The 61,016-nt window shown below is 33.6% G+C and overlaps 2 protein-coding genes across 3 annotated transcripts; one reads left to right on the top strand and one right to left on the bottom strand.

Annotated features, from left to right (window-relative positions):
- Positions 1–3,089: 3,089 nt before the first annotated feature.
- Positions 3,090–16,127, bottom strand: LOC127731113 (transmembrane ascorbate-dependent reductase CYB561-like). Its single transcript, XM_052239984.1, has 5 exons — positions 16,036–16,127; positions 14,689–14,918; positions 10,354–10,562; positions 8,681–8,874; positions 3,090–7,878 (listed from the first exon to the last, which is right to left on the bottom strand). Exons 2-5 carry the CDS (start codon positions 14,906–14,908, stop codon positions 7,725–7,727), a joined length of 777 nt encoding a protein of 258 aa, XP_052095944.1. The 5' UTR covers positions 14,909–14,918; positions 16,036–16,127; the 3' UTR covers positions 3,090–7,724.
- Positions 16,128–16,344: 217 nt separating this feature from the next.
- LOC127731110 (glyoxal reductase-like) lies at positions 16,345–38,331 on the top strand. 2 transcript variants are annotated; one of them, XM_052239979.1, is made up of 8 exons: positions 16,345–16,445; positions 17,652–17,732; positions 27,357–27,464; positions 30,336–30,524; positions 32,370–32,461; positions 33,118–33,228; positions 37,541–37,634; positions 38,161–38,331. In XM_052239979.1, exons 1-8 carry the CDS (start codon positions 16,376–16,378, stop codon positions 38,304–38,306), a joined length of 891 nt encoding a protein of 296 aa, XP_052095939.1. In that variant the 5' UTR covers positions 16,345–16,375; the 3' UTR covers positions 38,307–38,331. The 2 variants fall into 2 exon arrangements, with proteins under 2 accessions (XP_052095939.1, XP_052095940.1); XM_052239980.1 differs by lacking the exon at positions 17,652–17,732 and having other exon boundaries at positions 16,354–16,445.
- Positions 38,332–61,016: the final 22,685 nt, after the last annotated feature.

Below are 61,016 nucleotides of genomic sequence, written 5' to 3'. Positions count from 1 at the left end.
CTGTTCTTACTGGTATGTACCATTGTGTGTCTGCTGTTTTTTATTTGTCTCATATGCATTTTGCCCGCGGTATTTTAATCCTCTGACCTCCCTATTTTTACTAAGTCACATAGATGGTTCAATAATATGTGAAAAATATCTTAATACAATGTGGAGCTCTTTCTAGAAATGGGTTAGAATATGCATGGTTCATGCTGTGATGAAATATGCCCTAACGAACAGAAGTGTGCTTGCCCTAAAACTACTTCAGGAATTGCTTATGTAAAGCTGGTATATATCATAAGGAAAAAAATGCTTCGCTGAGCGCAGCCTGATACGACCGCAGAGGTCGAACCCTGAACAGTTTAGGCAAATTTGGACACAATATTCAAGCTTGATACTGTCTGAATTTGGATTGTGATCAAATTTTTGACATAATATAGGTTTCTGACACAAAATAAATGGGGTCAAAGATCTTACAAACTATTGCGCAATACTGTGCAATTGAAGATTTCTTCTTGAAACTTTTCAAAAATTCGAAATTTGAAAAATTTTGAAAAAAAAATATGAATCCCTTATAAAAATTGGAAAAAAAATCCCCCCCCCCCACACTTTTTGAAACCCCCCTTGGAGCAATAACCCCAAAACTCAATCCCAGCCTTTCCTTTGTAGTATGGAACATTGTAGTACAATTTCAGAGAGATCCATACACTTACACGCAAGTTATTGTCTGGAAACTAGAAAAATGCTTGTTTTTGCCCCTTTTTTGGCCCCTTATTCCTACATATTTTGGGGCAATTAACCCCAAACTCAATCACACCCTTCCCTTTGTTATATTGAACCTTGTGGTACAATGTCAGAGAGATCCATACACTTACACACAAGTTATTGTCTGGAAACTAGAAAAATGCTTGTTTTTGGCCCCTTTTTGGCCCTTAATTCCTAAACTGTTGGCCCCATAACCCCTAAATTGAATCCCAACCTTCTACTTGTAGAAATAAACATTGTGGTACAATTCAGAGCAATCGAAATACTTATACACAAGATATTATCCTGAAACTAGAAAAATGCTTGTTTTGGGCCCCTAATTCCTAAACGGTTGGGACCATCATCCCCAAAATCAATCCCAACCTTCCTTTTGTGGTATTGAACCTTTTTAAAAAATTTCATAGAGATCCATTTACTTAAACTAAAGTTATTGTCCGGAAACCTATGTGTCTTCGGACGACGACATCATACCATTATACGATCCCAAAAAAATGTTTGCGGTCGTATAAAAAAGCAATGCTTGCCCCGAAGTTTTTACAGCAAGAGGTTGTAGGTAAAGGCTGACTTGCATCCAAAGAGACAAAGACAGTGCTTGCCCAATACTAACTTAGCTAGATGTTGTAGGTAAAAGCTGGTATACATCCCAAGGAACAAATGCCGTGCTTGCTCAATACTATTTCAGCAAGAAGTTGTAGGTAAAGGCTGGTATGCATTCAAAGGAACAGAGGCAGTGTTTGTCCGAAAACTTTAGGAACATGTTCTAGGTAATAAAAGCTAGCATACATCCAAAGGAACTAAGTCAATTCTTGCTCAAAAACTATTTCCGGAAGAGTTTGATTGTAAAGGCTGACATACATTCCGGTTACACAGGCATTGATTGTTTTATAACTACTTCAGCAAAAGGTTGTTTATAATGGCTGACAAACATCCAAAAGAACAGACAGTGGATGCCCCAAAAAAACAACTTTAGCACGAAGTTGTAGATAAAAAACATCCCAAGGAACAGTAGTACTCGTCTCAAAACTACTTTGCAACAAAGCAGAATAACTTCATGTTGTGAGTAAAGGCTGCAATATGTCCCAATGAATAAAAGACAGTACTTGCCCCAAACTACTTCAGCAAGAAGTTGCACATTAAGACTAACAAACAATAGACAATTCTTGACCCAGAACAACTTCAGCAAAAGGTTGTAGGTAAAAGCTTTAAAACAACACCCGGAAAAGAGGCAATATTTGCCCTCAAACTACTACTAAAGGAAGAGGTTGTAAGTAAATAATGACATACATTCCAAGGAACAGAGGCAATGTTTGCCCTCAAACTACTACTAAAGGAAGAGGTTATAAGTAAATAATGACATAAATCCCAAGGAACAGAGGCAATGTTTGCCCTCAAACTACTACAAAAGGAAGAGGTTGTAAGTAAATAATGACATACATCCCAAGGAACAGAGGCAATGTTTGCCCTCAAACTACTACTAAAGGAAGAGGTTGTAAGTAAATAATGACATACATTCCAAGGAACAGAGGCAATGTTTGCCCTCAAACTACTACTAAAGGAAGAGGTTGTAAGTAAATAATGACATACATCCAAAGGAACAGAGGCAATGTTTGCCCTAAAACTACTGTAGCAAGGGGTCGTAGGTAAAGGCTTGTATGCATCCAAAGGAACAGAGGCAATGTTTGCCCTAAAACTACTGTAGCATGGGGTTGTAGGTAAAGGCTTGTATGCATCATAAGGAACTGAGGCAGTGTTTGCACAAAACTTCTTTAGGACGAGGTTGTAGTTGTAGGTTAAGGCCTGGATACATCCCAAGGAACAGAGGCAGTGCTTGCTAAAAAACTACTTCAGGAAGAGGTAGTAGGTAAAGGCTGGCATACATCTAAAAGAACACAGGAAGTGCATGCCCAAACACTACTTCAACAAGAATTTGTAGGTGAAGGCCGACATAAATCGTTTGTTGATTGAGCATAAGTTAGAGTTTATCACATACCCTGTCATTATCTTCTTGATAACACAATTTACCTAATCTTTTTATCCTTATTGTAGTCTTTTTATAAAGCAGACATGATATTGAAAGGGGTGTTACCTTGAATGACACACCTTGTTCCAATGATTTCTTAATGTAATGTGATGTTTTCCATCGTATTTACTACTTATATACAAGTGGAATGGATACCAAATACATTTGATTTGTTCTTTATATGTCACTTCCTCATTCATTGATTGTGGAAAACCTTACACAGTTCAAAATAATGTAAAATAACGATGCATTAAAATTGCTGGAAAATAATCACAGTCGAGCAATTCTCATCAAAGACTGTAAATTCTAACAAAAAGTTGAGTTAAGAACTTTTTTAAAGTTTATTGACATGCATGCATCACAATATATAATAACAACAGTAGTATTTTAATATAATAACAGTAACAACTAAAAAAATATGTGGAATGACATTAATGTAATGAGCCTAACTGATAAAGAATGATTTACCTCAAAAATCAATAACCCACAGCTAACTGTAGTACAAATAAACACCCCAAAAATAAATTAACAAAATATGATATTGTTATAAATATGTAACATGAATAATCAAAGCTCTGCCTAGTGCATGAATGCATGTATAATATATCACATTTGCACAATTTCATAGCCTCTAAAATATTAAATATTTTTTTATTTTTGGCTTATAAAGCACATTAAAATATGGAAAGGTTTTAAAATTCATAATTTTCATACTATATCCTTTAAATGTATACAGCGCCTGGGTAGACTATCATGATTTTAATTATATATGTAAATGACGGAATAAACATTCATGCTGCATAATGTTAAGAACTTTTCAAGATCTAAAATTATCCAGTAATTTTCAATAAAGTTATATTGTAAGTGAAAATAAATTTTCAAAATCAATCTCCTCATCAGCAAACTCTTAGATTCCTCCACAAAAATGTTTGTTCAATTCCTTAGATCTTGATTATCATCGTAGATATTTGTATCAGTACTATTCATACAAATCATAATTAAAATCTGGTCCTATTTTACAGGAGCAATTGCATGAAAGAGATCCTTTCTTTCAACAAAACACAAAAATCCATCCATAAAATACTCATCAATTATATTCATATTTACAGCCTACATGCCCAAAAAAATTGGAATCTGACCTTTTCGTACTGTAGAATATTGTGTAAACAAATTTAATAGTGTGACAGATAATGTGTTATATCATCTCCGTGAATGTTTGTGATAATAAAAGCTAGAAATATATACGCAAAATACCTAATTTATAACAATCTAATATTTTCAAATTGAATAGTATACTTATCTAATTTGGCAGTAAAATCACTATGTTTTTTGGACAGAGTAAAAAAAAATTCGTAAGGGTTCCGCGGAACCCAGTGTCTCGCCTACTTTTGCTGTTAATCGCAGGCTCAACAAAAATGAGGAAAAAAAATAATAACAATATTACTTTCGATACAATCTTTTGATTGTAAGAAGCTTCTGTCCCAATTTGGTAAAAACCCAGGATAGTTTATGAATCTAATAAATGTTTTAAATCTTTAACTGCAGACTGTATGTAATGTTAACTGGAAGAAAAACTAAGTCCATTTATAAGTAAAATACTGATAAACAGGTACAAAATTTTTAAAAATTTCCTTCAAGATACTAGCTTTTGATCATAAACAAGCTTCTAACCAAGTTTGGTACAAATCCAGGATAGTTTAAGAAAGTTATGAAAATTTTAAAAACTTTAACCACAGAGTGAATGTCATGTTAACTGGCAGAAAAACTAAGTCCATTTATAAGTTAAATACGGAAAAAATGGAATTTTGTTTTTTACAAATTTACTTCTGGATACTATCTTATGATCATAAACAAGCTTCTGTCCAAGTTTGGTAGAAATCCAGGATAGTTTAAGAAAGTTATTAAAATTTAAAAAACTTTAACCACAGAGTGAATGTCATGTTAACTAGCAGAAAAACTAAGTCCATTTATAAGTAAAATACGGAAAAAACAGGATTTTTTTTTTACAAAATTTAATTCTGGATACTATCTTATGATCATAAACAAGCTTCTGTCCAAGTTTGGTAGAAATCAAGGATAGTTTAAGAAAGTTATTAAAATTTTAAAAACTTTAACCACAGAGTGAATGTAATGTTTCCTGGCAGAAAAACTATGTCCATTTATAAGTAAAATACGGAAAAACTGGATTTTTTTTTTTACAAAATTTAATTCTGGATACTATCTTATGATCATAAACAAGCTTCTGTCCAAGTTTGGCAGAAATCCAGGATAGTTTAAGAAAGTTATTAAAATTTCAAAAACTTTAACCACAGAGTGAATATTTGTGGACGCTGCCGCCGACGGAATGTAGGATCGCTATGTCTCGCTTTTTCGACAAAAGTCGAAGGCTCGACAAAAAAGATTTACATATATAATATTGGCTTTTATAATAACTCCTTTCTAATTCTTACTTGAAAATAAGATGGAAATATAATTTGTTTTACTAATCTGACACACATAGCACTGCTCCTAATTGTACAGTAATATAGTAAAGTATACTTTTCTACCTAACTAGTGACAGTGTTTACATAAAATATAGGCATGCTAATACGAAAAACAAAAAGAGGCAGTTCTTGAAAAAGAACTATGAAATATTGCACAATATGAAAGTTTATTGATAACACACTGTAGATAACAACATAACTTTATAGAACTGAAGGACACATTGTAAATTATTCTTATGAAAGGTGTGTTTTCTATTGAATTTCAATAATAGAAATTCCCACTGTTACACTGTTTTATACAATTTAGATACAGTTATCCACAATAGTTTATGAAGTCATCAACATTGGAAAGGAATGCTTTGTGTAACCTTTCACAACTTTAGTTTCAGGTGGGACAGACATAAAAGGGACTTATTAAAATGGCAAAAAATTTGCAACCAGTTTGTTTGGAGGTTTACAACTTTTTGACTATTAATAAACATCTTATCATTATCACTGAACTAGTATATATATTTGTTTAGGGGCCAGCTGAAGGACGCCTCCGGGTGCGGGAATTTCTCGCTACATTGAAGACCTGTTGGTGACCTTCTGCTGTTGTCTGTTCTATGGTCGGGTTGTTGTCTCTTTGACACATTCCCCATTTCCATTCTCAATTTTATCATAGAATAAATTCTTTTCTTCATGTCTGTTGTACACTAGCTAAGGACCTTAAAATGTTTGTATGATATCCTCTTTAATCAAGCAGTAGTAATATATAAGTCAAAGAATATTGATGCGAAAAAAGATCAAACAAAAACATATTAAATAATTTTACTATGGTCATGTGTGTTGTTTCTTTTCTGAATTTTACTTCAAGAAATGAGGAAGAGCTGTCACAGCTCATGTGATAATGAATGAATGAAAATAGATGCATTAAAGTTAAGTATGTAAACATCTGACAGTTAATTTTTAGATTTTGCTCCTCAAGTAATTAAAACAATGTCTATTACCAATACAGTCAAGTTAAAATTCATCAACAAAGTAAATTAAAGATAATGACTTGAATGAAATGAAAGACAGGAACTGGTCAAGTGTTCTACTCAAAATGTTATACAAATGCACTGTCAGTCATTTATTGACCACTGACATGCAGTCATGACCATAAAGTGTTCCTATATATTTATTTCTGTCTCTGCAAAAATTGAAATACTTTTTTCAACTACTGTTTACCCCCTTAAATTTTATATCTACCTGGTACCACATTTACTATTTATACATATTTGGGTATCATGTAATTGTGTATTATGAAGTGCGTTATTGGACAGGTATAAACATTACTAGATTTCTATAGAATATTATGTAAATAAAATCATGATAATATAACAAAACTTTATAACATACAAAAATATATTACACAACACTCAACAAAAATAGATTTCTATTTTCAAATCTATAGTAATGTACCATTTAAACCCCTGGACTGGTCATTCTTTAAAGTTCATCATACATTTGGCATCAATAATGACATTATGAATATTTCTACCAATGTGTATATGAGAAAGAATAAAATCTACATCATGTCCACATAATAAACCATACATATTTATATAGAATTAACTGTTTTATAGGGATAACGATAATTCTCATGTCAAACACCAGGAAGCAAAAGATGTTCATAAATGCTTTACAAACTATTAACATGAAAAAGGCTTAATATCAATGATATGTCTATTCCACATGCCTGGTTAAAATCCATATTGAGATAAAAAGTCTTGTTCAATATAAATGTATTAATGCATTGGTGTAATACAAAATTATTCATTCTAGTCAAAATATTCTAGTTTGACCCTATATTTGACCCTTATATCAAGATAGGATGAAATAAAGAGTGACAGTAACATGTATCTATATTCAATGTTTTTTTTATTTTCAACCAAATCATCTATATAACTAATGAGTTTGGCTATTCAGGTCTTATTTGGTCATATGCTCCCCTTACACATTCAAGTATTCATACATCCTTGACTTTCAAAATTTTGAGTTAAGTATGCTTGAGGAGGATAAATCCAGAAAAGTGCTTCTGAATCACCAAATTTATAGTCTTATATCCATGAAGGAAAGCCACCTTTAAGATAATAACTGCATATTTGGTTAAAAAAAATAAAGGTCAAGTTTTGTCAGGATAAGTACTTTTACACATGAAATGTCTAATATCGATTTTTTAAATGTTGCAAGATGTCCTAAACAGCAAACTATTTATCTTATATGTGTTTGAGATTTTTTTTATATTTTGTGAGCCATAAGCAAAATAGATTAATGATCAGGTTACTATAGCACCAAAGCATGTAACATCACACACTGTCAGATAACTTATAGACAAAGTTATTCTGTATCAAAAGTAAAAGAATTAATCCAGTAATCAAAGCAAACAGCAGCCATATACAGTGCCTCCTACAACATTTCCTAATGACCAATCCAGGGACAGACAACCCCAGTCAGTTAACTAGTTCTATATGCTCCTCATCTGGTGACGGCTCACGTTTGTACTCGGGTCTGGTTACTATGTAGATCACCAATGCTATCAAGGTAACAATCACGATACCTAAACAATTCATTAGAATTCCCTCTGGTGGTTTGTGAGAATAGTCTCTGTAAAATAAAAACGTCATGTTATTATATTGTCATAGTATCAACACCTTATAAATTAAATGTTAATTGGGACTTTATGATTGTGTAAAAATAAACAATGATATCTATCTATCAACCAGACTTCTGCTTTCACTTTTAAACTGAATTCTGGAAAAACATAACTTATATATTAGTTGTAATTAGGCTCTGAACCACCTTGTGAGTACTCTACATTATATGTACTTTGTGTCTTCACTCTTTTTGAGATTTGCTGTTTTACTAAGTACCAATCTAATGTTATGATACTCCTTCTCTCTCGTTATTAAATTTGAGATTTTCAACATGCAATCTTTAGCTTAAGTTTAACCAAACATACTATAATTTTTGCGCCTGTCCCAAGTCTAGCCTTTGTTAGTCTTGTATTTTAATTTTAGTTTCTTGTGTACAATTTGGAGTTTAGTATGGCGTTCATTATCACTGAACTAGTATATATATTTGTTTAGGGGCCAGCTGAAGGACGCCTCCGGGCCCGGGAATTTCTCGCTGCATTGAAGACCTGTTGGTGACCTTCTGCTGTTGTCTGTTCTATGGTCGGGTTGTTGTCTCTTTGACACATTCCCCATTTCCATTCTCAATTTTATTTTTATACCATGTATACCAGGAGTATCAAACAACCACCACATCATTTTTCTTGTGAAGAATTTAAGAAGGTTCAGGAAGGGCAGAAACCCGTCAGGACATAACATAATCATGTGCTGGAAGCATTGTACAATGACAGATTACCTTTGCTCTATTAATCTATAATGATTTCACTAAAACTTACAAAACAGGTATTTTACTTCCATTTTCTGGAAATGTTTTCATCATGAAGAGAGCTTTTTCTGTTATTCCCATGAGTGCTGTGGCTCCAGCCATTGTTAGAATAGCAATACCCCAGAACACATGATGAGGCATGTACTGTTTCTTCAGACCCATACTTAGTCCAGGGAACAGGAAGGATGTTAGTCCACTTAACCACTGAAATAAAAACAATATTTATATATTATCCATTCACAAAACTAACTATTTTTAAATTGTAAAAATATTAAGCAACTGTGATATAAATAAATAAATGGTGATAGTCATCTTGTTAGATACAATGTATAAACATATTAGTATTAATCCTCTCATGCAGAAAATATAAACCAACAAAAAGGTCCATATTAATGGGTGTTATATATATGGTGGTGCAGTATGTAAAAACATGATGAAGTCATTTATCTAGTTTGACTGTTTAAATTAAATCAAAGCAGCTATTGGGGGAATGCAATAATATTTGCATATTAAAAAAACAATTGCAACAAATCTCTGGGGTTGTCTATGTTGTATTTTTGAAGAAATTGTTTCTGACCTAACCTATGTCCTTGTTTGTAAATGGCTAACATAATTATTTGCCCCTTAAGTCCACTTAAATCTCAAACCATATAAGATAAGATAATCTTTACTTCAGACTCAATAGTTTCATATATATATATATATATATATATATATATATACAAGGCACAAAATATCCTGTTTAAACAGGAGTCAATGTTAAAATATTTACAGAATTAATTATATATTATATCAACCAATGAACAGATTTCTTGCATTCATCCTGAATATGCATGAAATATTTGCAACTGGACATAAAATAATTATGTAACTACCAAATGTAAAAACAATACTTTTTGCACTACATGCAAAACTGGACGAGTAATTTGTAGCAACTACTTGCCTAATACATCTGATGTATTTTTTGTCAACCCATAGGACAGAATAGTTATTTTGTATTGGTTCTTGCTTTGTCATTGAATTTATACCTATTAAGGGAGAAGTATCGCTTAGTCATGTTACTGGATCTTTCATAATAATTGTTTTAGATGCCTTTCAGTGTATCATGTAGAATCTATGGATGTTCATATAAAATAAGGAACTTTTAAACTGCAACTATCTATGAGATATTCTATGGAAATTATTGAGTGAGCTTAGCCTTGTTTATTTTGACCCTATTTTCTATTTACAGTTTAGAAATGCAACATTGATATGTATGGTCAACGACAGATGGTTAAGAAAAATTCTGTTTGAGATTGCTTTATTTCTTAAATCATTCATAAAAATTGACTTATGGAAAGCTGAATCATTTAATAGTTTTATAAAATACTTATTTTATTTTACATACATGTATCATCATTGTATGATCAACACACAGAAATTTAAAGGATTGGTACAAAAATGTTATCTCAGAATTAGTTACATTTTGTACTAGTCAATATGGAAAAATTTTCTACCATTATTTTACTCATCTATTTTTTTTTTATTGCACTGGCAAGCTTAAATAAATTAAACATTCCAGAAGCAAAAAAAAAATACAGACAACATACACACTTGTTACTTTGTTCAACAAAAATTTAACATTTCAATATATTTCCTTTTGCCTGGATTCCAAACCATAAAACATTTTTAATGGTCCTTTACCTGGAGTCCAAACAACACAACAGTTATAATGCCCATCCAGCTATGGAGACTGTACATGTTTGGTATAGGATTTTTGGCCAGATTGTGAGAGTCAAATACTGCCTTTAGACCAACAGCAGAAAAAATCAGGGCCCCAAGATGTATCAGTCCATGAAGGATCTTGATATACAGCTTCTTCATATTACGGAACACTCTATAAGCAAGAATACCTGAAATTGAAAAATATTACTGACATTCAAAATTTACTTACTGAGCCTGTTTCCTACACAGTCACAAACAATGTCAATGAATGTTAAATCATGTTTTGCAGATTTTATAATATAATTAATAATCACCAACAACTTATACAATCTTTATTGTCAACATATACAGTAATATATACAATGTAAACATGTGACTGATAAAAAGCCACGATGAAAACGCACAGAAGCGTAGACAAAAAATTGAGAAGTGCCCTTTCCCAACCCTAAAAAGTGCCCTGCCCTCCACTGGCTCCATGCCCCTTTCAATTTCTAGCTGGAGCACTGCAATAACTTTCTTCATGTTGCAGAATACTGACGAAACATGAAAACCTCAGCCAGCTGCTGTCTACTATTATTCACTTTTCTTTGTAAAATTGTTATTCTTCATACAAGGGTTAATATTTTAATGTATCTAGAAACTTCATATACAAACGCATATTCATGCACCAACTTGCATATTTAAAAACAAACCAAGAAAGCCCATTTAAACTTATAATAAACACATCTAACCAAAACCATTTTTTCCTGACATTACTATTTTTTTTAAATCTTATTTCATGAATGTCATGAACATCTTTCTAGAAATATATAGATGTAGTACCAAAATATGGTTGTGGTTGGAGTATGGCAGTCTTAGTATCAATATCATTGTCAGATTTGGTATCAATATAGGTACTGGCTACGATTACCCGCAAAAAGTAACAATAAGAAATAATCATTGTTACTTTCGAGACTAATTGCCGAAATGTGTCTCCTGACAGGAACCCGATATCATACGGAAATTGCAGGTAACAATAATTTTGTTTTTTATTGTTACCTGAAGTTATTGTTACCCTCAAAATTTTCCATTTACAAATGATGTCTTTTCAATGTGCAGCATTGGGATACTTTGTACTGTCTTCTTGTCATTGTCCCGTATAAGTTGTTTTACATATTTGAAAAAATTGATATGACTTAATAGAAAATTATTTATTGAACAAAGTATTGATTAAATAAATGTGGATAGTGTCTACATGTGGACACAGATGATGCCCCCGCTTGCATATCATATAGTTATAAAGGGACATAACTGAAGAACGGTAAAAGTGACGCTACCCAAATTTGAATTTGATCTGAGTTTTGTGGTAATAAGCATTGTGTGTAAGTCTCATAACATTTGGTTGAGGCTAACTTTAGTAGAGAACAGAAACTAAAAATTCAGCAATTTTTCTATTTGTAAACACGCATAACTCTAGAACGGTTGTGTATAAGTTTTATAACATTTGGTTGAGACAAACTAAAGTTAGAGAACGGAAACGAAAAAATTCAGCAATTTTTATGTTTATAAAGGGACATCCCTCAAGAATGGTAAAAGTGTCGCCACCAAATTTTGTAATTAATCTGTATTAAGTAGTAATAAGCATTGTGTATAAGTTTCATAACATTTGGTTGAGGCAAACTAAAGTTAGAAAACGGAAACAAAAAATTTGTACTTGATTTTAGTTTTGTTGTAATGAATATTGTGTATAAGTTTCATAATGTTTGGTTGCGGCAAACTTAAGTTACAGAATGGAAACTAAAAATTTTGCAATCTTTCGATTTATAAAGGGCATAACTCAATAATGGTTAAAGTGACACTACCCAAATTCAACTTGATCTGTGTTTTATCAGTGGAAGTCAAAATTAAACATTGCATTGTATAAAGCATTGATTGTAGTTGATTCAATTATAATCATGGACAAAGGAAGATAACTCCAATTTTAAAAATTACTTGATATTTAGAAGAAAATAAAAATTTTGCAATTTTTCCATTTATAAAGGGGCATAACTCTAGAACAGTTAAAGTGACGCCACCAATATTGAATTTGATCTGTGTTTTGTGGTAATAAGCAGTGTGTATAAGTTTCATAACATTTGGTTGAGGCAAACTTAAGTTAGAGAATGGAAACTAAAAATTTTGCAATTTTTCCATTTATATAGGGGCATAACTCTAGAACGGTTAAAGTGACGCCGCCGAAATTCAAACTTGATCTGTGTTTTGTGATAATAAGCATTGTGTATAAGTTTCATAACATTTGGTTGAGGCAAACTCAAGTTAGAGAACAGAAACCAATTTTGGGACGTAGGATGTACGGACGGACAAGGGTAAAACTTAATGCCCCACCGCTACGGCGGGGGCATAAAAATAGCACATTTACAATAGTAAGCTATTTATTTTGGTGGTAATTCTTGCACATCCAGTATGTAGCCTAAGGTGGCATTTTCAGGCCAACACACTTCAGGAGGTACATAAATTTGTACCACTCCATACACCGGTCATAAACTATAGATCCATACGTCTATACCGTACACTAAGCAGTTCCATTCTAAATACACTAATCTCGAGGTTTTTTTTTTAATGAATGAGTTACACGGTTCGATCCGAGGTCAATCTGTGTAAATGAAATCATCAAACAATCAGTGCTTACTGTGATAGCATAAGCATAAGCATTGTGACATTGACAGAAGAGTCAATGAATTCAAAAGTCGTCTATAGTAAGTTATTTTAATCGACTCCGTTTGGCAAAAGTGAACATCATATAGGTCAATACATCTGGAAGTTTAACCATGTTAAAGTTTTTTTTACATCATAATTTTATTGTTTAAAGTTGTTTCACAAATTGCACGCAAATCAAACATTTTTTAGATCAGTGCCTATCTTCAAATATATTTTGCGCGTAACAATACTTGCAGGTAACAATAATATAATTTTAAATGAAATAAAATTATATTATTGTTACCTGCAATTTCTGTACGAATTTGGGTCTCTATCCAGAAATACATTTCTGCAATTAGTCTAGGAAGTAACAATAATTATTTCTTATTGTTACTTTTTGCAGGTTATCATAGCCATTGCCATCAATATAAAGGTTGTGATCGTAGTAGGACAAACTAAGTATCAATAGGATTGGCAGATTTGGTATCAATGAAGTTGTGATTGGAGTAGGGCAGACTTAGTATCAATAGGATTGGCAGATTTGGTATCAATGAGGTTGTGATTGGAGTAGGACAGACTTAGTATCAATAGGATTGACAGATTTGGTACATGTATCAATGAGGTTGTGATTGGAGTAGGACAGACTTAATATCAATAGGATTGGCAGATTTGGTATCAATGAGGTTGTGATTGGAGTAGGACAGACTTAGTATCAATAGGATTGGCAGATTTGGTGTCATTGAGGTTGTGATCGGAGTAGGACAAACTTAGTATCAATAGGATTGACAGATTTGGTGTCAGTGAGGTTGTGATTGGAGTAGGACAGACTTAGTATCAATAGGATTGACAGATTTGGTATCAATGAGGTTGTGATTGAAGTAGGACAGACTTAGTATCAATAGGATTGGCAGATTTGGTATCAATGAGGTTGTGATTGGAGTAGGACAGACTTAGTATCAATAGGATTGGCAGATTGGTATCAATATAAAGGTTGTGATCGGAGTAGGGCAGACTTTATATTAATAGGATTGGCAGATTTGGTATCAATTGGATTGGCAGATAAGGTTGTGATTGGAGTAGCACAGATTTTAAATTTCATTTGGTTTAACTAGAAGTCTTTAAAAACTGCTTTGAAACAGAAATAAAAGAAATACTATTCTGGAAGAAATTATGGATGTATAATGATATTAATTCTTACGTATTAAACAAAACACAAAAGAAAAACCAACTACAAAATGTATACTGCTGGTGCATTACAGCATATTGGTCTCATGTAAATTAACTTCATATACCAACATTAAAAAGTAAAGTAGCAAAATTTATTTACCCTAGGTTAGTGCTTCACTATTAATGGAGGAAATACATGAAACTGAACTGAACTATTAATATTTAATCTCTAACTGTTATTTAGACATCACATGTTCAGAAATATCAGCAACAACACAGTTTGGAACGGTTTTTAATTGTTGCAATCCCAATTAAATTTTTAGCGAGAACAGCAGTTTTGTTTTTGAATGAATAAAAAGTTGGTATTGCACTTGTAAAACATTTTGCTACTTAATTTTTAACTACATGTACATGTATGTACATTTGGTAGCTGTTTTTTGTTGTTGCACACTCTATAAAAGATACACTTACCATCACTATACAGAAAGATCATCCCAATCACCATGAACACTGGATGAAAATTAAATTCTTTTGCTGGATCACTCTGCCAAGCAAATCCACCCCTGAAGTGTCCCATCCACACAGCCACAATAATTACTGCTGATAGTCCTAAAATCTGTACAGCTAGAACCAGTGCAGTAAACCAGCACATTCTCCCTCCCTGTTCTGGTTCTTTGTCAAACCTCTCCATATTTGTTTATCTGAAGAACAAAAATGGACATGTTACTTCCCGTACATGTTTATGCATCATACATTTTGTACTTGAGGTATGAATGACCTTGATTACCAAGCACATATGATGTAAAGACAATGTCAGTCACAATCAGTGTACAGTTTATGTACCATATAAAAAAAAGAAGATGTAGTATGAGTGCCAATGAGACAACTCTCCATCCAACTATCAATGTGTAAAAAGTAAACAATTATAGGTTAAAGTATACGGCCTTCAACACGGAGCCTTGTATAGATTATTTTTTTCCTAAATTTATTGATCTACTTTTTCGTAATTCTATACAATTTTTAAATGAACAGCTACCACTCCTGTCTGCTTTTGGGAATGCTGTGAAGTGGTTTACTGCAATTGGTTTGAATGGCATTTCTTAGTTGTAAAACACACTCCTGGAGTCCTTTTTTCGGTTGATAAACATATTCAATTTTCCTTGCCTACCAATTATTCCACCTTTTCCATGATTTCCAGGACACAAATTAGTATATAACACCAAAAAATTTTACAAACTTGAAAGCAGTTACCCTGAACATGCTGAAGTCTGGTTATTTCATTCGTCCTATAAGTCTATTGATTTTGTTACCACAACTTTACATGAACTGACTTACGAGACAAAAAAATTACCACCCAGGATAGTACATATCAAATTTAAACTCATAACTGTGACCTTTATGACTTTCTGTAATGTAATTCTGTGTACTATTTTTACTATTGTATGCTATTTTGAGTAGTGTTTAAGAATCTCTAGGCCTAGCACCCTGTAACCTTACATGCCTAAATTAAACATCCTCATTAACATAATTTCAAACTCTCACCATATGTTCACATTTCCAGCTTTAAAATCAAACCAAAATATCACATTTTAAATTATTTTATACAATTTTTACGAAGGGATAACAAAAAAAACGTCATGCAGCAAGGGAAAAAATATGTACACAAAATCAAGGTACTTCACCACCATTCAGATATGTAACTGAACAGAATATTAAAAATATAATGTCTATGTATTTTTAAATCTGACATGAACGAATCGTTTTAAAATCAATTTTTAAACCTTAATAGAATGTTAATGCTTAGTAAATAAATCTTACAAATGCTCAACCGGCCGGTGGAAAATGATTACAAATATTCACCGAACTTCTGTGCCTAAACGTAAACAATCCATAAAGAGCAGGTGTCTCTAGATATACTCCGAACAGCAGATACAACTAAAGAATAACACTTCACAAAGACAATTGTTATAAATTTGTTCAAAAAAGGTTTTAAAAGAACATGTAGTCAGTTTTTAATCAAGAAATATAATTACAGAGTTTTAGTTTAAAACAGCTATAAGAAAACAGAAAACAGAAAATCACAATATTATCAAAGGCAAAAAATGGCGGGAGTGATATTTTCGAAAATCTCGGATAAGTACCTTTCCATTTGTAACTGATGTCTAGTCAAGTTTGGAAATATCCTGTTATTACATTAAATAGCAATAGTTTTATTCCATTGATTGGACGTAAGGAAAGATTATGCAATGATATAGATTTAATATTCAAAAACAAAATTATATACAATCAAACAACACAAAATGCTAAATATATATAAATAAGAAGATGTGGTATGAGTGCCTGAGTGAATGAGACAACTATCCATCCAACTTCTACTTCTACCTGTTAGTAACCACCGTCATCATGTTGACTATTCTGTCACTTTTGGGTGTGCGCAAAGATAATTTTGAATAAGTAACAAAAAAGGGTGCTATACAAATATTTAACTCGTGATTTAATTTGAAAAACAAGGGACTATTGATTTATTTGTTAGTCAGGAGCCTCTTGAAAGATTCAAGGCTGCTGGCAGATGTAACCAAGTCACAATGTGTAAAAAGTAAACAATTATAGGTTAAAGTACAGCCTTCAACACAGAGCCTTGGCTCACACCGAACATGTACAGCAAGCTATAAAGTGTAAAACAATTCAAACAGGAAAACCAACCATTCGACAACGGTCTAATCTATATAAAAATATACCTATTTTTGGATGGGTCAGTACCTGTACCACACAGACACTTTGACCTACGACAAGAATTTAATAGTTGTCAACAATATATATAAAAATTGAACAAATCAGTAAATTAATACTGTGAATGTGTAGCTAAAAATTGGTTTGATTTAGTCAATGTATTGTTAATTTTTAACTGTGTAGCTGTATGACACCACAGATAAACATACAAATCACTAACCCCTTTTGGGGTAAAAGGCACCAGTGGGACGTGAGGTAGTTTGCAAAAAATTTCCTGAATAGTCAGAGTAAATAGGGTTTGATAAGGAATTCTGAGGGCGGCTAAATCAGAAAATATGCTCCGTAAACAGAATCCCAAAAGGGTTAATAAATCACATACCAGTTCTGCCAACTTTTAATAATGCAAATGCGTGAGATTTGGCCAAAATTGTAAAGATCAAAGAGAAAAAACAATAGATCAAAGGAAAATGCCGCCAAATAAGCATGAAAATGCGTGAGTCTCATGCTTAATGCGTGAGACTTGGCAGCCCTGACATTCTTGTAAGATAAAACATTGAACATGTAGTATCATTAACAATAGTTGTTTAAACTAGAAGAATATAATTTATAGTTGTCTTAATTTATAGTGACCTTTAAGTCAGACATGCAAATTTGTGCTTCAATGCAGAAAATAGCATTACATTTTGAGTAATGATTCATTTCAGTGGGAACCTACAAGATAAAAGGAAGAGATTTGATTCAAAGATGTTTACAAGTTGCTTTGGTATCTGGTTATAGGTCCTTTGGTATGATATATATGTGTACTTTTGTTAATACAAAGGTGATGTGCAGTTTATGTTAATGAGATGACAAATTTCGGCCATGAAAAAGAATATGTTTGTTTGCCCTAACCCTACCTACCCAGAAAATAGCTACCTACTCAAAATGTTTTATTGTCCTGATGTGAAAAAGTTTTTTTTTAATCAGATAGGCATGCATGAAGACTAAAAAAACATCTGACACTTCAATTTCTATTTGCTGAAAAAGAGAAAAATGCCCACCTACTTACCCACTATCTCTGACTTTAGGTAGGGTTTGGGCAAACAAAAATAATGTTAAGTGTGGCATAACAACAAAAAAACAAAACACAAAAGACATCTATACAGCAACATATGAGAACAAACTTCACAAAACACAAAAGACATCTATACGACAACATACGAGTACAAACTTCACAAAACACAAAAGATATCTATACATCAACATACGAGTACAAACTTCACAAAACACAAAAGACATCTATACGTCAACATATGAGTACAAACTTCACAAAACACAAAAGACATCTATACAACATCTATACGTCAACATATGAGTACAAACTTCACAAATCACAAAAGACATCTATACGTCAACATACGAGTACAAACTTCACAAAACACAAAAGACATCTATACGTCAACATTTGATTAAACAAACTTCACAAAAGACATCTATACGTCAGCATATGAGTACAACTCCCAAAACACAAAAGACATCTATACGTCAACATATGAGTACAAACTTCACAAAACACAAAAGACATCTATACGTCAACATATGATTAAACAAACTTCACAAAACACAAAAGACATCTAAATGTCAACATATGAGTACAAACTTCACAAAACACAAAAGACATCTATACAACATCTATACGTCAACATATGAGTACAAACTTCACAAAACACAAAAGACATCTATACAACATCTATACTTCAACATATGATAACAAACTTCACAAAACTCAAAAGACATCTGTACAACATCTATACGTCAACATAGGAGTACAAACTTCACAAAACACAAAAGACACCTATACGTCAACATATGAGTACAAACTTCACAAAACACAAAAGACATCTATACATCAACATATGAGTACAAACTTCACAAAACACAAAAGACATCTATACGTCAACATACGAGTACAAACTTCACAAAACACAAAAGACATCTATACCTCAACATATGATTAAACAAACTTCACAAAACATAAAAGACATCTATACGTCAACATATGAGTACAAACCACAAAAAATAAAAGACATCTATATGTCAACATATGAGTACAAACTTCACAAAACACAAAAGACATCTATAAATCAACATACGAGTACAAATTTCACAAAACACAAAAGACATCTATACATCAACATATGAGTACAAACTTCACAAAACACAAAAGATATCTATACAACATCTATACGTCAACATATGAGTACAAACTTCACAAAACACAAAAGACATCTATACAACATATATACGTCAACATACGAGTACAAACTTCACAAAACACAAAAGACATCTATACGTCAACATATGAGTACAAACTTCACAAAACACAAAAGACATCTGTACGTCAACATATGATTAAACAAACTTCACAAAACACAAAAGACATCTATACCTCAACATATGAGAACAAACTTCACAAAACACAAAAGACATCTATACCTCAACATAGGAGTACAAACGTTACAAAACACAAAAGACATCTATACGTCAACATATGAGTACAAACTTCACAAAACACAAAAGACATCTATACGTCAACATATGAATACAAACTTCACAAAACACAAAAGACATCTATACAACATCTATACATCAACATACGAGTACAAACTTCACAAAACACAAAAGACATCTATACGTCAACATATGATTAAACAAACTTCACAAAACACAAAAGACATCTATACAACATGTATACATCAACAAACGAGTACAAACTTCACAAAACACAAAAAGACATCTAAACGTCAACATACGAGTACAAACTTCACAATACACAAAAGACATCTATATGTCAACATATGAGTACAAACTTCACAAAACACAAAAGACATCTATACCTCAACATATGATTAAACAAACTTCACAATACACTAAAGACATCTATATGTCAACATATGAGTACAAACTTCACAAAAAACAAAAAAAGACATCTATATGTCAACATATGAGTACAAACTTCACAAAACACAAAAGACATCTATACCTCAACATAGGAGTACAAACGTTACAAAACACAAAAGACATCTATACGTCAACATATGAGTACAAACTTCACAAAACACAAAAGACATCTATACGTCAACATATGAATACAAACTTCACAAAACACAAAAGACATCTATACAACATCTATACATCAACATACGAGTACAAACTTCACAAAACACAAAAGACATCTATACGTCAACATATGATTACAAACTTCACAAAACACAAAAAGACATCTAAACGTCAACATACGAGTACAAACTTCACAATACACAAAAGACATCTATACGTCAACATATGAGTACAAACTTCACAAAACACAAAAGACATCTATACCTCAACATATGATTAAACAAACTTCACAAAACACTAAAGACATCTATATGTCAACATATGAGTACAAACTTCACAAAAAATAAAAGACATCTATATGTCAACATATGAGTACAAACTTCACAAAACACAAAAGACATCTATAAATCAACATAAGAGTACAAACTTTACAAAACACAAAAGACATCTATACGTCAACATACGAGTACAAACTTCACAAAACACAAAAGATATCTATACAACATCTATACGTCAACATATGAGTACAAACTTCACAAAACACAAAAGACATCTATACAACATATATACGTCAACATACGAGTACAAACTTCACAAAACACAAAAGACATCTATACGTCAACAAATGATTAAACAAACTTCACAAAACACAAAAGACATCTATACGTCAACATATGATTAAACAAACTTCACAAAACACAAAAGACATCTATACCTCAACATATGAGTACAAACTTCACAAAACACAAAAGACATCTATACATCAAAATATGAGTACAAACTTCACAAAACACAAAAGACATCTATACCTCAACATATGATTAAACAAACTTCACAAAACACTAAAGACATCTCTATATGTCAACATATGAGTACAAGTTTCACAAAAAATAAAAGACATCTTTATGTCAACATATGAGTACAGACTTCACAAAACACAAAAAACATCTATAAATCAACATACGAGTACAAACTTTACAAAACACAAAAGACATCTATACGTCAACATACGAGTACAAACTTCACAAAACACAAAAGATATCTATACAACATCTATACGTCAACATATGAGTACAAACTTCACAAAACACAAAAGACATCTATACAACATACGTCAACATACGAGTACAAACTTCACAAAACACAAAAGACATCTATACAACATCTATACGTCAACATACGAGTACAAACTTCACAAAACACAAAAGACATCTATACGTCAACATATGAGTACAAACTTCACAAAACACAAAAGACATCTATACGTCAACATATGATTAAACAAACTTCACAAAACACAAAAGACATCTATACGTCAACATATGATTAAACAAACTTCACAAAACACAAAAGACATCTATACCTCAACATATGAGTACAAACTTCACAAAACACAAAAGACATCTATACCTCAACATATGAGTACAAACTTCACAAAACACAAAAGACATCTATACGTCAACATATGAGTACAGACTTCACAAAACACAATAGACATCTATACGTCAACATATGATTAAACAAACTTCACAAAACACAAAAGACATCTATACGTCAACATATGATTAAACAAACTTCACAAAACACAAAAGACATCTATACCTCAACATATGAGTACAAACTTCACAAAACACAAAAGACATCTATACCTCAACATACGAGTACAAACTTCACAAAACACAAAATACATCTATACGTCAACATATGAGTACAAACTTCACAAAACACAAAAGACATCTATACGTCAACATATGAATACAAACTTCACAAAACACAAAAGACATCTATACAACATCTATATGTCAACATACGAGTACAAACTTCACAAAACACAAAAGACATCTATACGTCAACAAATGATTAAACAAACTTCACAAAACACAAAAGACATCTATACGTCAACATATGATTAAACAAACTTCACAAAACACAAAAGACATCTATACCTCAACATATGAGTACAAACTTCACAAAACACAAAAGACATCTATACGTCAACATATGAATACAAACTTCACAAAACACAAAAGACATCTATACAACATCTATATGTCAACATACGAGTACAAACTTCACAAAACACAAAAGACATCTATACGTCAACAAATGATTAAACAAACTTCACAAAACACAAAAGACATCTATACGTCAACATATGATTAAACAAACTTCACAAAACACAAAAGACATCTATACCTCAACATATGAGTACAAACTTCACAAAACACAAAAGACATCTATACATCAAAATATGAGTACAAACTTCACAAAACACAAAAGACATCTATACCTCAACATATGATTAAACAAACTTCACAAAACACTAAAGACATCTCTATATGTCAACATATGAGTACAAGTTTCACAAAAAATAAAAGACATCTTTATGTCAACATATGAGTACAGACTTCACAAAACACAAAAAAACATCTATAAATCAACATACGAGTACAAACTTTACAAAACACAAAAGACATCTATACGTCAACATACGAGTACAAACTTCACAAAACACAAAAGATATCTATACAACATCTATACGTCAACATATGAGTACAAACTTCACAAAACACAAAAGACATCTATACAACATACGTCAACATACGAGTACAAACTTCACAAAACACAAAAGACATCTATACAACATCTATACGTCAACATACGAGTACAAACTTCACAAAACACAAAAGACATCTATACGTCAACATATGAGTACAAACTTCACAAAACACAAAAGACATCTATACGTCAACATATGATTAAACAAACTTCACAAAACACAAAAGACATCTATACGTCAACATATGATTAAACAAACTTCACAAAACACAAAAGACATCTATACCTCAACATATGAGTACAAACTTCACAAAACACAAAAGACATCTATACCTCAACATATGAGTACAAACTTCACAAAACACAAAAGACATCTATACGTCAACATATGAGTACAGACTTCACAAAACACAATAGACATCTATACGTCAACATATGATTAAACAAACTTCACAAAACACAAAAGACATCTATACGTCAACATATGATTAAACAAACTTCACAAAAAACAAAAGACATCTATACCTCAACATATGTGTACAAACTTCACAAAACACAAAAGACATCTATACCTCAACATACGAGTACAAACTTCACAAAACACAAAATACATCTATACGTCAACATATGAGTACAAACTTCACAAAACACAAAAGACATCTATACGTCAACATATGAATACAAACTTCACAAAACACAAAAGACATCTATACAACATCTATATGTCAACATACGAGTACAAACTTCACAAAACACAAAAGACATCTATACGTCAACATATGAGTACAAACTTCACAAAACACAAAAAGACATCTAAACATCAACATACGAGTACAAACTTCACAAAACACAAAAGACATCTATACGTCAACATATGTGTACAAACTTCACAAAACACAAAAGACGTCTTTACCTCAACATATGATTAAACAAACTTCACAAAACACTAAAGACATCTATACCTCAACATACGAGTACAAACTTCACAAAACACAAAAGACATCTATACATCAACATATGAGTACAAACTTCACAAAACACAATAGACATCTTTACGTCAACATATGATTAAACAAACTTCACAAAACACAAAAGACATCTATATGTCAACATATGATTAAACAAACTTCACAAAACACAAAAGACATCTATACCTCAACATATGAGTACAAACTTCACAAAACACAAAAGACATCTATACCTCAACATACGAGTACAAACTTCACAAAACACAAAAGACATCTATACGTCAACATATGAGTAAAAACTTCACAAAACACAAAAGACATCTATACGTCAACATACGAGTACAAACTTCACAAAACACAAAATACATCTATACATCAAAATATGAGTACAAACTTCACAAAACACAAAAGACATCTATACCTCAACATATGATTAAACAAACTTCACAAAACACTAAAGACATCTATATGTCAACATATGAGTACAAACTTCACAAAAAATAAAAGACATCTTTATGTCAACATATGAGTACAGACTTCACAAAACACAAAAAACATCTATAAATCAACATACGAGTACAAACTTTACAAAACACAAAAGACATCTATACGTCAACATACGAGTACAAACTTCACAAAACACAAAAGATATCTATACAACATCTATACGTCAACATATGAGTACAAACTTCACAAAACACAAAAGACATCTATACAACATACGTCAACATAAGAGTACAAACTTCACAAAACACAAAAGACATCTATACAACATCTATACGTCAACATACGAGTACAAACTTCACAAAACACAAAAGACATCTATACGTCAACATATGAGTACAAACTTCACAAAACACAAAAGACATCTATACGTCAACATATGATTAAACAAACTTCACAAAACACAAAAGACATCTATACGTCAACATATGATTAAACAAACTTCACAAAACACAAAAGACATCTATACCTCAACATATGAGTACAAACTTCACAAAACACAAAAGACATCTATACCTCAACATATGAGTACAAACTTCACAAAACACAAAAGACATCTATACGTCAACATATGAGTACAGACTTCACAAAACACAATAGACATCTATACGTCAACATATGATTAAACAAACTTCACAAAACACAAAAGACATCTATACGTCAACATATGATTAAACAAACTTCACAAAACACAAAAGACATCTATACCTCAACATATGAGTACAAACTTCACAAAACACAAAAGACATCTATACCTCAACATACGAGTACAAACTTCACAAAACACAAAATACATCTATACGTCAACATATGAGTACAAACTTCACAAAACACAAAAGACATCTATACGTCAACATATGAATACAAACTTCACAAAACACAAAAGACATCTATACAACATCTATACGTCAACATACGAGTACAAACTTCACAAAACACAAAAGACATCTATACGTCAACATATGAGTACAAACTTCACAAAACACAAAAAGACATCTAAACATCAACATACGAGTACAAACTTCACAAAACACAAAAGACATCTATACGTCAACATATGTGTACAAACTTCACAAAACACAAAAGACGTCTTTACCTCAACATATGATTAAACAAACTTCACAAAACACTAAAGACATCTATACCTCAACATACGAGTACAAACTTCACAAAACACAAAAGACATCTATACGTCAACATATGAGTACAAACTTCACAAAACACAATAGACATCTTTACGTCAACATATGATTAAACAAACTTCACAAAACACAAAAGACATCTATATGTCAACATATGATTAAGCAAACTTCACAAAACACAAAAGACATCTATACCTAAACATATGAGTACAAACTTCACAAAACACAAAAGACATCTTTACCTCAACATACGAGTACAAACTTCACAAAACACAAAAGACATCTATACGTCAACATATGAGTAAAAACTTCACAAAACACAAAAGACATCTATACGTCAACATATGAGTACAAACTTCACAAAACACAAAAGACATCTATACAACATCTATACGTCAATATACGAGTACAAACTTCACAAAACACAAAAGACATCTATAGGTCAACATATGAGTACAAACTTCACAAAACACAAAAGACATCTATACGTCAACGTAGGAGTACAAACTTCAACAATATACAAAAATCTTTACAAGATGGAAAACACTTTAATAATCACCTATAGTCCTGATTACATAATTTTCCTCGGACACACATGAGTTATATTATAGACAGCTACTCATAAGGTTGGTGACTTTGGAAAGACTTATGTATGTGTGGAGTGGTTAAACTAGTTTTTGTTGAGCCTGCGACTTTTGTCGCAGAAAGCTTGACATAGGGATAGTGTTCTGGCGGCGATGGCTGCGTTAACTAACTTCTTAAAAGCCTAATATTTCAGAAGGTAGAAGACCTGGATGCTTCATACTTTGTATATAGATGCCTTATGATATGAAGTTTCGTCTGTCATATGTCCATTGTCCTTGACCTCATTTTCATGGTTCAGTGACTACTTGCAAAAAAAATTAAGAATTTTTGAAATGTTAATTTCTCTATTATTATGACTAATAGGATAACTATATTTGGTATGTGCGTACCTTGCAAGGTCCTCATGCCTGTCAGACAGTTTTCACTTGACCTCGACCTCATTTCGTGGACCAGTGAATAAGGTTAAGTTTTGGTGGTCAAGTCCATATCTGAGATACTATAAGCAATAGGTCTACTATATTTGGTGTATGTAATGATTGTAAGGTGTACATGTCCAACTGGCAGGTGTCATCTGACCTTAACCTCATTTTCATGGTTCAGTGGTCATAGTTTAGTTTTTGTGTTTTGGTCTGTTTTTCTAATACTGTATGCAATAGGTCAACTGTATTTGGTGTATAGAAATATTTTACGATGTTCATGTCAGTCTGGCAGGTTTTCTTTAACATTGACCTCATTTTCACGGTTCATTGCTCAATGTTAAGTTTTTGTGTTTTGGTCTGTTTTTCTAATACTGTATGCAGTAGGTCAACTATATTTGGTGTATGGAATGATTGTAAGGTGTATATATCTGTCTGGCAGGTATCATCTGACCTTCACCTCATTTTCATGGTTGTTTGGTCAATGTTCAGTTTTCCTGGTTAACTTTTTTTCTTAGATAACTTAAGCAATAGGTCAACTATATTTGATTCATGGAATGATTTTAAGGTGTACATTGTCTGGCAGGGTTCAAATGACCTTGACTTCAATTTCATGGTTCATTGGTCAGTATAGAATTTCCATGGTTTGGTCTGTTTCTTTTATACTATAAGCAATATAGGTCATCTATATTCTGTGTATGGAGGGATTGTATTAAAGGTGTACATGTATTTCCGGCTTGGTTTATCTGACCTTGACCTCATTTTCTTGGATCATAAATGTTAATGTGATACTTGTAGTAAAACTATTTATGTAGGACTATCAACATAAAATCAATGGTCAGTATAGAAGGCGAGGCCTATTCTCTAATATAAGCAGCTGTACTTTGTAATATATTTTATATATTTAAGTTTATATGAAAAGTGCAGGAAAACTCTATCTTGAGCTATGGCCAAAGAAGATAAGTGCAGAATTTCAATACAAAAGATCCTCTATTTTATAACATTAAAGTGAACAGTTTTCTTTGTGAATGATAGTTTCTAGTTTATTTGGAAGCAATGAAAACTTAAAAGTCTAATTTGACAGACTGACAATGAAGTTAAATATTTTAAAACTACTCTGATTCTCTTTGTTACAGATACTGCTTCAGTGTATAAAAATGAATCTGATATTGGTGAAGCTATGAATGAATTGCTGCCTGAACTTGGACTTCAAAGGAAAGATGTTTTTATAACAAGTAAACTAGGTGATGCACAATATTTTAATCCATTGCAAAAAATACTTATCAGCCATACTCTTATGCTGAGATTGTTCTGAAGTCTGACTGCCTTCTAAAAGACTTAGTCAGAGTTCCATAGCCACACAAAGTTCTAAAAAAAAATGTCAAATGAAGTTAGCTGTCAGTTACTCAAGATGACCAAGCAAGGGAGATAATAAAGCTTTACCAAGATTACCAAGCAAGGGAGTTAATAAAGTAATGTTTCTTGGAGAAAAGCTGTAATTAGATATATCAGTTACTCTTTACTTTAAAATATCTAGACAAGAGAGGTGACAAAGAAATGTTTCTTTGGGAAAAGCTGAAGTTTGTCATAAGTGGCTCTTTACTAAGATAACCATGCAGGGGAGGTAATAAAGTAATGTTTCTTGTGGCAAAATTGTAGTTAATTCAGTTTCTCTTTACTTTAAGATATTTAGACAATGGAGATAATGAAGAAAAGCTTTTTGGGGACAAGCTATAGTTATTCCTTACTATATTAACCAGGCAAGGGAGATAATTAAGAAAAGTTTCTTGGGGACAAACTATGGTTAGCTTTCAGTTACTCCTTACTAAATTAACCATCCAATGGAGATAATAAAGGAATGTTTCTTGGGGACAGGCTGTAATTTTGCTATGAGTAGATTACTCTTACTTTAAGGGCATATGATACAGTTACAGGTGAGGTAATGATGTTGTGAACATAAAATGTTATTTTTCTGGACATCAAACTGTGAAATATTGAAAAAGATGCATTTTTTGACTAATTTCAACCATTAGCTTGAAAACGAGCACATTGACCCCTTTTTGAACAAATGAAATTTAGCTTCATTATGTATGAAGATTATTTGTACCAATTTTTATGAACAAATCATCAATGAATTTTTTATGCCCCAGCCGCAGTGAAGGGAGCATTTAGTTTTACCCTTGTCATCCGTAGGTTCGTTGGCAAGTTTGCAGTTTCCTCACTCTAACTTTAGTTTGCCTCAACCAAATGTTATGAAACTTATACGCAATGGTTATTACCACCAAACACAAATCAAGCTCCAATTTGGATGGCGTCACTTTTGCCATTCTCGAGTTATATCCCTTTTCAAATTGAAAAATGCAAGAATTTGCAGTATATTTACAAGCAAGGGCGGGGCATTTGTGTCCCATGGTTTAAATAAGATCTAGATAAATATACAACTTCAAATGCCTTTTTTTTTTAAATCATGAAGATTTCATAAAATGATTTTTTTTCAAAGAACTGTTAGAGTGGGTGGCGCATATTCGCCGTGGACACATTTTCGCCGTTTTTGCAATTTTTTCTGTAAATTTCGTGTGCCTTTACCCAATTCTTGCCTAAATAGATACTAAACGCTGTTTGTAATGTTCGAACTGTTGATATTCCTCTTTACCCCATTTCCAATGTTATTCGCACATATAAAGAAATACGCAGGTGTTTTTGAACGATTTTGGCAATTATGTAAGATTTATATGGCACGCATGCGCAGTCATTAAGTAAATATTTGTCAGAAAAATCGTATAGGAATGATCTCTCAAGCTAATTCATGTAATTGCAAACAATTATTTTTATAATATACAAGGAAAATGAGGATGGTCATATCATACATTGCGGCGAAAATGTGTCCCCCTTTGTACAAGAACAACTTGATTTCCTCTTGAGTTTGCGTTCATTTTTAAAACATTTAAACAATGTTTTGAAGAGAATTCCTTTATCAAACATTTTTTTCATATAGTAAACTTTCTGAAACTTACATAAAAAGTTTCAAATATTCGAATGTAGGTCGGATGTAGGTGGAAATGAACGAATTTTACGGCGAATATGCGTCACCCACTCTACACAAATTTAGAGCATACATATGTGAAGAAGATATTTCAGTTGTTTACAAAAATCTACTTGTATTAATCTTTTGAAATAGAAAAAGTTATGTAAAAATTATAAAATTTAAATGTCCCAAGAAACCGCAATTTTGAGTAAATGTCTAAAATTTAGAACCCATATATCTCTAAGAGTAGCACATGAAGGTATATTTTTATTGCATATTTAAACTGACTATGTTAAAAATAACTTGAGGAGTTGTCTCATTGGCAGTCATACCACATCTTATTATTATAGGTAGAAAATAGCTTGTATGCAAAGTTTTCATCAAAAATTTACCGTGGAATCAAAACTGTATCGTATGCCCTTAACCAGACAGGAGATGTAATAAAGTAATGAATTTTTAGGATAAGCTGTAGTTAGTTATCTGATAACCTTTTCTAAGATACATGTATTTTTTGTCTTTCAGGGCTATTGAAGCTATTTACAATGGTTGTATGGCCAAGGGCAGATAACTAACTTTTCTTATTTTGATAATTCTAGGTAGTTTATATCATTGATCTCACAATATGGCCATTTTTACCATTATATCAATGAAAAAATATTCTTAGTCATAAAAAATCATCATTTATGTCACAGTGAGTCAAATAACATCACACAAAATCATTTTGCATTTTTCTTTGAGTGTTACCTTTGATTTTTAGTTAATATCATAAGATGTATCAAGAGAGCATTCTATTCAATAGTGTACGGGCTAAGGGTCCACTGAACTATAACTGTTTATGAAGTATTATCTAATCAATCAATATATGAGGCAGGACCTGATTCACTGTGAGACAAAATGATGTATAAATATGTGTAATATGAAAAAAAACCCCAAAATAATCATAATGTTATCCGTCTTATGTGGGAAAGGTTTTATATAGGCTCAATCTAGTACAAGCTGTGCATACAATCTCCTGTGAGGATAAAACAAGGTGTTCTTTACAAATGAACCACAGCACCCAAGATGACTTATAATATAGTCTTTTTTTAAGGTCCAGCAAATCAAGGTAAAGACAAATGTAGAAAAGCCTGTCTTGAGTCCATACAAAGATTACAGTGTGATTATCTGGACCTCTATCTAATTCACTGGCCTGGTACCCAGGGTAAAAAACCAGAGGAACCAGTCAACAAAGAATTACGACTGCAGAGCTGGCAGGACATGATACAATTACATAAAGAAGGTTTATATTTCAATAGTTAAAAAAAAAAATATCACATGAATATGAGTAATATAGAAAATCTAGTAATGCTTTAAATAATTTATGGTAACAATATCCCTAGTTAATAATTTACCAGTTTATAAATACAGATTATGTTCATTGAATTCTTTGGCTTTCCCTTTTTTTTTAATAATTATATATGTTAAACATGGATTTTAATAGTTAGAAGGATTGGAATCTTGTGGAGAGTTGGCTTGCCTGTTAAAGGACAAAAAAATTTCTCACTCTCAAGTTTTAGTCAGGAGTTAGAAAGTAAAATAAAACATAATTACACAATGTTACTTTTTGATGTTTAAGTTCTTATTAAAAAAAATCAGTTTTCATTGTAATAATACACAATTTCGGCATCTATAATGACTGCATTTTCTTCTTACAAGACAAGTATTCATATCACACTACAACTTTGATTTTTTATTTAATTCTATATTTTTATTATGAATCTTATAATTTATGAAATACGTATGTTTGATTTGATTACCTAAGAAAATAGTGTCATTGTTGTTCTTAATTTAAAGACTGTTTTCTGATCAATCGTAAAACATCATACCACTCCATTGTCAACATGTGGGAGCTGTTATTAACTCAAGAAAGTTTCACATTCAGTGGATATAAACAAGGAAATATACTTTTCTTATTAGCTTATATATATATAGTTTAAGTGACAAATTCAAAAAATTAGTAAAAAGTTCAGCGGAACCCTGTGTCTCGACTGCTATTGCTGCTGGCAGTGTAAAAGTATAATGTTGACTTAAAAAAGTGAGTCCATTTATCAGTGAAATGCAGAGTTAAAACAAAAATCAGACTTTTTTTTAGATGCTATTTCTTGATGTTCAAGATAAACTTCTGTCCAAGTTTCATAGCAATCCATGAGAGTTTACAAATATATCATGTCAAAAAATTTAATGCCATATATGTTAACTGCACAATACTAGGTTCATCAGTAAAATATGGAAAAATGAAAAAAGGATATTTTCAAAATACTACGAAGTTTGACAAAGTAATTGATGTTTAATGAACTTTAACCTAAACTGTATATTCTTGATAACTACAAAAACTAAGTCTTTTTATAAGTGAAATAAGGGAAAATTAAAAACATATTTCCATTATTTTCTCTAGATATTGTCCTTTGAACATGAAAAAAAAAAAAAATTTTCTCTGGATACTGTCTTTTGGTCATAACAAAGTTTCTATCCAAATTCTATAAAATTCCATAAATGTTTGACCAAGTTTTTGATATCTGAAAAAACTTTAATCACAGACTGAACCTAAATATTGACGATGTTGACACAACATCCAACAATGGAATCTAGAATCTCTTTGTCTTACCACCGGGATAAAAATGTCACAGGCTTGACAAACATGGATATTTTGGTAATTTCTAAATACTGCAACAGTGATTTGCTGCATAAAAAAGTTAGTAAATGGGCTTGGCCAAATTTCTTAAGTAAACATACGATGGTACTTGAGATATAGCAAGATGCTGAGATTCTTACCCCTCATACTGTACAAATTCTTGGTTAAAACATATACTTACTATTTAAATGTTTTAAATTTGCACTGGTTTTAATTACCAAAAAAATTAGCGTTTCATTTCTGTAGACATGAATAAATATATATTTCAATGAGACAGCAACCCAACAACAGTAGTTCTTTTCACGAATACTAGTAGATGAAATGTAACATTACAGACATGATCACTGAAAACAAATTGGCACTAATGTTTTCATTTACTATGTCATCATTCCTTTGGATTACAGAGATATCTAATTTTCCATTTAATGTTTTGACATTTATATTTGATTTTAGGGAAAGTGAAAGCCATAGGTGTATCAAACTTCCTTCAACATCATATAGATGATATTATTTCAGAGACTAATTTTGTGCCAGCTGTTCTCCAGGTATTTATGGAATTATTGTCAAGTTATTATGAGGTCACTGATAAATGTGTTATTGCTCACAAATTATTAGCACCACCAAATATAGTTCTAAATTTAAATTTATAGGTTACCATTCAGGGGATCTTTTCACAAAAAAATCTAATGTCAAAAAATTATCCCAACTTATACTGAAATGTTCATGACCTACAAGTTTTTTTCACTCGTAAGATTTCTTGTGAAATGAGTCACTGAATAATAGATTACTTGATTTACAAATTAAACACATTGCAAGTTTGGTTTCATGGGGGAAATTTATGTCAATAAATACAAAACATTTACATTAAACAAATATTGTTTTTTTGTTGTGTTCTGCTGTGATTTTCCTGTCCTAGAAAAAGACAAAGCATTATTTGCACTTCATGTTTAAACTTTACAATACTGTCATTTCTTTCACAAACATCAAATGATATGGTGTAGAGTTGTCTCAATGGCAATCATACCACATCTTCTTATTTTCATAGAAAGCCTGACATGGTACTGTATTAACATAAATTGAAATACCATATCCTTTCAAATCCATTGCATTAAAAATATTAAGATGTAATAAGAGTTATTTCAAACAAATCACTCCAACTAACTAACAGCTATTTTTATAAAGACTAAATGTTATCCTTTAGATTGAACACCATCCACATTTAGTCCAAGATAATCTGATTTCTTACTGTCGACAGAAAGGTATTCATTTCCAAGCTTATTCATCACTGGGAACATCTGTAGTAGAAAACAAGGTACAATTCTTTTTTAATCTGATATTGTAACCACTGTCAAATACATAGAACCATTATTCATTATACCCCACACAATTTATTGTGTTGGGTATAATGTTTTTGACCCGTCTGTCTGTCCGTCCGTCCATCCGTCTGTCTATCCGTCAGTCCTGTTCTTGTCATCACAACTCCTCTGAAACCACACAACAGAAATTCATGAAACTTTGTAGATAATAAGGATATAATATATAGATGTGCATATCGACAGGAAACTATGATTCAATTTTTTTTTAGGAGTTATGCCCCTTTGCACTTATTGGCCTCAATATACTACTGCACAGTTTGTCATCGCAACTCCTCTGAAACCACACAACAGAATATCATGAAACTTTGTAGATAATAAGGACATACTATGTAAATGTGCATATCGACAGGAAATTATGATTCAATTTTTTTCTAGGAGTTCCCTTTGAACTTATTGGCCTCAATATATTACAGTCTGTCAGTCCTGTTCTTGTCATCACAACTCCTCTGAAACCACACAACAGAATTTCATGAAACTTTGTAGATAATAAGGACATACTACGTAGATGTGCATATAGACAGGAAATTATGATTCATTTTTTTTTCTAGGAGTTATGCCCCTTTGAACTTATTGGCCTCAATATATTACAGTCTGTCAGTCCTGTTCTTGTCATCACAACTCCTCTGAAACCACACAACAGAATTTCATGAAACTTTGTAGATAATAAGGACATACTACGTAGATGTGCATATAGACAGGAAATTATGATTCAATTTTTTTCTAGGAGTTATGCCCCTTTGAATTTAGAATTTTGGCCTAAATATACTACTGCAACAGTTTATAATCGCAACTCCTCTGAAACCACACAACAGAATTTCATGAAACTTTGTAGTTAATGAGGACATAATATGTTAATGTGCATATCCACAAGAACATTTTTATCAGTTGACTTTTGTAGAGTTATAAGTCTTTGAACTTAGGAATCTGGTGAGATTTTGTTTGTCCAGTGACAATGTGGGATTGTGGGGTATGTGAGCGTGCTCTCAAAGGTTCTTTAATTTGAAATTGAATATCTACATTGTGTCCTAGTTACATCAAAATGTAATACTAATATTTGTCTCGCCTGTGGAGAAAGTCGCAGAATGCGAGACATAGGGATTACAATTCGTGAGGCAGCAACGGTTTAAACTATTTGTTTTAAGCTTTATATTTCAGGTAAAAGACCTGGATGCTTCATACCTTGATGCAGATGCCTTAATTTATGAAGTTTATGTCTGTACTATGTTCATTGACCTTGTCCTCATTTTCATGGTTCAGTGATTGCTTGAAAAAAAAAAATTTATTTTTGTCATGTGAATTTCTCACTTATTATGAGTAATAGGGTAACTATATTTTGTATATGGGTTCCTTGTAAGGTCTGCATGTCTGTCAGAGTTTGACAGACATGTAGACCTCGTTTCATGAATCCTTGATCAAGGTTAAGTTTACCTGGTCGAGTCAGTATCTCAGATACTGTAACCACAGGTCAACTATATTTGGTATATGGAATGATTGTAAAGTGCATAGATAGGTCTGGCAGGATTCATCTGACCTTGACCTCATTTTCATGGTTCAGTGGTCAATGTGAAGTTTTCATGGTTTTGCATGTTTTTGATACTTTTAGCAATAGGTCAACTGTATTTGGTGTATAGAATGATGGTAACATGTATATGTCGGTCTGGTAGGATTCATTTGATCTTGACCTCATTTTCATGGTTCATTTAAGTCAATGTAAAGTTTTCATGGTAATGTTTGTATTTCAGATACTGTAACCATTAGGTCAACTATATTTGGTGTATGGAATGATTATATGGTGTACATGTTGTCAGATGACAAAAAAAAAAATTGAAATAGCACTTCTTCAAGGTTCCCAAGATTACACCAAGATTGCATTTTTCAAGATTTAAAAAGATTACAAAATAATCTGAATTCCAAGTTGTATGGTGGTATTGGTAAGGGAATTGTTTTTTCTCGTTTTTGTTCTCCTTCTGGTTGGCTCTCTCACAAATTTATTCAACATTAAAACATATCTTTCAAGTGTTCATGAAACATTAGTATGTTAGATCACTTCAATATTATTTCTTGAGGAATAGGGTCTACATTTCATAAAGATTTTCTTACTTTCATCCTTTTGTCCTTCTGTCCGTTTCATTTTTTGTTTGTCCAACTAATACTGTAAATTTAGAAATTATTGCATGCATTTATTATTGCAATTTTTGTAAAAAGGACAAAAATGTGAGATTGATTATTACAATAATAAAATCTGCATACAGATATATGTATCAGATATCACAATGTGATTTCTTATTATTACAATAATCATCCAGTCACATTATTCGCATTAATTAAAACCTCGCAATAATTTCTAAATTTACAATAGTTCTGTCACATATTTCTCAGCTGCTACCAAACAGAATGACTTTTATTTGCTCAGCAACTTTACAGTGTTGTTTTGTTATTTGTGGGCACATTTGTTACACGTGGGCACAATTGTTACGTGTCAACACAGTTGTTACAAGTCACCACATTTGTTATGTGTGGGCACATTTGTTAAGTGTGGGCACAGTTGATACATGTCAGCCCAATTGTTACATGTCAGCCCATTTGTTATGTGTGGGTGCATTTGTTTTGTGTCTGCACAGTTGTTACCTGTCAGCACAGTTGTGTCATGTCGGCTTTTTTGTTTGATGTGGGCCCATTTGTTGTGACTGGGCACAGTTGTTTTGTGGGGGCACATTTGGCTCTTTCTGATACCTACGTCCTTTAGTCTAAAGCTAGTATACTTGAATAAAAGTAATTTGCTTTTTTATAAATTTCATTAAACGATTAGATAGTAAATAGCAATAATACATTAGATTGGCAAGGAGGGCTCAAAACCAGACAGGTAATTCTAATATGACGTTCTTCTTTTGCTTTGGAAACAAAGCCATGTTCTTATTCCAATAAAACATGGGCTGCGCGTGATTGACGTCACAATAGAAATTGCAACGTCAGTTGTGTTTTGAACAACGCCAAAAATCAAAATGGACATTGTTGTTGGTATTGCCCATTAGGAAATTAAATAAAAACAGTCTAAAAGTAAGTTTACATGCATCTGTTCATTTCATTTATCGTGAAACAGTTGATTTCTATAACGTTTTGGCTTCATCAAATCAAAATGGATGCCTTTCTAACGCATATTATAGGTCCGCTACGAAGTACAAAAGTTCTAAATTTTCCTATTAGAATCGAAATAATTCCATCATGCCATGCTCTATGCTCATTTTAACATGGGTAGGCATTATATTTATCAACATTTTACACATTGCTAACACTCGGTATAAAGATATGGACAAATGTAATGCCTACCCATGTTAAAATGAGCATAGAGCATGGCATAAAAGAATTATTTCTTAATTTTTGCATGATACTTGAAAGAATAAGTTTTAAAAGTAGGTGGATCAGAAAACTATTTAAATATGTGATTTTTACACTTTTTTACAAATACATAATATGTCTTTGTAAGCAAAGCTCTGAACATTCCTGTCTTAGGAAAGGATAACTCATACATTATCTCATTCAACGATATAGCTTTGAAACTGACATCATCACTGTTTGGTTTTTTAATTCACAACACATTTGTTACATTTAGTTAATAGACAATTAGCATTCCTATAGGCATCAACTGTGCCCCCTTTCTTACCATCTTGTTCCGTAGTTCACATGAGGCAAGCTTCATACAGGAGCTTCTCAGGAAGAATGAAAAGCAGTTAAAATTATCCATTAACTTCACATTCCACTATATAGATAGTGTCCATCATACTAAATGATTCAAAGTTTGATGACCAAGCTAAACACATCTGTCTCAAAATAACATATACAATTAAGTCTGCTTTCATCTAAAATTAACAATGATGGCAGGTTGATGACTAAACTTAATTTTTATGTAGAAACATTCCAGCAGCACCAAATGAAACATACAAGAACTAGGAAGTGCTAAGCAAACCTTAGTATTTCAGTATAACTTAATAAACAAACCAAACGAAAGTCATGGGAATTGTATAATCCTTACAACCATTTGACAGATTGAGTCATTATAATTGCATACTAGTAGGCAAAATATTGATGATTTCTCAGATTTTTTTACTGAGAAACAGTCTTAGTGTTTTCAAGATTGAGAGTTAAACCTTGTACGCATGCATTTAGATATTTTGCTTGTTTTGAAAAATGAAATTATTTTAAAAGACCATTGACTATATCGTATTTAGAATGCCAATTTGAATTTTTCAGCTGCTCTCAGATGAGACTGTTGAAGATATTGCCAAAATCCACAGTAAAACTACAGCACAGATTTTATTAAAGTGGGCTGTGCAACAAAATATTGGTAAGTAGGTACCTCTCAATTTGTAGAGATGTATAGCTGTTAGAAAAACTGTAATGATGAGATGAAAACATTGATATTAAAACAATATTTGTTGGTGTAACTGAGACATGCCCATCCTCTAAAAATCAGCAATCTCATCATATGGTATGAACATTATTCTATAATTCGGCCTACCTAAGGACAATGAAACAATATATTTGTCATATATTCATCAGTTTTCCACATCTTGAAAACTTTTGATACAACAAAGTAATTTTGTTCAAGGTACGGAGTACATGTACTAGAAACAAATATTAATGAATAATAAAATCTAGGCACAAACAAAGATTATAAAACAAAACAAAACAAAACAAACAAAGAGTAAAAATAATCTTGAAAATATTAAAAAATATGTCCAGTTTCTTTGTATATCAATTACTTTTATGATTCTTCATGGGATTTCCAATTTATCCAAAAATTGTTTGCACTACCAGATTCAGCCATTTATATGATCACACATTTTGACCTTAAATGTTTATATTTACAGGTGTAATACCAAAGTCCACCAATCCTGAACACATTAGAGAAAACATGGACATATTTGACTTTTCATTGTCACAACAGGAAATAGACATCTTAAACAAGTTAGACAAACAGATACATTATTGTTGGAATCCAAAATTGGTTTCTTAACGTTATAAAAAAAATGATTATCATATGTTGTTTGACAGTGTTTAATTCCAACATGTTGTTATTTTCTGTTGTTTTGTTGGAAAGATTGGAATTATTGTTTATTTTTTTCCTTAGACATCTCCTCACTACTTAGGATGTAGTCAGGTTAACCACTAAATCTATACACACTAAAATATAGCTCTCAATACTTCTCAGGTCTTTGAAATATGCACAATTGAATTGTGTAAAATTTGGGTTGTATCTTTTGCCAATTAAAAGGCTTGTTATGGTCATTTTATATAGTAAGAGTACTGATGGAATAACAGTATGATTGACAACTGTCATGATCAACAAAATAATACAGACAAATGCAGGGTTCAAGTTATAATCCCTTTATTTATTTCCGTTTTCATGCTTGTCTTAATAACCCTGGTTACCTTACTCTTGACTAACAGAACATAGTAGACACTTTATTACACAACTCAATACACAATTCTTGAAATCCAATATATATTAGAACAGAGAAATGAAGCCATTTATAATTACTAATTTGGAAGACAAAAAGTTTAAAAGTCTCTTTAAATTGGATAATATAATTTGGGCAGTGGTACAGAGATGTGCATTGAGGTGTCATTCCACACGCTAATATAATTTGAATAGTGGTATAGAGACCTGCAGTGAGGTATCATTTCACCACATTATATAATTCCGATAATGCTACAGATACCTGCATTGAAGTTTCATTTCACCAGATAATATAATTTGGGCAGTGGTACAGAGACCTGCATGTGGTGTCATTTCACCAAATGGTATAATTTGGGTAGTAGTATAGAGACTTGCATTGTGGTATCATTTCACCAGATAATATAATTTGGACAGTGGTACAGAGACCTGCATTGTGGTATCATTTCACCACATTATATAATTCAGATAATGCTACAAATACCTGCATTGAAGTGTCATTTCACCAGATAATATAATTTGGGTAGTGGTACAGAGACCTACATTGTGGTGTCATTTCACCAGATGGTATAATTTGGGTAGTAGTATAGAGACTTACATTGTGGTGTCATTTCACCAGATAATATAATTTGGGCAGTGGTACAGAGACCTGCATTGTGGTGTCATTTCACCAGATGGTATAATTTGGGTAGTAGTATAGAGACTTGCATTGTGGTGTCATTTCACCAGATAATATAATTTGGGCAGTGGTACAGAGACCTGCATTGTGGTGTCATTTCACCAGATGGTATAATTTGGGTAGTAGTATAGAGACTTGCATTGTGGTATCATTTCACCAGATAATATAATTTGGGCAGTGGTACAGAACCCTGCATTGTGGTGTCATTTCACCAGATATTATAATTGGGGCAGTGGTACAGAGACCTGCATTGTGGTGTCATTTCACCAGATATTATAATTGGGGCAGTGGTACAGAGACCTGCATTGTGGTGTCATTTCACCAGATGGTATAATTTGGGCAGTGGTACAGAGACCTGCATTGTGGTGTCATTTCACCAGATGGTATAATTTGGGCAGTGGTACAGAGACCTGCATTGTGGTGTCATTTCACCAGATATTATAATTGGGGCAGTGGTACAGAGACCTGCATTGTGGTGTCATTTCACCAGATGGTATAATTTGGGCAGTGGTACAGAGACCTGCATTGTGGTGTCATTTCACCAGATGGTATAATTTGGGCAGTGGTACAGAGACCTGCATTGTGGTGTCATTTCACCAGATGGTATAATTTGGGTAGTAGTATAAAGACTTGCATTGTGGTGTCATTTCAACAAATAGTATAAATTGAATAGTGGTATAGAGACCTGCATTGAGGTGTCATTTCACCACATTATATAATTCCGATAATGCTACAGATACCTGCATTGAAGTGTCATTTCACCAGATGATATAATTTGGGCAGTGGTACAGAGACCTGCATTGTGGTGTCATTTCACATGATAATATAATTTGGGCAGTGGTACAGATACCTGTATTGTGGTGTCATTTCACCAGATAGTATAATTTGGGTAGTAGTATAGAGACTTGCATTATGGTGTCATTTCACCAGATAATATAAATTGAAAAGTGGTATAGAGACCTACATTGAGGTGTCATTTCATCACATTATATAATTCCGATAATGCTACAGATACCTGCATTGAAAAGTCATTTCACCAGATTATATAATTTGGGCAGTGGTACAGATACTTGCATTACGGTGTCATTTCACCATATGGTATAATTTGGGTAGTGGTATAGAGACCTGCATTGAAGTGTCATTTCACCAGATAATATACTTTGAATAGTGGTATAGAGACCTACATTGAAGTGTCATTTCACAAGATAATATAATTTTGGCAGTGGTACAGAGACCTGCATTGCGGTGTCATTTTCACCAGATAATATAATTTGAATAATGGTACAGATACCTGCATTGAGGTGTCATTTCACAAGATAATATAATTTGAATAGTGGTATAGAGACATGCATTGAGTTGTCATTTCACAAGATAATATAATTTGAATAATGATACAGATACCTGCATTGCGGTGTCATGTCACCAGATGGTATAATTTGAATAGTGGCATAGAGACCTGCATTGAAGTGTTAATTTATAAGATAATATAAATTGGATATTGGTACAGATACCTGCATTGAAGTGTCATTTCTCCAGAAAATATAATTTGAATAGTGGTATAGAGACCTGCATTGAAGTGTCATTTCATAAGATAATATAATTTGGATAATGGTAAAGATACCTGCATTGAGGTGTTATTTCCCCAGATAATATAATTGTATAGTGGTACAGACACCTGCATTGAGGTGTCATTTCACAAGATGATATGATTTGTATAGTGGTACAGATACCTGCATTGAGATGTCATATCACAAGATAATATTTTTATAGTGGTACAGACACCTGTATTGAGATGTCATTTCACAAGATAATATGATTTTGATAATGATAGATACCTGAGTTGAGGTGTCATTTCAACAGATAATATGATTTGGATAATGGTATAGAACCTGCATTGAGGTGTCATTTCACCAGATAATATACTTTGTATAGTGGTATAGAGACATGCATTGATGTGTCATTTCACCAGGTAATATAATTTGGGTAGTGGTACAGATCCTGTATTGAGATGTCATTTCACTAGATGATATAATTCGAATTGCGTTTCAGAGACCTGGATTGAGGTTATGTTTTTAGATAAGATAATTTGGATAGTGGTACAAACAGGTTAACCGAGGTGTCATTTAGTCTATGATAATTTGAAGATGGTAGAGAGATATGTATTGAGTAGTTATTTTGACAGATAATATAATTATACCCCCGCTCTTGTCTGTCCGTCAGTTCCATTAAGTTCCGTTGTATTTTCTCGGAAACTACAAAAAAAAAAACCTTCCTGAAATGTGTTTTCAGGCTTCATGTCAGCATGCTATACCGTGTGATGCGGTTTCAGATTTATCGCTCAACAACTTCCTGTTTACCGAATACTCGTATATTCTGAACATAATTTCCACGTGTATGAAATGTTAGTCGTATTTTTCTGGAAAATTACAAGATATTGCTTCCTGGAATTAGTTATTAAGCTTCATGTCAGAATGCTATACCTAGTTAAGAGGGTTTAGATTCATCGCTCATCAACTTCCAGTTAACCCAATATTTATATATTCTTAATAAAAAAGTAAAATAACAAAAATACCGATCACCAAGGAAAATTGTGCAGAGACCAGGACCAGATAAAATAATTTGCATGTTATTATTATTATTATTATTATTATTATACAGTATTTATAACAGCGCATTATATAATATTAAAATTATCCTAAGCGATTTACAACATATATCTATTCACATATATAAGTATTAACAATAAAATATGAAAGCCCATGTTATAAAATCCTAAAACAGACTTAAAAAAAATGCATATAAAACTTTACTATTAAATTTACTGATAAACAATAAAATTTATATAAAATGGGCATAGTAAAATTAAGGAGATATTAAAACCGTACCAATAAAAGTAAGTTAAAACTTCACAAATATTTGTTAAAAAAATTAAAAATTACTAATAAAAGTAAGTTAAAAATTCAAAAAATAATTGCTTAAAAATAAAAAAAATACAATGATATAGAAATATTTTAAGAACTATGAAAAGCATGTCTGAATAAATGAGTTTTCACAGAATGGATGTTTCGTAGATCACTTGGCATGGTTGTAAAGTGACCTAGATTGAGGTGTCATTCAACAGGTAGTGGACGATCCGAAGATGTCATTTCGTAAGATATGATTTGTATAACGGTACTGGAGTAGATTTATTTACTGACTTTCAGCAAGTTAAGGTCCGTTATGTACTTATTAACGAGAATCTAATTGTGAAAACATACCGCTATAAAGATACATGTCAGGGTAATGTCTTGGTTAATCCACCATTTTCTACATAAGGAAATGCCTGTACCAAGTCAGGAATATGACAGTTGTTTTCCATTCGTTGGATGTGTTTGAGCTTTTGATTTTGCCATTTTATAAAGGACTTTCCGTTTTGGATTTCCCTAGGGGTTCGGTATTTTTGTTATTTTACTTTTTTTGGACACTAATATGCGACTGTTCTCTATCACTGAAACCTATCACTTTAATTATATCCACCAAGAGTTAAAGTATATCTTCCAGTAAGTGTTCTCAAACTATAGTTTAATGATTATATACTTTCAATTATGGACTACTGCTGTACCGTGTGGGGAAATGCTTCAAAAACTAATAACAACCTATACAAGTTACAAAAAAGGGCAACAAGGATCATTTTGAATGCAGCTTTGATATCTCTTCATCAGTTATGTTTAAAAAGTTAGGATGGCTTACCAATTAAATATTTTTTGACATTGACGATAAATAATATTTACCTAAACTATTTTTAAGTTGTTCAGTTTTTAATAACTACGCATCATCTTCCCAAAATAATATTTTTGTTCAACGATATGAAACTAATTATGGTAAAAGAACATTTATGTATTCTGGAACCTTGTGGATTTCCTTGCCATTGACTTTGAACGACAGTAAAAGTATAAATGTTTTTAAAACAAAATGTCAAGCTTATCTGTTGAAAATACAAGAAGAGAACTTCTCGCAGTTTTAATGTAACAATTTTACTATATAAATATACTTTTTATTTAAGTAAATGGTAATTGTCTACCTGTACTATATATGTGCTCTTGTATACAGTGTATTATGTTTTTGCTTTATCACCCTTTTGTTTATGTATTATATTATCTTTTAAAATTGTGTTTTCTTACATGTAGATTAGAAGGCCACGTGACATTGCGGGGCGGATTAGCTGTGTTGTTAACTGTGTTACCTTCTGAAAATAAAGAATTTATTATTATTATACTGTTGATTATTTTGCTCAATGAATAATTAACAAAATAATGCTAAATACTACACTGACGCTGGACACAAACTTATATTGTCTTTGCGTTACGAAGACTAGCCGCGACATGAAACACAAATATTCAACATAGTGCTCATGAAATGTAAAACATTTTATGTCCGAAATTAGAATTGAAACTAACGGGATTCAGAAACTATCTAAGTTGTTGGTATCATAGATATTACTTTTGCATTAAATTAACTTCAACTTTATGCAACATTTGTTGAAAGAGAAAATAGAATTCAAATATCAATGTCAATTAAAAGTTCAGTCCGCATCAAATCGATACTCATTATAACCGAAAGTTAATTCTGGTATACATACGGAAGGCTGATCAGTTATGCCTGGCCTTTCTCAAAATGTAATTTCAGTATTTAAAAATAGTTGTACAATATATCTAAAACAAAGAGTAAAACTATCTCACAACCAATAATAATTATCAACTTAAATCAAATGTGACAAAATGTTGATATACTTGTGTGACGAAAAAGAGAGGATAGTCAGGGAACTGGGGGAATCAGAAATGCCTGAACCTGACGACGACGAATGCATGTAATGGCAATTTTCAAATAATCCTGTGGTGCTCTGTTTTCTCTCAGGTTGATCCTCCAAATATTGTTACAGGTAGCGTTGTACTGAAAATGTTCCTGGTCACATAAATTATAAATGGATCCTTGAGTAGTGTATAACTAAAAGATACTCGAAGTCAATGATAAGTTCCAACTTGTATTAAAAAGACATATAGAATATACACAATTAAACAGTGCATGGTAAACGGACGGTATTACAATAAATTCACCATACAGACTACAAAACTCTCGACTGCTGACTGCTTACTGACTGAATTAATGCCTAAACCCACCCTATTTATACTCCCCCAATTAACCTGAATAATTATAAAACACTTAACTCCCTTAACCAATGAAAAAGTGACACATAAACTGGTAAGGCTAGTAGGGCACTACAGCTCCAGTGGTAGGGCTAGTAGGGCACCTGGTAGGGCTCTGAGGACTAGGTCAACAAAACAGGAAATGTCTGTCATTGATAGTTAAATTCCAGTTATGAAACAAAGAACAACCTTGAAAAACAGTGGGCTGACTAATTATAACTGTCAAACTTATGTATGAATGATGAAACTTGTTAACCCTACCTTAAAAAGAGCAAAGTAAATGATAACACTATTGCTATAACTGTAAATACATACAAATACATATAAAATCTTGAAAAGGGGGAGAATACCAAAATACAATATTCATTACACAGCCCCCACTTAGCCCTGAACTTCCACTGTTCAGCAAGAAAAATGACACAATTAAAAAAAATAAATAAATATGATACCTGATAATAATAAAAAAAATAATAAGTGAGATAGCTATAGGATCGAGCATTAACAAGTGATTTTGGCACGTTTAACATTATATAATCATGATCATATAACAAAAATATTTAATATCTCTTATTAACTTCCAAATAGAAATTACTTATACATTTAGTATGAAACACTTTTTGGCATTATATTTCTCTCTCTCAAAAAAAGAAATGAAATTAATGAAATATGTAAAATATGACACCATTATAAGATGAAGATGAATAAGTTAGTACCAGAATAATAAAAAAAAAATTTAATACTTAACACACTCAAAATACATAATTCTGTTCCTCTAACCACGACAAAATAACTGGAATGTGTACTCATGTTATACTATTTGTATACATGTAAATTAAAAAGTAAAGCTATAAAAAACCCAGGACGGTATAAATCTCCTTATACGACTAGAAATAAGCTTATATATGGCACGTATATGGACTTAGGACACCAAACATAGGGACCTAGGTACCATGAGAATCAAAATATATGTTAAGCAGCATTGACACACCAAATAGGGCATTCAATGTACCAAAACTTCAACAACAACAAAAATAGATCTAGAAAAACTGATCCTTAACATGATAAACCCTTTTGTATACTTACATGTACAAAACAAAAACAAGTAATATATAAAAAATGATTTCTGGAGTTCAAAACAAAAAAAAAAACTGTCATAAAAAAACCAACTTCCATATATAACAAACAAAATAAGTCTTTAGCTAATCTACAGTTTGAATCACAACTTCCCTTCTGCGCAATGCTTCTGCGTGTTCACAAAGCTCATCTTCCATATGACGTATGAAGCCACGCCAATCGGAATTCCTCGGATCATAGTGTGTGGATTTAGCATAATTGTGTTCTCTCTTGACGGATGAGACTCCATCCCTGGTCGATCGAATGGTGATTAAGGATAAATTCACTATATCAACACTGTCAATGTGCGAATCTCCTACTTCTCCTGATCACTTGTGGTATCTGAATCAGAGTTACACACACCATCAAGTTCCAGCGTATTACTTCCTGAAGCACTGACACCCTCCTGTGCAGATTCTAGATCAAATTCTGAGGCGTCTTCCTGCAAACTTACCTCGTCCACGGATTTCAGGGACTCCAGCACTGCTGGGCCCAGGCACATTATCTGCTGCGTCTTCTTCAGCCCTTTTCAGCTTCTTCTCCTGGGCCCACAAGTTTCAATATTCTCTCTAGAGGTGTACCCCAAGTACGTCTCTCTGGAGAGATCCCTAGCTTCATCCATTGTTTTTTTATGCGTACTTTGGAGGTGAATAGTTAAACATTCCCTCCGGAAAAAATATTCGATCACAATTTTTTTCATTGCAACCGACATCTCACATTACTGTTATGTACGGCATTTATATGCCTTTTTAAGTTCCTCCGATTAGCATACTTTGTGTCACAATAGCTACAAATAACTTCTGGCATTTTGTCTAAAGTGTCTATATCCAAAAATCGTTGAGGTCTTGTAATCGTTCTGGTGCTCGTGTTGCTTGTTACCTGTTACCTATTCTGTAACTCCCTCCTATATCAGGAGAACCACCAATACTCCAGATCGGCGTAAAATCCCTTATAAATACGTTTAAAAATCTTCAGTTGATTTAAAAGGTAAAACTTTTAAAGCTTAGAAAGAGATAATAAAAAAAACTCTTCTAGGGTATGTGACCCTATCACAGATATTTACATAAGCAATCGTTCACGTTTAGGCTGGTCCATCGCTTCTATATACACATACATAAAGTAAAAAAGTTCATTCATTGTTAAAAGTCTAAAATGTTCCTCAATTATATACACATCTGTTCATCATCCAAAAAACCTTGATATGTTCTCTACAAAAATAGAAACTACCTCTCCAAGAGAATTGTCCGTTCTTGAAATAATTTATGACAGAGGCCACGGGATATAGTTTCTATTTTCTGCTTTGCAATTTCGTCCAAGAACCTAAATTTTGAGCAGTCGACGATAAGTTGGCACAAATTGTCATCATTTGTCAACAGTTCGATTGTGACATCCTTGTCCATTAGCCTTTCTGTTAATACTTCTTGTATCAGAATCAAATAGTTGGACCTTATCCTCTCTAACGATGAGCATCTCACTGTGAAATGTTTGATATCTTCCACTTCCTCTTTACAAATTATGCAAATTGGTGACACATGACCATTGCTAAATTTTGAACGGTAATATTGAAGGAACACTGTTCCAGTCGCTAGTTTGGCTTTTAATGATGCTAAAGATATGGCGTATGGATTGGTACCACAGCTTTTCCAAATATTATGTATTTGTCCTTCCTTCACATTTTCATAGTTAAGAAGGGCCAGAGTAGATTTTGAGTGCGCTTCTATTATCATTTGTTTGATGCAGTGGTCACCAATTGTTTTGTTAACCAGATGTTTCCATACTTGTTTTCCGGGAGGATTATCTATGAGGTCATACGGCGATGGCAAGTCATACATGTCAGCAATTTCGACAGTTCTCGTGAACAAGCTACCGGATTGGAGTGAATTTGTTGCCAATTGTCTGACGGCTTATTTCTTTCTACTGAGTTTTTGTTTCTGATTAAATTTCCAAAAGTTTTTAGAATTCGTTTGTGTATTTCTGATTCAATTGATATATGTCCAAGTAATAAGTGTGTGGCGACGTTGGCCGTTCTATCAGGGAGATGTTGAATTTGTCTCTGAAGTTTTCGAAAGTATATTGAAAGGTTTTTGATATCTTCAGCTGTTAATTTCATGACATCCAGTCCATATAGTAAACGTGGCAGAAAATACGTTTGTATCATATGAATGGCCACTTTTGGGTTGACTCCATTAAGCCCATGTAGGCCGGTTCCCATCAGGGCATAAACGGTTCTTCTGACAGTTATAATTCTGTTTTTTGCAACCAGTTTAGTGCCTAAATTTGACATGTTATCTCTTTCAATTCCAAGATGCGTTGATGATGTTGGGGTTGCCATAGTTTTTCCGTTTAGGTGTCATGTGCATTCAGAGGTGTCATTGATGGCAAGCACGACTGACTTTTGTTCGCTGATTTCGTAGCGGTTCTTGTTTGCATATCTTGATTGTATGTCAAGCATGGTTTGAAGTTCATACGGATCTGTTGTTATAAGTGTGACGTCGTCGGCTACTGTTGGGATTCCTCAGTAGATAGATCCAATGGTGGCACCAATTTGATTTTCCTCAAATGTTGTCAGTAGAGAGTTGACGAAAAGTTTATATGCTGACGGGGACCATATGCCTCCTTGGCGTACTCCTTGTTGTTCAACTATTTGGTGTGACAATTCACCTTTCCATTTTATTTTTGATGTTAGATCAGTGTACCAATTTAAAAAAAACAGCCAGTTGTTTCCTTCAAGTCCTGTTTTATGCATTTCTGGAAGAAGACCCATATGCCACAAAATATCGTACGCTTTTCTCGTAGCCATCAGAGCAATATAAAGACGTGAGTTCTTTTTCTTTGCCTCAATAACCAACTCAGTTATGATCAGGGCCACAATACGCGGTATTTCGCCTTTAGTGAAGCCTTTTTGAAGTCTACTTTGGCGTGCTAATATTTTGTCTTCATTCCTAGACAAATGGATCTTTTCGACAACCTTGCCAACTGCGCTTGTTATTGTTATTTTCCTGTACGAGTTGGGATCATCTCTCGGTTTTCCTCCACTTTTAAAAACTGGGCTCACTATTCCACTTTTTATAAGTGCTGGTATATGTACCTGACTAAATAGGAAATTGATTATAAAAGCTAAAGCAGTTATTAGAGACGATCCATCATATTTAAGGTGTTCGGCAGATATTTTGAGTTGATCTGGTGACTTTCCATTTTCAAAAGATAAAATAGTCTTTTTAACCATCTCAGTTGTCATTTTTAGTTATGTTTTCCTCTGAAAAGTAATTATGCAAATTTTGTACATCCTTCTCTACACTGGTTTTGAATAGTGGATCAAAGTTCAGATTTTCAGTTGAGCCAAATCAAAAAAATAGTCTGCCTAGGCTTCTCGGATTGTTGTGTCAGTTATATCCCTTTAAAATTAAATGTGGATGCACATGAGTTCAGTGGATCTCTTTGTTTACGAACAAGTTGGTAAAAATCCTTCTTTGTCACTTTTCTTCAATTCTTTATATTCTTTCTGAGTTGGATCTTTCTGCTTTCCTGATATTTTCCATCTACCATAACATTCTTTGCTAGTTTTTGCAGCTGAGGCTATATCTGGGTTCCAATTAATTTTCCACTTTTTCTGAATTTTGTTGGGTTGTTTAACATGCTTAAACGCATTTTCATTAAGTATTGTGCACAATTTTCTATTTTTTCTGCTGCATTGTCACACGTTAGAGCATTGATATCTGCTGAGAAGGATACTAAGTCTTTTTCTATATCATTAGCATATTTTTGTTTATCTATATTTTTCTACACGACACGTTTATTGATCTTTCGTTCATTTCTAATATCTGCTTTTGGAACAGAACATGGAAGCATCACCAGTACTGGGTCATGGGTCGAAGTATTTTCTTTTTCTCTCTCAAATGTTGTGTAAAAGTTTATGATGTCTTTATTTTGAATGAAGTAGTCTATTTGTGATTCATCACTCCCATTGTAATGATAGAAAGTATTTCGCTTAAGGCAAGTTTTTGGTACATGCAATTTTTGTTCTTCCAAAAAGTTTCTAAAAGTTTTTCTCTTGTTTAATGGATTGAAGTGCAGGGTCTGTTGTTGAGAATGGTGTTGCACTTGGTGGTGCGGATTTATCATTTGAGTATGTGGATAAATCTGGTTCTGTCCCGCATGAGTCTGTAGTTCCATTGGCTGTTGCATCCAGTGATGTTGATGTTTTGGTTGGGCACATGGGGGTCGTTGCATGTTGTATTGAGGTTGGATTATCTGTTGGTGTCTGGATATCTGTGGAGCATAAGTTTGGTTGCTCGGGGGCGATGTTAATTCCCCTGTACATGTTCTGTTGTTCTGATATCTTTACTTGTTCGATCTCTTGTAGTTCTGTGATCGAATATGTTTGTTTCGGAGTTTGGCAGCTGGGCGTCGAATCGGCTCTGTTTCTTTTAAACGGACTTTTCTTGGGGTGGGAGTTTCTAAAAAATGGTCCTGGTTGTTGTTATAACTTTGAGTTGGAGTGTCTGTTTCCATCTGTTGAAAGTCAGATTCATCATCTCTCATGTTCACTATTAGGTCATCCATTTTGCTACATAAGTTTGTTGTTACTTCTTCCGGCTCATAGTTACTATGGCTTTGTACATGATTTGGTTCAAAAGTGCGCTTTCTGGTTGATCTTTGGTTACTAAAATGTTGACCATCTCTGTTATTGTTTGAGAAATGTAATTTTTCACTCATAAACATGAGTTTTGTTTCATGTTTCTGCATATCTAGCTCTAGCTGGCAAACTTTTAGTTCCAAAACCCATATTTTCATGTCACTCATAGGCGAATATTGTTGCTCTTTAGATGAGTTGTCTGTGGGATTGGTATTATTTGGTTCATGAGATTTTTTGTTGATCTCTTCTAGTTGGTCAACTCTTTTCCTTGATATTAATAGAGAATGCTCTAAATCCTTTTTGTCTTGTTCTAGATTGATGGTAAAGGATCTGTTTGTGGCTATTTGTTTCTTGAGTGTTATAACTTCAGAATCAAGTTTGCATATTTTGGTTTCTTTTGATTTTATAATTTTATCTTTTGCCTCAAGTTCTATTTTTAGATGAGCGATTTCAGCTTAGAATATTGCATTTGATGATGGTTGAGCTTGACATGTAGGGTCAGCATTATTTGTGTTTGTTGTCGTTAGTGTCATACAGTGTAAGCAGGTTGAGCAGCAGTCATACTGGGCACCATGATATTGGGATGCTGCATGGTAGAGCTGCTCTTTATGTTACCTGCTGAATGTTTTTCATTGGCTTATAGATGGGAAGGGTGAGCAGTGGTCATACAGGGCACCATGATTTTGGGATGCTGCGTAGCAGAGCTGCTCTCATTATCCACAATAGGTTTGACATTTGTTGTAAGATTGGCAGGCTGAGCAGTAGTCATGCAGGGCATCATGTTATTGGGATTCTTCGTAGCAGAGCTGCTCTTGTTTTTTTCCGTTAAATAGCTATCATTTGTTTTGGACTGAAGTAATGAACAATCACTATTTGAGTCCGACATTTGTATTTTGCATAACTTGCAAGTATAATGGTCATCACCATTTCTTCTAGCATACTTATTTCCTCTTTAGCTAATGCTTCACATTCATAGTGTAGCCACTGATCACATATATCAAAACCCACTGCGAGACAATTGTTTGTACATTTTTCATTGCATATTGGGCACGACGGTGATGTTGAATTTGTGATAGAAAGTTTGCTTGCTCTGTGATGAAGTTTTTCCTCCTGTGTATATGTATTTTGTCGCCTTGGATTTTGTTTTCCTACCTTTGTTTGTTCTAAGGAGTTATCCAGGTTTGTTTTGTTTTTTTCTACAGCATGATGAGTATTTTCATTTTCCAAGTTTAAGCATTGATCACAGCATTTTCGTATCATTGTATTTATCGATGCAAAGTTGTTATTTCTATCCAGAAGTTCTAATATATGAACAAGAGATGTTTTGGTAAATGATAAAACATGGTTTTGATTGCCATTCAGTAAGACTTTTGAAGTTGAATTGTAGAAATTCAGCACAAAGAGCTAAGTGTTGTTTTCAGATATAGTGTATGACTCTGAGACTACCGCCCCATGCACATCCTGTGTTTCTACTGTTTTTATATTAACATCTTGAGTCTTTAATGTGTTAATGGTTATAAATTTTAAATTCTTCATATGCTGCTGCTGAAAATGTCAGTACAAGGTTGCCTTTTGGTAATTGTGGGGTTACAGAGTATATTCTATCTGCGGCTTCAATTTTCTTTTTAAAAGCTTTTGACTTGTTCAAGGCATAGTTTACTTTGTGATCTTGAGATTTTAGATCTTTATTTGACGATACCCTTTTTGGTGTAAAAAGCACTTTCTTTGTGCGTAACCTGTCACTTTTTCTTCTGGCTATCTCCATTGTGTTTTTATATTATCCTATAGAATTTTGATATTCAGTATAAGGTAATGTTGTGTTTCTGTTGTGTCGTAGTTCTCCTCTTATATTTGATGTGTTTCCCTCAGTTTTAGTTTGTAACCCGGATTTGTTTTTTTCTCAATCGATTTATGAATTTCGAACAGCGGTATACTACTGTTGCCTTTATTGTTGTCCTTAAGATTTCGTATATGTTCTAGATCTTTTTAAGTTTTTTTTTATGCAGCAACAGCGTGGCTTGGACCTTCCATGCCTTCTGTATACATACAAAAAACATAATGTTAATTCAGATCACTCAAGTTGATACGACTTCTATGTTTTTTTCCTATGCAGCAGCAGCGTGGCTTGGACATTCCATGCCTTCTGCGTACTTACATAAAAGAGTTGATTGATTTTAATAGAACCAGCAATCCTTTTGTATTGATTCTCCAATTTCAATGAGCCAGACTTTGGCCAGATGTGGATTTGGATGTACCCCGTCAGCATATAAATTAAAGTTGTAGTATTTCTTTACTGGTTTGTTTTTTCCCCTTTTTCTTCTTCGGAACTTCACCGGGTTGCTTGTTGATGTGGAAATGGTCATGAAGTTTCTAATTCGCGCGATTGGTCGGGCTGGTCGGGTACCTAATTCCGGGATTCCCAAATTAGTCGGGCATGTACCAGAACAGTTTTCGCCATCGCTTCCCGAAACCGGTATTATTTCAGGCGGACATATTTTTTCTCCCCAATAATTTTTGGTAGATTTTCGCTCACAGAACTATTTTCATCGTCGGCCACAGCTGTAAATTTGGCTAAATCCGGGAATTCAACAGGGTGTTGCTCGGGCACATCGGGCATATCAGGACGGGCGTTTTGATTAAACAAAACCATTTTTTAGATACCAAATACGATTTAAAAATATCACCATGAACAGTTAATCCTGGAGAATTCTTAGCACACTTAACGTTAAACGTAATGTCACTAAGCTTTTCAGTTATTACCCAAGGTCCAGTCCAATGACGAGCAATTTTGAGCTTAATTCCTGGAACATTTTTCTTTTGGTTTCTCCACACGTAGTCTCCGACGTTATAGATGACTGGTCGAACCTTAAAAATATTTTTCTGCCTCTCAGCAGCAGACTTTAAATTATTACGGGCTTACTCATGTGCTTCCCTTAATTGATATTCAAGAAATAAAGTTTTCTTCTTCATTGTCATCTGAGACAGTCTCAGTCATTAAATTTAATGGAAACGACATCTCCCGACCGTAGATCATGCGGTGAGGTGTAATACCGGTGCATTCGTGGGGTGTTGGGTTATAAGCCATAACAATATAGTCTAAATGTTCATCCCAATCTTTTTGGTGTTTCTTAATATACTTCGAAAGTATATCATTGACGGTCCTATTCATTCTTTCAATCATGCCATCGGATCTTTGGTGAAGGGGCGTCGTTCTAGTTTTATTTATTTCTAATAACTGACATAACTCTCTGAAAACAGCACTCTCATAATTGTCGACCTTGGTCAGAGTGAATTTCAACCGGGCAACCATATCTCTTTACCCATGCCCTAAATAAAATATCCGCAACGGTTTCTGCTCGCATATCAGGTATGGCATAAATTTCTGTTAATTTCGAAAAATAATCCCCTATTACCAAAATGTACTTATTCTGATTAATCGATGTAGGAAAAGGGCCGGCTATGTCACTCGCTATCCGTTCGAATGGAGCACAAACTACGTACGACTTCATCAGATGACGTTCCTTGACCATCGGGCTTTTGCGTTCCCCGCATATTTCGCACTGCTGTATATATAACTTAATGGATCCTTGCATATCTCGCCAGTAGAAGGGAGATAGTTTCGACTTTTCATAAGTTTTCTTCATTCCTAAATGTGCACCCGTTCGAGCATCGTGTAAATACCAGAGAATAGGAATTACCAACGACTCGGCACGCAAATCTTCCATCGGGCCTGTTGGGCCATTTCAACCCATTTCAAACACAATACATTAGTTTTAATTTCCAAAAGCTCCCATTTGGTTAACCAAAATTTTAAATTCAAACCATAACCGCAAATTTCTTCCCAGGCGGGCTTCTCGGTTTTATCTTACTTAAAGATCAAAATTTTCCCTAAAATAACATCAGCTTCTTGTCGGGCTCTTACTGTCTCTAAAAAGATCTATATTTGGCAAAGGCTTTTGCTCGGCGATTTTTGGTCTGTTGCTCTTTCATCCCCTCCTAACTAAAGGCGATTCTCCAGAATCAGGATCGACTACTACGTCTGTATTATTATTTCCTACACGGTCAAAGCTTGGTCTCGTGTGGTCGTCATAACTATCTGAGTTTTCAGAAACTACGTCTATACTTTTCTTATCGCCCTCTTTCATATATTTAATCTCCGTTTCGGTCGGGCCCTCGTAGCCATAACCCCAAGGCATCTCACATTGTTTACAAAATTCTCCATTATCAGTTACTAGCCGCGACATTGCATCTGCGTTCCCATGGCGCACTCCTGGCCTGTGCTCAATTTTCATGTGAAACTGGCTCAGTTGCTGAATCCATCGATGGATCTGCCTATCGGGCTCCCGAAAATTCTGAAGCCACGTCAGGGACCCATGATCGGTTCTTATACGGAACGGACGTCCTAAAAGATAATGTTTAAAATACTTTTAAAATAAACAACAGCGAGCATTTCCTTCCTTGTCACGCAATAGTTGCGTTCTGGCTTATCCAAGCACCTACTACCGTACGCAATTACTCTCTCTTTCCCGTCCTGAATTTGGGATAAAACGGCTCCAATGGCATAGGCGCTGGCGTCAGTATCCAGTATAAACTCGGACCCGTCAGCCTGCGGAAATCCCAATATAGGTGCCGAAATTAGCCTACTTTTCAGTCCTTGGAAAGCAGCTTCTGCATCTTTGTTTCAAGCAAATTTCTGGTTTTTCTTTGTTAGGTCAAACAGAGGCTTCGCAATTTTTGAAAAGTCCTTCACATATTTCCAATAGTAGGAAGCTAAACCGAGGAAACTACGTACTTGTGTCACTATCGCAGGTCGTTTCATATCCCTAACTGCAACTACTTTAGCTGGGTCTGTCTTAACCCCTTCCGTGGATACAATATGCCACAAAAAGGATATTTATTTTTGCAACATATGACACTTCTTCGGCTTTAACTTTGGACCTGCTTCTGTTAGTCGACCAAAAACTTTCCGAAGGTTCGAAAGGTGTTATTGGAACGATTTGCCAAATACTACTATATCATCGAGATATAGTACGGCAACTCGCCATTGTAACCCAAACAAGGTCTTTTCTATAATTCTTTCAAAAGTACTAGCCGCATTACAGAGACCAAACGGCATAGTAGTAAATTGGTACAGCCCTCCTCTAGGGGTAGCAAAAGCAGTCTTCTGTTTATCTTCCTCTACCATCGGCACTTGATGGTAGGCCATGTCTAGATCTAGCGAGGAAAACCACTCAGCCCCTCCTAGAGTATTTAAATTTTCGTCTATCCGCGTTAGGGGATAGGCGTCCTTTATGGTCTTTTCATTCAATTTTCGGTAATCTACGCACAACTTGTGATGACCACGGGTTTTCGGATTTTTCAATTAGACCTTTCTGTTCTAACTTCTTTACTTCATCCTCCAATGCCTGCCTCTTGTACATGGGGATCCTTCTAGGTGGTTCTTTAATAGGCTTATCGTCCCTAAGTTTTATTTTGTGAGTGCCCATATTGGTTCGACCAACCTCACCCGGTCGGGCAAAACATTCCTGATTGGCACCAAGAAAATTCTTAAACAATTCCATTTGTTTTTCATCTAAATTCCTACAACCAATCTCAAACATTGGACGCAGGTGCTCAGGTATATTGCCTGTGCTCCTTGAAGCATCCACTTCAACCTCACAAATGTTCGACATTTCATTCATCTCTATAACCGGCCCGACTCGACACACAGGCGTAAACAATGCCATGTGTGTATGCTTATATACAATAATATCGGAATAACCAGGGTTATACACTCGAGTATACACCACTCCATCCGCTGAATCTACTAACGTTTTTGCCAACGCCAGCCAAAGCCGCTCCAGAAAAGGGCGCTCGGGCGTCAAGATACCCAAGGAACTGGATGCACTACTATATTTAGCCTTGTTCGTTAATTCCGACTTGATTACAGCTTCATGTCTCGGCGGTCCCATAACAGTCTTCAATGCTATAACTCTCCCAGACTTGACCTCTTTCGACCCTTCCAAAGGTATTCTCTTACCTTTAATAACAAAACTGGACTCGTCATGATCCCAGGTACAACGATGAGTCGAGATGAAATCCTCTCCTATTAAGTTGTTTCTCACTCCTCCAACAATAACATCATGTTCGAAAACATTCTCCTCAAACGCTATCATCATCTCCGCTCTACCAAGACACCTCAGTGGTTGTCCGTTAGCAGCTACAAAATGACTATCAACTGGGCTTAAAATGGGTTTGTCCAGTATTAAATCAAACGTTTCATTGGTAGTGAAAGTACTCATGGCACCAGTATCTATTTTCCATTCGACTGTCGTGCCCTCAATCTGTCCTTTCACAACCATATTAGCAATTCATCTTACTTTAACTTTCGGGGTAGGACTATCAACAGGAGTTCCAGTTTCCCTGGACGTCTCAACTGTAGGACCGTCACTGCTACTCGTTTCTTTTACAATAACCTCCAAATCTTCTTTAAACTTCATCTTTCTCCTCTTCCTCCATCTTCTCTTTACTTTTACATCAACTTCTTTATTAGGTCTCCTTTGGATAACCGATATGTGGCCCTCAGTATCGGTCGCATCTAGTTTAACGGAATCGGCTCGGCTCCAACGGACAATGGTGCCGGCTCTTGTTGTCCGCCTCCATGGTCTGTTTGGCTTCTACCAAACTGTGGGGCACCTCCCCTACCTCTCATAAAGCCTCGGTTAAAGGGTCTCCCTTGGGACCCCCTACCAGTATAATTCCAATTATATCTTCCTCGGCGGACGCCTCTATTATATTCATAATAATTTGTTTGCTCAGTAGAACCCGTCCTTGGAGGTTCACTGGCATATATCATCATATTATCTCTATGGCTCACTTCATATATAGGCTTATTAACAGGCGTATCTTTAACTAAATCCTTTTCTCCTACTCTTAGACATTCCTCTTGCATTGCATTTATAACTGCTTCTTGCAAATTTTTAGACCTTGTCCTTTTAACGGCCCGGCGAAAGTCCTCGGACTGACCGCACTTGTCCAGAAAAGCCTTCACAGCATTTTCTTCAACTATATCAGGATTCCCCGGTTAAGCTCTCAGATCCTGCATAGATCTTCAAGCGCCTGTTAAAAATCTCGCAAGGACTCTCAAGCCCGCCTTCTCCTCATCTTAGCTTCGGCTATATACTTCTCCTTCATTGCTGTATGGTCAAACCTTTCCTCCATCTTTTGCCTCAACCTCGTATAATCTTGCTGAAATACCAATGGCAACCCGTATGCAAAAGTTTCGGCTTGTCCTCTAAGAGTGCTGAGAAGTACCCGTCTTGATTTTTCAGGATCCCAAGAATTGAGCTCGGCGATGTTCTCAAAATACTGCAGAAATTCGTTCTAGACGTCTTCGTATACTCCAGAGAATGTTCTACGAACAGGGTATTCTGGTTGATGTGGTGCTCCGGAACGTGGGATACTAGCTGCCATATAAGATGGAGCCGAAGCATCCCGGTGTGACACCAGCGAAGGGACACACCGTTCACGCTCTACCACATCGTTTGCATTCACCACCATTTCATCTCCATCTGCACATTGTGAGGGCTTTGACTGCCTAAATAAAGGAATCGAGGCGCCAATAGTACAATCTTCTCTGTCGCATGGTTGATCACGGTTTTCACTAACGAATTGATCCCCATTTATCTCAGGGAAAATACCATCCTCAGCATACATAAGTCGGACATATGGCGTCCACAGTTTTTACTAGAGCGCCAAACAATCTTGATGCCTACCGTCGAAACAAGGAGCCCAAACAAAAATTACACAGCCACTGCATACAACAAGAAGGCAAATCCATACGGACCAAAACCAACCCCAACTACATTTGGTCTCCAAACCATTAACCGCACCAACAACTTCCGTAGCTCCTGGGTGATGAATGCATAAACTTCCGAATACTCGGGTCGCCTGCCTTCTTCCCAGAGTGTGCATCCAGAGGAGTACTGGGGAATGGTGAAACCTCAACTCCCGAGTCTGCAGGTGAAAATAATCTAGATCTACAGTTATCTTGTCTTACCTCAACGGACCTTGGAGCCCGAGTAGATGACCTCCGTATAATCCTAGGAGTTTCCATAACAATAAATCCAAGAGAAAAATATCACAACTGAATGTCATTAAAGTTATCAAAGTCACTCAATAAAAATCCCACCGCTGCCACCAATGTGACGAAAAAGAGAGGATAGTCAGGGAACTGGGGGAATCAGAAATGCCTGAACCTGACGACGACGAATGCATGTAATGGTAATTTTCAAATACTCCTGTGGTGCTCTGTTTTCTCTCAGGTTGATCCTCCAAATATTGTTACAGGTAGCGTTGTACTGAAAATGTTCCTGGTCACATAAATTATAAATGGATCCTTGAGTAGTGTATAACTAAAAGATACTCGAAGTCAATGATAAGTTCCAACTTGTATCAAAAAGACATATAGAATATACACAATTTAACAGTGCATAGTAAACGGACGGTATTACAATAAATTCACCATACAGACTACAAAACTCTCGACTACTGACTGCTTACTGACTGAATTAATGCCTAACCCCACCCTATTTATACTCCCCCAATTAACCTGAATAATTATAAAACACTTAACTCCCTTAACCAATGAAAAAGTGACACATAAACTGGTAGGGCTAGTAGGGCACTACAGCTCCAGTGGTAGGGCTAGTAGGGCACCTGGTAGGGCTCTGAGGACAGGTCAACAAAACAGGAAATGTCTGTCATTGATAGTTAAATTCCAGTTATGAAACAAAGAACAACCTTGAAAAACAGTGGGCTGACTAATTATATCTGTCAAACTTATGTATGAATGATGAAACTTGTTAACCCTACCTTAAAAAGAGCAAAGTAAATGATAACACTATTGCTATACACTACAAACCAGTAAAAGTCTGAAATGGCCTATATCTGTACTCGACTGTACTGATTTTTACTCGACCAGTCTGAATAAGTCTGAATTTTACTCGACATTACACGACCCCAGTCTTAACCATACTCGACTGTACTGATTTGTACTTGACCCTTATCTTTGCCATTGAAAATAGTCTGAACTATTACTCGACCAGTCTGAAACAGTCTTAACCCATTCTCGACCTGTACTCGACCTATTTTTTTCAGTCTAAACCATACTCGACCAAAGGTCTGAACAATACTCGACCAGTCTGAACCATACTTGACCAAATAACCTCTACTTTTTCTAAATTTTAACTGTTAAAATAAATTTCTTTTTAACTGACATGACAACAGCCACAATAAAATAAAGATATATTATAAAAACAGATTTTTACATTCTTACATGATTCTCAGATTTATCGAACAGAGATAGTTAAATCAAATAATCTTATATAATTTAAAGTTTTAGAGTTTTGTTAAAAAAAGATTTTCTTTTACCTAAAAACCACACCTATACTGAGGGTATTTAAACCTTATTAAGGTGCTTCTTGTTTGGCATGTGTTTGTTTTTAAATTAATTTTCCTAAATTCCTAAATAAAAACTACATAGGTTACATACAAAAAATGTACAATAGTTATATAATTATCTTTTTAATGAGGTAACAACAGCCAACAAAATCACTGAAATTGTTTAACCTTATTTTAGAAATATATCTATTATTATAATTTGGGATATATTATAAAAGAGATAAAAATTAAAGAAATTAATAAAATTGTTCTTCTGATTAGTGGTGAAGTATAAAGTAATACCTCCTGCTTGGGCCAAACTCATGAAAATGATCACACCTGGTCAGAGAGTATTAAATTCTAAATAATATTCATTCAAAATTGCAACATCCTGTGAAACTTAAATTGCAAGGCCTTTTGAATTCACTAGATAAGTAATACACGAGTTTAAGAAAAATAGGGCTTTCTTTTTACCTGTAAAACACACATGTACTGAGGTAATTAAACCTTATTAAAGTGCTTTTTGTATGCCATGTCTTTAATTTTGACAAAAAATTATTTGAATTTAATTGAAAAAAATTTTTACTGTAACTTTGGAACACATTTCCTTTTTTAAAAGTTTATCACAGGATTACTATGGAAGTTCTATTATCATGATTATATTAAATTCTTGGTTTAACAAAACAAAGGTGTCATTTTTAAATTTATTAAGTTGTTTTATATGCTATTTTATATATATTTTAATAAAAAAAATGTTCACTGCATTATTAACTAAACTCAACTGACACCATAAATCTATATGAGGCTTAAGTTAATGGTGAAAATTGTCAAGTAGCCATAAAATATATCTGAAACATTCAAACAATTTTGAATAACATAGAAAATATTAGTCACAATTCAGTTTTGAGATTATTTGATCAGCTTGTTTTATTTTTATTTTAAAGGTGATATATATGTATGTATATAAGTGTTGATGAATATGGTGATGAAGTTATATTATGTTTATTGTGAAAGTTTGGTTTCAATGCTATATTGAATACATTTTTAATTTCAAATTGTTGTTCAAATTTCTAGCCAGGGGAAAAAGCTGTTGTTAAAAACAGTTCCTAAATTGATGAAATACAATAGATAGATACAAAAAATAGGTCTAGGTTTGTTAAGACTTGGTCGAGTATGGTTCAGACTAGGTCGAGTATGGTTCAGACTAGGTCGAGCATGGTTCAGACTAGGTCGAGCAT

Source organism: Mytilus californianus, unplaced genomic scaffold, assembly GCF_021869535.1.
Source record: "Mytilus californianus isolate M0D057914Y unplaced genomic scaffold, xbMytCali1.0.p SCAF_2, whole genome shotgun sequence".
Lineage (NCBI taxonomy): Eukaryota > Metazoa > Mollusca > Bivalvia > Mytilida > Mytilidae > Mytilus > Mytilus californianus.
This window is presented reverse-complemented; position numbering and strand designations above follow the sequence as displayed.

Bases quoted from the DNA above. Each gene is read 5' to 3' on its own strand.
- LOC127731113 (XM_052239984.1), bottom strand. From the start codon at position 14,908: ATGGAGAGGTTTGACAAAGAACCAGAACAGGGAGGGAGAATGTGCTGG. The intron at 10,563-14,688 runs GTAAGTGTATCT...TTTCAATTTCAG, and splicing joins GATCTTTCTGTATAGTGATG to GTATTCTTGCTTATAGAGTG. The intron at 7,879-8,680 runs GTAAGTTTTAGT...TTTATTTTACAG, and splicing joins GGAAGTAAAATACCTGTTTT to AGACTATTCTCACAAACCAC.
- LOC127731110 (XM_052239979.1), top strand. From the start codon at position 16,376: ATGTCTAGTCAAGTTTGGAAATATCCTGTTATTACATTAAATAGCAAT. The intron at 17,733-27,356 runs GTATGATATATA...TCTTTGTTACAG, and splicing joins ATCTGGTTATAGGTCCTTTG to ATACTGCTTCAGTGTATAAA. The intron at 37,635-38,160 runs GTAAGTAGGTAC...TTATATTTACAG, and splicing joins GGCTGTGCAACAAAATATTG to GTGTAATACCAAAGTCCACC.